Below are 72,089 nucleotides of genomic sequence, written 5' to 3'. Positions count from 1 at the left end.
GATGAGAGTTTTGAATTTCATTCTAACTAATTTGTGCCGCTTACATCTAGCCCTTCACTAACCCAAGTCTTTCGAAATCCCATTTATAGAATTTCTAAGCCCAAATGCCCAAATAAAATTTTAGGCATTCCGTTCACGTTGGGCTTTGCATTTATTTTCTTGGGCTAAATAATAAGCCCAATTGATCTTTGATGACAAGTTTATTTCTAATCACTTGGATCTTTTGGTTACTCAAGCCAAATGACATTATTTTGGTCTTTATTAAGAAAAAAAATTATTTGTTTTTAAAGGATGGATTTTTGTAGGATTAAAAGAAGGTAATGAAGTGGCTGTTTTGGTTTAATTATATAACATGGAAATGTGGGGTCGGAGAATCCTGAGGTTTTTATTGTTTGAAGCTCTATTTGTAGTGACATTGCTTAACACATATATAGTAAGTACGATTATGTTATCTCCACAACTTGTTTTGTATGTTCAGTACAGAAGGAGAAAAAGAGTGCTAGCTAATCAATTTGGAGCAGCAATGAAAATTTAAGTCATTCCACATTACAAGCTACTTAAGGGGATCATGAATAATTAGTTAACTAAAGTGGCATTAGTGGGGCAATCTCCTTGTCAACTCATGGGCATATTAACAAGCATAAGCTATGCTGGACCTTTATCCCCTCAATTTGCTTGCCCGTCCATTTCCTCAATTTCATCTAATAGTGTGGGAGGAAATAACCACCCTACCCCCTGTCTGAACACACTGCTCGAGTGGGATCCACCCCCATCTATTAGATGAAATTGAGGAAATTGACAGACAGGTACATTGAGGTGATAGCTGGCCTATTAGAAGCCAAAAGAGTAACAAAGACATGTATAAAAACTAAATTTTTTTTCCTGAATATGGGAGGGGGATCGATGCCAGGCTCAGTCGCTCCCTGACGACCTTCTTTTTCCTATTTATAAAATTATAAATACATACTCTGAAAAGGAGGTCATAGATAATATAATATGTAGACACATCATTTTGTCAGCAAATTTTGCATTCCAATAATGATTTAAAAATCCGGGTTAAAAAATTTTAAGTAAAGACTCCATAGCCGAATAAATAGACTTGAACAAACATTTTAAAATAGATTGAGTTTTCCTTCAACCACCCATTCACCGTGGTGGTTTAGATGCACGTGGTTGGGAGGGGGGGAGGAAGATAGGGATATCTGGAGGGTATTTTGGAGAACATACTAAAATCCTATTGGGGGTTTATGAACCCTAGGATGATGGATAAACCTTCACCAGTGGAGAAAAACTATGTCCTTTTAAAATTATCAAAATGCTACAAAATATCAATACCTCTAAAGATAACAAGAAGGATATCTTTTAGGAAAAATATTCACTACTATTTTTATTATAGCATATATTAATCGACACGCATAGCAGCACCTCAAGCAATATGAAAATTAGGAGAAAAAAAGGGACTCAGACAATAACTGATCTAAAAAAAAATTAAAGAAGAAAACTAACAAATCTGCTGCAAGCATCCCTCTAATACCACTATGATTTTTAAAGTTTGAAATCTTGGATTACTAATTGGTGGAATACTAAGCAATCCAAAACTTTTATGAATGACAGTCAAGAAAAAAATGTTCTAGAAAAACTATTTTTCTTGGATACATTTGGTGCATGCATCCCTCTAACATCGGATCTTTATCCCCTTAGGATCCCTGCCCGGCCCAGTTCCCCAATCCCCCTAACAAGGGGGTACAATGACCACCCTACCCCTATCGGGTGAGGTCCACCCCCATTATTAGAGGGGCGATCTAGGCCAGGCAGGAAACTGGAGGTGATAATTTTACTCTAGCATCTCTCCCTTATAATACCATTATGATTTTTAAAGTGTCGGTGGCAGGCAAGCAATTCTTCTCGATGGAAGGTCAAAAATTATTTGTTGAATATTTCATGAAATCAATTCAAAATTAAAATCGAAATCTGACCAAATCAACCTTAAGAAGTGGGCTTTGCTTTAATTTTTCCGCCCCTATGAATGAACCCGTGGTCCAACGGAGATGAAATCACACTACCCACCTAAAACACTCAACAAAGAGTTGGGCTCATGTTCACGTAGTTAGCGTACCAGAACGTGTCACATCGGTTCAGATGAAATCCACCCCATGTGGGTCTCACAGGGTGGATTCCATCTGAACGGATGTGACACGTTCTCGTATGTGAACGTGAACCTGACTCCTCAACAAAGGCACCACTTCACTCAAAGAAAGATTGATGGGGGCTCAGCTGAGTTGGCCGATCCACATGGATTCAACATCTTAGCCTGACCCCGATGGGCCAAGCCCATTTCATCTGAAAAAGGCTTAATGTTTTAGGTCCGTGGACTGGTCCGGGGACCAACAATTATCGTACTTACACTGTGGGACATCCTTGGGCTTGACTTAGAAGACCACCATTCTTACTGTGTAAACAGGAAAATGGATTAAGTTGAAAGTAGAGAATCCATGCATTACTTGGATGCCATAAATGAACTCTTTATACGCATATACGAAATGCCCTTGAAAACGCTAATGCATTAGAAGATTTCAAATGAGCAAACTGGGCTGGACTGCGTTATTGAAAACTTTAACCTAGTAGAAGCTTTCAAATGACCAGCTTTAGCTTGGCATTTGGGCCAACTCCAGCCCAGGAAAATCTTAAAAGACCAACTTTAGGCCGGGTTGAGTCATGTTTGAGCTCGAACTCAATGTGAACCAGTACAAGTCTAATCGCCTATTCTACTTGTTAATTTCATGTCAGTGGATCTCATATTTAAGATTAAGATGAATATATGTTAAATTTAATCATATTCAGATAATTTTTTTCTTGATATGCCTAATCAGTATCCCATGCATATAATATTTACATCATTTCATATGATATTATAGTGAAAAGAATGTTAATCGTTCGTGTGGTTAACGTGGTTTCTGTGTTTAGACATATATTAATGTGTTTGTGGGTAAAAAGACCTTTCAACCTCCAATGAAATTGAAAATCACATCCAAATTGACCACTAGCATAAGACACTTATGGTTGATATTATGGGTCAGAACCCATAAAGGGAAAGGGGGAGAGTTTGGGTTCAGTCCTCACGTGGCATCAGATCTGACCACTCTATGTGCACTAGCCGTGGATCCCATTACCCATAGAGGGATGAGTTCTGTCCCGTCCCCACATGGGAACCGGAGGTGGGAGGAAGGGATTTAGGGTTATTAGGCGATTCTTAGGGGACTATCCCTCTTTGTAACTGAGACTTTGAGGTGATTGGCCAAGAATTTGTTTCTCCAAACTAAAAATGCCATAGAGACTATGGAATTATAACCGGCCGTTTAAAATCATATTGAACCGAATAAGAATTGATACGGTTTCGATATGAAGAAATAAATCTTATTTGGCATGGTAAGTTTTCGATATATAAGGTTAAATTGTTCGATACGTAGCATATTGTACCGAATTATCTATTCCCCCAAACTGAAGCGAGTATATTTTATCAAAGAATAAATAAATAAAATTTGAAGTTAGTATACATATATATGTATAGTAATTATAAATTACGTGTCTCATTATTTATCCAAACATAAATAAATTATGGGTAAAAGATTCACACAATGCCAATTTAATTTCGGAATTGCATGCGGGCACCTCTCATAAGACTCAGATTACTATAGTACCACCCTTTTTAAATGTCTCATATACCCTCCTTATTTTTAATGTTTTTCCATAATATCCCTTCTCCAAGGCATGAAACTGCACACTGGCATTGCAGGGAACCTTCCCCCTTTATATATATTATATGAGAGAAAGAATCTTAACCGGTATTGTGCCTTGGCGTGTGTACCTTTGCCTAGACATAGCCCAACGTAAAAAAATCGGCACACCCCTGATCCTTTCCGTCTTTGCAAGGGGGTGTGCCGATCTTTTCACTTTGGACTGTGTTTGGGTGCAGGTACATGTTGCGCTCAGTGACCGGTTAGTATTCCATTTTCCATATAAAACCTATATCAAACCGAATAAGTAACTCTTTATGAAACTAAATAAAAACCACATCAAAATCGAACCAACTCATACAATTTCAGTATTGAAAATGCATTTGAGTTGTCGGTATGGTAACTGTTTTGGTTTCTCCTTTCTATCTTCTGCAGAGATATTCATTGTTGTTTCTCCAGAGGGACAGAGGTGTAATAAGGCCTGTTGACTTGTAAGTCTTTAGCAATGCCCACTTTAAATAAAAAGACAAATAAAAGTAATTGTGGTGGGGACCAAGAATTGGAGCGGTCACATAATAGCACGCATTTCAATTTTCTCAATTTAGATCTTTTATGGCGCAGCTGTCTTAGCGCTCTAAGTGATGGAGACACAGTCGCACACGAATGATCGACTTACCTCTGCTCGCGCAACACCCCCCCCCCCCCACACCCACAACACCCCCCAAAAAAAAAAAAACAAGAAGTGGAGCGATGGAGCAGGGTAGGTGGGTGGGTAGGGTAGGGTAGGGGATAGGACAACGTTGTACATAAACCATACGTTGTTGATCAATATCCATTGCGTCAAGGGGTCTTGTTGTCCTCCTATTCCAGAGACATATACATATGGTATATACTGGATCTCAAACCATGTTAGGATGAAAGAAAGTTATTCAGTATTGATCTGGTTCGTCCACGTAATCACACACCCTGCCATGGTTATGCACGTGAAGCCACCACCCATTTTTGTTTATTAATGAACACTTTTCACTTATAAAGAGGAACGTTTACATTTCACACTAGAATCAGTCAAGTACAAAACCCCTCTTAAAAGGAAAAAAAAAGAAGAAAAGAAAGAGAAACAGAGACAGAGAGATACATATTATGGTAGAAGCTAGCTGAGACTAGAGGAGTACTGAGCAGCTCGATCATAGGTAGGAAAGAAAGAAAGAAAACCACAAGAATGATGAGATTGAAACTAAACGGGCGGACAGGCAGCAGAGACTGTGTGTCACAAGTAGACTAGTAGTAGACGACTAGTAGTAGACGAGTAGTAGTAGTAGTAGTAGTTGTTAGGTAGTAACTTACATATCACGGACATGGAAGATATTGGGGTTTTTAACAACGATGTCATACATGTGTACAGACTTGAACTTGGAGATATCCTTTGGAAGAGAGATGAGATCAGGAGATGACTTCTTGTGGAATTGGAACATGTTTGGATCTTCATAATACCTCTCCCATCCTAACCCACTCAGAATTCGCTCCAGTGATGTGTATGATGTGATCGCTTCACCTGTTGGTAAGTGAACCAACACCTTCTTCTCACCTGGTGGGTTCTCGACCAGGCGAATCACTCCATTCTTGAACACCCAAACTCCTGACATATTTCTTTCTTTGTTTGTGTTTAGTGAAGAAAATGAATAAACACAGAAGACAGGTGAGTGAAGTGAAGTAGATGATGGATCGGATGATGATATGGTAAGGGGAAGTAAGGGGGGGGGGGGGGGGGGGTTTATATACAAGTGAGGAAAAGACAAAGGAAGATCTCTATTGGGTGTGAGTTCTAAAGTTATGCTTTGTTCACCTCAGCTACCTCTATAGAATACAGAGAATATTGTACGTGGGACCTAGCTATTAGGATAAAATAGAAGAAGAAGAGGGGGGGGGGGGGGTGGTACAAGGACGCCAACCCTACAGCTACCACTCATGGCCACCATGAGGGGGGTGAGGGGTTTGCTAACTCAGAGAGAGAATCTCTTGCCTTGCTAATTAGCTATGTGACCTTTGACCTTTCCCTTCCCCTCACTATTAAAGAAATCTTCATTCAAGACATATGTATTGTCTGTTTAACTGTACATATCAAGTCAATGATCAATAATATGTTGACATTTCATCACGTGTTGTCCACGTGAGGAGAAATAAATTTAGAGGTCCATGTAGACAGAGTGAAGGCCCTGTTTCTGAAAATAGGATCTATTTGGAACAATGACATATTTTATTACTCTTACATATTTGAATGGACAAAATTTTCATTCACCACACCATCTTACGGTTCACAAACCCCCCATAGGATTTTAATATGTTTCCCAAATTACCCTCTTGATATTTTCACATGCATCTAAACTCGCCTCGGTGAATGAATTTCCATTCACCATGGCTGAAGAAAATCTTGGTCTTTTTTCATTGTTTATAATATTGTTAATTTATTTATTTATTTTTTTTATTGCAACATCTACTTGTTGTCTGTGTTATTAAGGTCTATTTGGTTAAAAAAGAAGTGAAAATAGCCACAACTGAAGTAAAATCAATCAAGAATTTGTTTTTTAAAAAAAACTTCTTTTCTTTCTCCATACCCTTTGGTTCCAACCATAGGTGCATAGAAAAAATTTCTTCTCATTTCACCTTCTACTTTACCGATGGAAATTAAATTACAGTTGGGTTGCCTTTTAGAATGCATTATTGGGATGCATTGTAGGTTGATAATGCATTCACATTCTAAGATTGAAAAGGGGGCGCGAGGGGGGGGGGGGGGGAGGGGGGACAATGAAAATTATCATCTCAAAATGCATTATTAACCTAGAATGCATACCAAACATAACCTTGATCAATTCAGTTCTAATCAAGGGGATGTCTTTTTCAACATTCAAGCACTAGATCTAGATCTATTGCTTTTTTACCTATCCTACTATTTAACCAATCAATATGATATCCTCATTGATTTTATCTGTGGGATTCTCCCAAAACTTTCCACGTGCGCGACACGTGAAGGGGGTCCGATGCATCGCGTGATGCCATGCGGTCGTATGTGCTGTCAACTCCGGAGTGGTGGGATCAATGCCTATCAAGGCACAGCATTAATGCCCATCAGCATCTCTCCACGTGTTGCACAGTAGGTGACAAATTGGGTGCATGACTCTGGTGAAGGTCTTATTGTCCTTCATTATAGCCATGAAGGGCACACACACACACACAGAGAGAGAGAGAGAGAGAGAGAGAGGATTAAAATGAAAATGAAATTAATCAATAGTTATGATATGTAGCACAAAGATGTTAGTATGGATTTGGTAATTAATTAATGAGATGGAATTAAGCATTAGTACTGGTACCTATTGCTGACTAAATAAAGGGAGCCATTGCTGGTCCAGCTTTTTGCAGCCAATCCAACAAATTAAGGACCACCAAATATATGGAAAGCAGTCTGCTATATATATATATATATATATATATCCTCATCAATCACCAATGCACCTAGCTTCTTCCCAGCATAAAATTTTCATACTTATATATTTCCTGTTTTATTTATGGTCCCCTTACCATTGATGGACCAAACTTGGTAGGACCTATAAAGGAAATTAACATTTCCTTAGCTAATGGGTCACTCTCAATTCTCTTACCTATGAAAAGAAGGCAGCACATTCTTATCCTTTCTATCAATTGATTTAGATATCTCATACAAGTGGAAGCATAAATGTGTTGTGCACGTGAATGACTATTGTTCCCTCTAATTCACTCCCTATTGTCTTTTCTCCCCTGCTGCTCTATTGCCAATTTGCCATTGTTGAAACATTTGTTGAGAGAGAGACCTAGACTTTCACATCACTCTCTCGATCTCCCTCCTTCATATCTTGGAAATTTCTAATCCTAACATCACTCTCTTCTCCAGCTAGAATCCACCTTCATATCTTGGACATTCTTATCTTAGTTCTCTATTTTCTTCCTCCTTCTAGTTCTATGATATAATGTGTTTAATTAGTAAAGATTAAAGACTTTTTTTTTTCATGCTAGATATCCTAGGCTTGCAAAATCCTGTTCTGACCATGGCCTTTTTCTTGGGTTGGACATTTCCAACCCATCATGAACCATAACTGAACCGAACTGAACCGAACCAAACCATACCATACCCGTACCATGATGTGGTTGTTGATTTGTTTGCTGTTGTATAAGCTAATCAAAATGTGATTGTTGATGTTAACTCCTAACATTTAGAAAATAAATAAGGTTAAGTGGGCCCATAGAATATATTAATGAAAAGCTTGTGAAGAACCCTGTTCTGATGGAGAATAAAATATGCTTAGTTGGAGCTAAAAGCCATGACCCAATCAGCATGTATTGGGATGTGGCACGGCAAACCCAATCAGCAATCTCCCTCTTTTCTTCTTTGCTTTTAATTTTCATGGATTTTTTTGTTTTAAAGAACCGTTAAGTAGTTGTTGTGGAGGGGATTCTCCCACCACAAAATTCTCAAAACTCTAGCTTTTGTCCCATTTCATTTGAGAATCAACAGAAAGGAAAAAAAAAATAGAAAAATCAAAAGTTTTCATAACTTCAATTGGTCATACCCTCCCAAAACTAGCTAACCCATATAGTTTTCACATCTAAAAGCCAAAAAACCAGTTCTTTCCCTCGAATGTGGAATGATACTCTCATTGAGTGTGGGTTAAGTTTTGCTAATCTTTTTGACAAACATGCATTCAATTAATCTACTTCAATTCTCTAAGCTTCTCTTGTAAAGTTGAATATGTTCCACCCAAATTCTTTAGAAATTGAATATATTGAGAGAGAGAGAGAGAGAGAAGTAATATTTTTCATATGGAATTTGCACTTATCAAGAAGTAGCTTACAAAGCAACTTTAAGGGAATATGCTAAAGTTAAAGGAAAATGGTAACATGCCTAAAGTTAAAACCATGGGCCAAATAAAGTATAACAAAAGCCCTTACTTTGATTAGTACGATTGTTATGATTTTGCCGAAGCTAACTCAAACAAGAGGAATAAATCCCTTGTAGATTATATAACTTAGGATCAATACCCTGATCATGAACTTCATTTTGCGATTGAAACAACTCCTTCTACTGTTTTTTTTAATTTTCAAAGAAGAATTTGAAAGAGACCGTAAACCAAATGCATCACGGAGACATGAAATACATTTATGGATTCCCTTCATCATTATTGATTAATCAACTCTTTAAACAAGCAATTAAGAGAGAAAGGAATGTACTACTTAAGTTTTGGTGTTGGAAGGATCTTCAAAACTAAATAATCATTTAAGTCACTCCCAATTGTTTTTATGTAAAGTAAGTGGAAATATTTCCCCTAAGTAGATGTTATATTACAGCTGGATAGACACTATCATTGTTGTGGGTTAAATAAAATCAGATTATATTCCACCAATTCTGCAGTTTTCATTTGTCATTTTCAGTATTTTATATGAAAACTAGGAGCCTTCGTGTCATTCTTTGTGGAGCTTGTTGGGGTTGGGTGTGTCTTATATTATGTGGATTCACATAATAATTATTGGACTTGTATTTGTAACTCGGTTGGGTTTTGAGTTCATTACATGTATTGGGTAAAATTGTAATTGTGTGGGGATTAGGGTTTTAAGGTTCCCTATATATTGTCTTTATAGGAAAACCCTAGACATAAGCAAAGGGAATACCATTTTGTGAGGTGGAGAGTGGTGTAAAGAGTTTTTCAGGTCTAGTGGAAATTTTTTTATGGGACATAGTACGAAGCATGGGGGCTAAATCTCATTCTAGTGCCCACGACCCTCAAATCCTCAAGGTAAAAAAAACCCTAATTCCAATGGGGAAGAAGAGCAAACACAGCAATTTCGTTCATAAACTTCACGATACTTTATTTCATCCAAAATGGCCCTTATATAAGGAGGGTTTTTCTTTTTTCTTTTTTTTTTTTTGGGGGTGCAATTGTCAAGGGCCTATAGGCAACATCAAGGCCCCACAAGGAGGCAAGAGAAGACCCACAAGGGATCAATATGGTACCCACATGGGCTCCACTTATTAGAAAGCAAGTAAATGTGGACTTGGTGTCGCTAAGGAGACTTGAAACACTAATCAAGCTCCTGACGCAGTTCTCACAAGGGAATAGTGAACCACCAGGGCAAGCCCTGGATCGACATATATAAGGAGGTTGGATTACAAAGGAAAAGGAAACCTAAATAAAATAAGAAATAGAATATTACACAAAAATAAAATAGGAAACTTATATCTTGAAATCGCGCACAAAACTTTGAAGGTTGCATATGCCCCTTAAACGTGCGAATTTGGCTCCAAAAAGTTAGTCCAATCAATGAATTATTGGACAACTTGTAGAGCACTGATTGCCCTTTCTGAAAATTTATTGTGGCTCTTGTAACTCCATCCTAGAGAAAAATCATGGCCGTCGAAAGTTGAGCTGGAAAATTAATATCTTCGATCTGACCGGATGGACTTCTGTTGATCCAGCCGATCTTGGAATTCTTTGGAAACCTTCTCTATATCAGAACCTCTCTTGGGTGGATGTAGGCATTTATGCCGAACCACGTTAAATTCCTCGTATTCTGTGTGATTGTTTGCTTGGTTTTTTCTTCATGATTGTGCATTCGACCCCAACAATTGGTATCAGAGCATTTGTCTTTTATGTAAATGCTATAAAATACGAAATAACAATATCAAATTAAACAATGTTTTAGAACTTAGTGAGTCTAATTAGTAACCCGCAGATCCACTTGAGATTGGTCACTCATCTAGTCTACTTGTATCATTAATACTGTCCCTTGACTCAGTTTTTTGACTTGGTAGATATTCCAAGTGGATCAGAAACTTCTACAAATCTACACTGAAGATCAGCGAATTCAACTCAACCTAAGAATAAATTGAAAAATATAGGTTATCTTCATATGTTTCAAGTCCTAACATGCCAAATCCTAATATATTCTCCATTTTAAAGAGTGGCCAACAAAACATCTTCTTCTCTACAACTCCACCAACTCTTCTTGGCCATTCTCTCTTAAATGGTTGTTGAACACCTATTGTATCATAAAGATTTTTTAAAAATGAATTTAAGATTCAACATCAACGTATGTTTTGATTTGTATAGATTTTGTTCCCCGCCCCCTCTCCCCCACATCTGGCATGCAAAGTTTTCCTTCACGCGCATAGTTTCCAGCTAGCGGAAGCAAAGGTGGTTCACTAGCCAAGATAGGTGGTTGATCGACTTGGTTAACTGGCTGGTAGTAGACGATGATTCCTAAGAGCAATATTTTTCAGTCTTTATGACGGTTGACCGGGTCCCTAGACAATCGTTCGACAACGATCAAATACGAAAGTTAGGAGATAGGGAAAAAGTCTCCTAATTAAATAAACCTTTCCCTCATGTTTTGAGGAGGTTTTTGGGAAGTTGAAGTACCTTGAGAGAATACCACTAAAACCCTAATTCCCTCTACGCGTTTGTTTTGTCCTCTTTCTTGAGTTGAGGATACCTTCCAATCCTCTCTTTTCACTAGGTAACTCATTCATCTTCATCATTTGTTTAGCCGGTAGAGGAGTTTTTTTTCATTGTTGTACCCTCAATTTACCATTTTTATGCCTTCTCTTGGTTTGTATATTTTTCGGATTTTTTTTAAAACTTTATGAGGATTTTTCTAAGCTTATTCAGCCCTGTAGATAGTTTCATCATTTTTTATGCATTTATATATGCACAATTTTTTGTTTTATTTTATGACATTGTATCATGTTAGGAATGGTTTTCTTGTTTTATTTGATTTCTCTAATTTTTTAGAGTTTGTTCTGATGTTTTCATACATTCCTAGGCATTAGCTTAAATCTTGCATTGTAGTGATGTTTTCTATAATTATATTTATTTTTCTTAAGTACATGTGCATGTTTTCTCTTATACATTTTTCATAAACCTCTGTTTTGTAGTTAGACATATTGAATATTGTTCTAACCCTAGTTTTGCATTTAATTCATTTATTTTTCTTATATTCTATTTATTTTGATTTTTATGTTATTTTCTGTATTTTTATTTATCTTTGACCAAGCAATAGGAAGACCAATTTAACCGGATGGAATGGGGTACCTAATCCCTTTCCTAGATCACAACTTGTACCATGATTTTTTTTCGAAATTATGTTTTTGTTTTTGGTGTGCATGAATTTATGATAGATTTATTTTTACTTTACTTTTTATTTTTATATGTTTTTAAACATAATTAATTTTATAATAGTTCCATTATTTAATTATTTCTTAATTTTATTATGATAAGTTAGATAGTGCGTATATAATTATTCAGGAATTTCACCCCATTTTCATCAGAATTTTCTAAAATTTGTTTTTATTTTGTTCTCATGTTTTTAGGATATAACCATGTAGATATAGGGTTATTCAGCATTCAATAATTTTCGCATGTATTAATAATTGAGTTATTTTCTTCTCCCTCTTCCTATCATGATTAGGATACCTTGTATATAATGACATTTTTGTGTTATATTGCATACAATCTGTTTAGGGTTTCATATTATTAACAACAATTGTTGAGGTTCGATTTTTATCAAATTTTATTTTGATTAATACTTGTATTTGAAATCTCTATTTCGAGAACATACAATGTGATGACCATATGTACAAAATGTCGAGTTCTTTCTATTGGTGTGAACACTTTGAGGTACTAATCTTAAGGACAACCAAATGCCTAACAATATCATACAAATCAATATCATTTAGTGATGGAACAATCTAGATGACACATCTGTAGGTGCATTTTCAACTTGATACATTCTTTTGATTGCCCTTCGTCTTATTTCTTTCTTTCTTTTTTTTTTTTTTTTTTTTTTGCTAGAAGGTCAAACAAAATATATTAATAGTGAAAAAAAAGTACAAGAATGAAGTCTAGACATACCCAAACAATACAAGAACAAAAAAAAGGGGCGGCCAAACCCCACCTTCGGCATTGCCATCAGCAAGGGCAGACTACCCACAAAGAAAAAAAAAAGATTACCTTGAAAAATGACATTAGGGCATTGCCCAAGATATCTCTTATTATCTCCTCCTTTATGTTAAAAGAAAAGTCATGAACTAACGCAGATATCTCAAATGTCACAGCTTCTTTAGATAAGCAATCTGCAATAGTATTGGATTTCCTGAGAAAATGAGAAATCTTCCACCAAATAGAAGATAAGTTCGACTGAAGAGCCAACCAATTTTGTCATATAAACCAAGGAAGGTGACCAGCTTGCATAAGTAATACCACAGATACCGAATCACTTTCAATAAAAATATCAAAGATTCTCATATCCTTGGCAAATTGCAATCCACATATTGTGGCTAAAACTCTGTGCAAAGTTTATTTTAAAAACAAGAGAATCCTTAAAATTAAGCACAAAGCATTTTTCTCTAGAAATCTCTAAACACCTCTCCTGTCTCAGCTCTCATTTGATTGCCAATTGAACAACCATCAATATTTTGCTTTATGAAAGAATGAGACAACTTACACCAAAAAGTCTTATAAATTTGGCGAGGTGGACTTGGACATGCCATAAAACCAAATTTAGAGGTGTATAAGAGATCTGCAACAGATAAACTTGTTCCTTTAACTTAAGACTAGTATCTCCCAAATCTTGCAAAAGATTGAAGAAAAAAAATGTGTGATCTCATTTTTCCTTCAAATATCTGTAAATTTCTTTCTAATCATAGGTTAGAGAAAATCATGATTAGAAAGAATCACAACAAGGCTTGCCTTCCACGCCCTTTTGAGTGAGAACGTTATTGTCTTCCAATTCAACCAATGAATACGATCTGCCAAGCTATACCAAAATATTCCAAAAATCTTGACCACGCCAGGTTAGAAATGTTGCGTTTCAAAATAAATGGACTAATGATTCCATATGGCATGAACACAGATCACACTTTGAAGCCAAATAAATATCTTTAACTGATAACACATCATTTGTTGGAAGCTTTTGATTGACAAATCTCCAGCCAAAGATAGAAAATCAAAGAAGAAGATTGGAGTTCCAGATCAAAAAATGTCAAGCAAAAAGGTTTTTAAAATATTTTAAAAGTGACTTACCATTATGTCATTACTAAAGTTGTCCTTGTCTTATGTATTAAAAGGATACATAAGTAAAGTTACAAATTAATTGATTGACACCTTAAATAGTGTCGAGAAGAAAATCCCTTTATCCATTACAATAAGGTATGATTGATCGACCAATTCCTTCCTTGTACTAAAAAGAAAAGTTATATAACATAGTTATTTGAGGCATTGGAGTTCCAAGCTTTCAAAAATCTAAAAAAGGAAAAAAAAAAATATAAAGAACATTACCTGATCGTGTGGCTCTTGTGTACAAACACGATAGCACGCGAAAGTATTGCTTTGTCCTCCATGAAATCAAATATCACATCTATATGGCATACACAAGGACACATATCTTTATTTTGATTGCGATTGGATAGAACTTCATGGCCCTCCAAGGTCACTAATTTTTTTTTTTTTTTTTTTTTGGGTGAAAACCAAGGTCACTATTGGCCTTCCCTACAATTGGTTTGGTCCCAAAAATCTTGGACCACACCCTATTTTGGGGTCTCCATCTCCAATTCATTGTGCCAGTGTGTGTGGTACTGTGGTGTGATGACAGCACCTTTTCCATCCTTTAAGAAGAAAAAAAAAAAGGTTATGACAGCACCACCTAAAAGTGTCAAAAGTAGATAGGGACACGTGTGTATGTGTGTGTGGGACAGTCGGAAGTTAGAATTGATTGGATCCACACCATTTGATATGGACTTGTCGAGTTAAAGAAGCAGCAGCGAAGTACGTATGTGGGACCTATTCCACGTGGATTGACAGGATCTTTTTCACTCCCTCAATGGCTCGTGCTCCTCCTGACACTTTCCCAAGCAGCGGAATCCAAAATGTTGGGCCGGGGAAGAGTCCAAAGTATACAGCCCACGAATGGATTAGAATGTTAGTATTTAGTAGTACCACACTCATTAATTCTGTGTTGTGTCCGGACTTCGACATTACTTGACACGTGTCGTACCTTTAATGGATTACGACTTACACTTGCGTTTCTCCTTTTTTGCCATTTTCCTGCCCATCCATCCATCCTGTCTATTTTTTTTTTCACGCGCCCACCTTAGGAGTCATCAAAACATGATTCTCATGCAAAACGACAAAACATAGCCACGTGCCCTCACTGTACCATTAAAAAAAGTCCTCTACAAACAGGACAACTGGCACTGGTCACTGTTATAGTGTTATGTCCCATAAACCCCTAATCTACTTCACGTGAAGTCGATCCCATGCAATCAAATCCTTTATTTTCATTGGCTTGGGGTCTAGGTCTTTTTTTTTTTTTTTTTTTTTTACATAGTAATTCATGTATCAATAGTAATGTTTCAAAATTCACAAGACATATTTGAGCTAACTAGGTTGGGCTAAGATATCTCAGCCCACGCAAGTCCAACCTTGTCGGGCTCAGCCCAACCCTAATTGATCCAGATTGGGTTGGGTTGGCCATGAATCATGATTGATCATGTTAACCCTAATTTTTGCCATTTCAGGGTCGGGTTGGCCCTGATTGATCCTAGTTGCTCTTATTTTGCCATATGTGTCCTTATATGCACTAAAAAAAAAGGAGAAAATGAAACATCACCAACACCAATCATTCTTGAAAAAAATATATTAACCTTGTTATAATAAATCAAGAAAACATAGATCCATAAAGAGTGTGAGGTGGCCGGTTTGTGTATATATTTATAATTTATTTATATACATTATACATAGGGTCAACCGGGATGGACTAGGCTCAACCAAAGATCTCAGCCCAAGCTTGGCCTTGGGCCTGAAACTCCCAGCCCAAGCTCGCTCTATAGGTTGAAAAGCTCAGCCCAAACCTTGTCTGAACTCAGGACAGGCTAGGGCGAGTTGAGGTTGGCCAGGCCAAATTGACAACCCTATATCAGACTATCTAAATGTAAAATCCAATTATCTATACCTCTTCGTTACAATTTTTTCTTTTTTTCTTTTTGTTTTTTTGGTAAAAACATTTTTTTCTTATGGAAGCATATAAAATGATTAAAAACTCCCATAACAATTCCTCTTAAACAATTTATACTTTAAGTTTTTTGTTAAGAGTGTATCTTGTTGTCACCAAAATTGTAAACTAAAAAGAAGTAATTGTAACATTCTTTTGATTTCCCCCTTAATTTATTTATAAGATTTTATTTAATATAAGGATAAAAAAGGGTTTTCAAAATAACTTGAAAGTGACTTGTCATTATGTTCCATTATTAAAACTTGTTCACTATTTTTGTCTAGATATTCAAAATGACGGGATTTATCCTTATTGGAAAAAATTGGGATTCTCTCTTTTGTTTTATATATAATTAAAAAAAGAAAGTGATTCTAAAAGCTCCAAAAAAAAAAAAAAAAAAAAAAAAAAAAAAACCCCATACACACACAGAGAAAGTTACGGTTTTATTTTCACCAACCTTGATTACAACAAGAATTTTCCTTTATAATATGCTATCTAAACATTAAAGTTATTAAAAATAAGTACTAGATTTAGAGTATTTGTAATCCTTGATCTTCTTTGAATTGTTAGGCATGCCGACAACCAACATGCCTTTGGTGTTCCATTGCATGTTGAAAATCAGTTAATTAAAGTGAAGGGTACGTGGTCCTTGGTAGTTTGGGCATTTAAATTAGGGAAAATTGGTTACTCATTCAATGTTAATTAATTGGGGAGGCACTCTTACCGATAAATGGAATAAATACTTCTTCCAACAAGTAAACATCACGTAATCTTTTTATGAAAGAGAGTGAAAAGAATACCTGAGACTGACGTGAATAACACATGTCCACGTGCAGAGCCATGGATGTTTGGGTTAGTGAGATTTATTAACAATCTCTTCAACACTCCCCAACATGCGAAGAAATTAGCAGGGCGAGGAGAACATGGAGGCATTAATTATTAAAAGAAACAATATGAGAAAGTTTGAATTTTTGAAAAACAGCCGAGGAACACGGAAGGGAGGAAGAAATAAGAGATGTTGCAGGGAGAATTCATGTAAAATGATAGAAAACGGGAAAAAAAAAAAAAATTCTTTGCAGTGTAGGTTTGAGAGCTTGACGCGTGGGTCGGTGTGACATCCAACAATGTCCATATCCATTTGGCTCCCCTCTCGCTTTGTTTGGGAACTTGGCCTTTGTTTTTCACTCTAGTGACTATTCATTCAACAATAAAATTGATAATAGTTTGATAGCTAGGTTACAAGTTACACTTGTTCACCGGCCTTTTGTTAGAAAATTAGGTTTTTCAACTCGTCTCTCCCTCAATTTTAAGAAAATTTGGTGAATCGGACAAGTCGAACATGGTTAGAGCAAGTTGAATATATATATATTTTTTAATATAATAAATATACATGAATATACATCTGCTAGGTTACAACTGTTCACCAGCCCTGGTGAATCGAACGAGTCAAACATTTCTTTCAATCAAAATTTATACCATGAGTCTCATGCACTAATATATATATATCAGGTCGGTATCAACCACTGGTACATCAAAACCCATAATACTTCTAACTAAAACATAAGAACCTCTCAGGTCTGGGAACCAACTGCAATCTACAACTAAGAATCTTGTTCATTCTATAACTAACAGTAATCCATTCAAACATTCTCAAATGATTCAAATTCAATATATACACTTTTATGTTATACTTGTGTCTGGAATCTCCATTTATAATGGCACACAGTTTGGCAATCATGTGAACATAATCCCCTAATTTTGCCCTTAGTTTTTATCAATTAAAATATAAATTTAAAAACTAATAATAATATTTATTAATTAAATTGAGTTTGATGGACACATCAATTCCAACACTTTTGCGAAATAAATCATAGTCAAGTATGTTGTAGAGTGAGTTGGGGGGGGGGGGGGGAAAGAGTTCTTATATTGCATCTCTTCCCAGCTTCAAGCTAAGGCTTTTCTTATTAGTCTCTTTATTTTTGGGTAAAATGTTTTTAGGATTTGTTCAAAATTATATAAAATTACAAACGGATTAACAAAGATGAAGACATTTTATTTTGGCCATTCCTGTACATGCTTAGGCATCCAATCCTACCTGACAGTAAAATGGGTTGGGCTTAGGCATGTAAGCCCAATGCCCATTGATTAAACAGGTGGATTATTGGGCCAAGTGTAGATCCATCCAAGTCAGCCCAAATTCTAAAACCCGATGGGCTATAGCATTCCCTCAGCCCTCTACCCCAAACCCAATGAGCTTATCCATCAACCCTTTTATACCATCAAATATAAGAAAGTGTATAATATAAAAGGGTTTTGTTATATATAGTTATTTTTTATTTTTATGTAAAAATCTGGATTTAGATTTGGAGTTGAATAAGACCGGAAGGGAAACAAACCTACTTAGAATTTAACTAGAATTCAAAATGGATCTAATTCAAAGATCCAAACCCGAGGCAAATGGATATGGGTGGTGCAAAATTCGTATACCGATACTGTTTCTGTACCAAATTATCTATGTCAAAATTCGGTATGGTATCGGTATTCACAAATCTAAAGGATTATCCAATGGTGAGCAGTGAGGGTATGGGCGCCCATTTAAAACCTATGAGTTCTGCGAAATGAGAATTTGTGGGCAACTATTTTCTATTTTTCCCTCCAGCCCACTTTAGAGACCAATTTTAAGGTTGCACTATTTAGAGCCCGTTTAAAGACCGGCTAGAGTTAAACAGGCCCATGGTCCGGATAAGGCCCGATTATAGTACTTGATTATAGTCCAAGACCTGCCAAACCCGTCCAAACCCGACCGGAGCTTGAAACTGGTTAAATTAACTCGGTTAGGCCCGACAGAGACCGACCGAACCCGACCGGTTGACACACTATTTTTAGGGAACCTTGGTCCAGTCTATCTTGGCTCCAGCTAGCTCAACTCACAACCAAAGCTTTAGATGATTCAAGTATTCAACTACATAGTTGATGGCCCAAATCCCCTAATTAATGATCTCGTGACCTGGGTGGGTGGGTAGTAGAAAGATGACTTAACAAATCACCTTTATGTGACCGATGGGAGTGATCTGATTTAGATCTACAAGAAGTCAAGGTTATTCTTGTAATCTCATGCATAATATATTTTCTAAAATTGAATATTTTCTTCAATAAAAAGGAACGATCGATCAGGATTCACATTGAGAAAGGTTAAATGTGATTCGCACTCAATCATATCTCTCCTTCCAATTTTCGATAATACAAATTTTAATTAAAGAAAATCTGCAGTTAGCAATGAAAACAGCGTGAAACAATGTGGAAGAAGAAAGCTTTTAGTTTATAGTCTTCAAAAACACACCTACAAAGAATACTCAAATCACCCCCTCCCCATAAAATAAACTAATCCAATAATTATTAAGTAAAACAAGCATGATGGCCGAGAGCTGAAGTCCTAACTCTTCCCAACTCAATCCATCACCATCAGACCAGACCAGATCGGACTGGACCTGGCTGAATGCCAAGCCATGAGGGTGACAGATAGAGACTGTTCAAACAGATTTCATCCAATCTGCCCTTGAAACCATGGAACTAAATTTCAATCGAAACTTGTCGAAATCTTCAAGTTGTCTCGGTTTTGAGCTTGACTGAAACAAAACCTAGAGTTTAAATCCAAGTTTCGACTCCAAATTTCAATTCAGGGAGGACTAGGATCGAAACCCAATGTTAAAATTTTGAAACAATATCAGACACATCTCAATTTTAAGTTTGACCGAAACCAACCTCGAAATCGAGATTTAGAACCTTACTAGAAACCCACTTCAATGATCATGTATCAACTGGTTATTGACCATCTAAATTGTCTTCATAGGAATGTGTAGACAATTAAAAGCATTTTTGGAAGCATAGTCTTAAAACAGAACTAAATTAGAGGCAAAACAAGGTTCCCTGGTCTAATGGACAACGATGGTTAAACCGGAAGAACCCATCCAGACCATCCATCCGGTTCAACATCTGGTCCACTTTTAAACTATCCTCTCCAAAATCATGCTATCACCTCAAGAAAATAAAAATGAATAAATAATAAGAAATTAAAATATTTAAAAAGAAAAAAAAGAAGGAAAAACAACAAGAAATGACGTGAGGCTCCCGACAACATGAGAGTCAAACTCGCGAGGCGTTCGCCGACCGCAGCGCGGTAGTCTCCAAAGCCTAGAAATTTCGATTCACAAGACGAGTGTGTTTATACAATAAAACTTACCTGGCACCGTCAATGCTCTACACTCTCAACAGTAAAGCAAAGATTAGAATATTTTCATAAATGACACATATCCCATCACAAACGATTCCAATCCAACGTTGAAGTGCCTAGCTGTCGTCTTGACAATGGTAAGATAACTTCTTATTCACGCGATCCATCACTATCCCAAAATTACTTATTAATAAGAAATCTCTGATAAATTAAGTAAAATTGAATCCCAAAAAAAATCAAAAATAAAACACATATATCTCTCTCTCTCTATTTTGCTCTTCCTCCTCATGCTCTTAGATTAGATTTTCCAAAGATAGAGAAGAATTACTACACCCATTAATGGCGTTGAAAAAAGCAGAAGGAAAGCACGAAGTAAGTAACAGCAGCGGGGTTGCAGACAACCACCTGACTCACTCCCGACATTTGTGCTCTTTTCATTTATAATTTCTCCAAAACCAAACAAACACTCAACAAAATCACATAACCCTCCTCTTCTTTCTCACTTAAAACCCTCCCACCCTCCTTCCCTCCCTCCCTCTTCAGTCTTCACCCCACCCCCAACCCCTAACTCCCAACCCCAAGAGAGACAGAGAGAGAAAGAGTAGAAAGCATGAACGGTTTTGACTCACACCATGATGACTCCATGAAGAGGAGGTGGCAAGACATGAGACTCGCCGGCGCCGTCGAAAATCATGGTCGGAACTACACCGGATTTTTTGCAAGGCTTAACGGTGCAACTACTACTAACAATTACTTCTTGAGGAGTACTGAAGATGAGAATTTATCAACCGTGATTCCACCGGTGACTGTTGTGTTAGAAGGTCGTTCCATCTGCCAAAGGATCAGCCTTCATAAGCACACAAGCTACCAGAGTCTGGCGAAGGCCTTACGTCAGATGTTTGTCGATGTGGGTGATGCCGGAGGAGTCTCCTCGGAGACCCAATTCGATCTGTCGAATGCGGTGCCCGGTCACCTCGTCGCCTATGAAGATATGGAAGATGATCTCCTCCTCGCCGGCGATCTTAATTGGAAGTAAGAGTTTCTTTCTTTCTTTCTTTCTTAATTCATCAAAAAGTACGTTTGGTCATTTATTTATATTTTGGATGGTAAATATGAATCAGGGATTTTGTTCGTGTGGCTAAGAGAATTCGAATAATTCCGGTGAAGGAGAATTCGAGAAGGGGACGAGGAGGAGGTTAATTATTGCATGTTACCTAGCCTTAACTACTAATAAGAGATATATATATATATACATATATGTATTAGAAAGGAAAGCAAGGAAGGTATGGTATATCCTAAACAAAACCCTTTCCAAGGGGTTATGATCGACATAAATTTTAGGTATTAAGGATAATTAGGATCTCATATATTTATATATTTATATATGTGTAAGTTCCTTGTTTTCTGATATATATGGGTATGAATGAATAAAAGAGTTTGTTTTCATGAACATGAACCTTGCAAGGGGTCTTACCATCTCTTTTTCACCCCTCATCTATCAAATTAAGCTGTTGCTCAAGAAGAAGAAGAAGAAGAAGAGCTTATATCCTCAACTTATTCTAATTTTGGGGATATGAAAAGGTTTAACTTCATCTGTGAATTAGAAAGCAAGATTATATGAGGGAATAAGTTATGCGTTTATTTATAAAATTTGAATTGATTTCTAGAATGGAAACTTGAATCTTTGAGACTATGATGTGACAGAAACAGGATACCTCTGGTAATTAAGGGCAAGAAGTACTGCCAAATTTGTATGATAAAAAGAAGGTATGTCCATATCTGCAAGAGGGTAATTATATATAAACTTCTCATAATTTGACGACCTTGCTGTTAACATGGGTTAACTGTTTATTGATAGTCTCGGATTAGAAACCTCTAATCATAGTTTCATACACTCAATCAGTTACCATCTTGGTAAACCACATGCAGCTAGTCTCCCACCGAAATCTGGAATCAACATCAGCAGACTTAATGAAGAAACTGCATTAGATGAATTTTATTTTAATTAAAGCCTCCATTAGGCTAACAAAATACAAAAAAAAAAAAATTTCTTCGAAGATTACTTCTTACTTAGTGGCCATCAGTGTTACACGAAGCATGCATTTAGATCTTCTGCTGCTGCCTATCCATGTGGTCGGCACGCAGCCTCACACAGGCATGGGTGAAATGACCGCCTTACCACAGAGAAAACCAGACAAGAGATCACCCAACATGTCAATCAAACCTGAATCCCCCAACCAAGGACATACTCCAAGCAGGGAGGAGAGACAAGAAAAACAATCACAGACAGACAAGACCCCAAGGGGCAACACAGAAAATGAGTCCATGAACTTCACTATAATGCAAAGAAGGACCAAGAGGCTTAAATTTTCCATTTTCTGAATCAAGTACCAATTCTTCCTAGATCTCTTTCCCTTGATCGGATGCTCGATGCAACTGTCCTTTACATCATGTTGAATCTCTATGTACAAGCAAATAGGGAATTGTTTTGGATTTTTAGCGAAAAAAATCTTAGCATTCCTTTCATTCCATATGTGGAACACAATGGAATAGAATATCAGGCAAGGAGTGAACAAGTGCGTTGGTAGCTTGTGGTGTGTAAAGCTCATTGTTATCAGGAGGTCTTGGGTTCAAGCCTCCTGGTTCACACCATTCCTTCCTCTTATAATAGAATAGAGTAGGACCTATCAAAAAAATATCTATATCAGGCAAGGAATTTGCCAATGGGGTCCCCCACCAAACTTCCTAGTAACCCACACCGCTTCAGGAAGAGCAAAGGATATGTTGTGACTCGCTGGAGTGTGGAGCCGGTGGATCTCCTGCCAAATGACCTTCATGATCGGACAGTTGAAGAAGAGGTGATCTCTGTCGTCGACCCTTGTCAAGCAGAAGCAACCAGATGGTTTTATGCCTAATCACCTATTCATTTCTTTGACATAGAACCTTTCTATTTTGGAGGGTTTCCACACAATTCTATCCGGCTCGTTCACATTCAACTGACCAATGGAAGGTAGCATAGACCAAACCTGGATCAATTCCGTAGCAGGGGTGGGAACAGGCTCACAAAGATCATCATGTAAAATGGATTGAACTGCATGTTGTCGACCTAGCCATATCTGAATCCCACCACAAGTGATCACCCTATCGGTGCATTAAGATGTCATGTGGGTGCCAAGGATCCAACCACAGTATAGTATTCTAACCATCTCCAATGATGTGTTCAATCAACCCTTCGGCCTTGCTTCTAACTTTCAAAATTTTCCTCTAGACCCAAGAACAATCCTTGAGCACTTAAACAGTTCACAACGAGCCGACCTTCGAAGTACCTATGTTGCACCCATTTAACCCATAAACTATCTTTCTTAAATGCAGTCTACCAAAGATGTTTCATAAAATGAGAGTTGATTGATAACACACGAAATACCATTTGGGGGTCCAACCCAAAAGCTTAAGCTATTAAGTGGAGATAGCTCCTCAAGTATATGAAGATACCAAGGACCCTGATGTGACATTATACTTCTATAACTCCTAAAATCTCAACATTCTCCTCAAGTGTAGTTTCGGCATACCTGATTTTACATGTGAACATGCAATTTAGGGAGGATTATAAATGAACTTGGACTCTGATACCAAGTTTGAGGGTCCAAGCAAAAACCTTAAGGCATCAGGTGGAGATAGCTCGAGGGTATATTAAGGCATATCCAAGGTCTCAAATAACTGATGTGGAACTATACCTCTATAGCTCCTAACATATCAACACTATAAAATGTAGAAGGCACAAATTAGAGGTTCAATACATCGCTTGGAAATGGGTTTTGCTTAGAAGGGGAGTTACAACTAGTGGCACAAACCAAAGTGAACTGCCTACAAAAAACAAATAGTTCTATTTTCAGTTCTTAGTAGATAATTTATCCCTTTGCTGATGTTGTTTCATACTTTAATTATTGATGTAAATGGTTAGTTGAAAATTTATACTTGATTTGTGTTTTTATCTATTTAAGGGAGTCCGTATTCGAAAAATCTGTTTTTGAAAACTATTCGAATCCACAGTTGTCAATTGACATATAGCAAGGTCCCTTTCAGATTCAAAATCTTTAGCACAGTTTGCCATAATTACTCTCCTCTCTTCCTCCCTCTCTCTCTCTCTCTCTCTCTCTCTCTCTCTCTCACTCATGAGCTTGCCCCCATCGAATCGACATCCTTTACTGCCGCTTGCCCCCTACTTCCATGTGCGCCCTACACACAACGAGGCGCGTAAAGACTGCCTTACCCCCTCTCGGACAAAACGTTCGAAAGAGGTAAGGCGATCTTTGAGCATCTCGTTGTGTGTAGGACACACATGGAAGTAGGGACAGGCGAAAGTAAAAAATCCGGACTGTTGCCCATCAGAACCCAAAAAAAATTGGAATGTAATGGTAGTAAGAAATTAAGCCACTCTGCAATTTTTAACATACCAGAGGCCATCCCTCATGTATATATGTTTTGAAGGAATCACATGTCACATACTGAATTTATTTCAACTGGCCCCACACAGCTCATCAATACAAGAGCTTCTCAATATCATCTTGAACCTATTATAATCCCTTACCCAAAAAAAATAATATTATATTCCAAATTTACCATGCTTCTCGGCTACGTTGGTGTCCAGAAACGTATGCCAGTTGTGTACACAGTAAGATTTGAATTTTCTAATGAAAAAAAAACTGATCGGGGGGGGGGGGGGGGAACTCATCTTCTAGTGTTAAATGTCCATCAGAAACTAAATTCCTGAGCAACCAAACATATCGTCACTGATGTGAACTGGCTACACTATGCATGCCTTGTTCATATCGTTTAACCAAATCTATATAATTAATAGCTAAGAGGAAAATTAAGACAAGACAATGATTGAGATCAACAATGTTCATAGAGGACATGTAATACAACAGTTCGATCTACCTAACCATATAATAGATTAAATCTCTAAACTGATATATATATATATATATATATGATGGCACCGAGGTCTTGTCACCTTTTAGAAATTAATTGTTACATATATTTATGTCTCCTAGCTACATGGGATATTATACCAATTACTTGGTTGTTATTTCATATCTAGCTGGTTCTGCATGTTTCATTTAACTACCTCTATTAACATCATGTTGGCAACTACTCAGCGACACTTTGTAATCCAAATTACAATTATACAAACTCACTCTTACCTAAATTTAATAATATTCTAGCGAGCGTAAGAAAATTCTTGATTTGGTCTGTGATATCTGTCGCATGATAGATTGGATAAAACTTAAATTTTGTGGATGAGTAGATCCTAACATCTCTTACTCAAATTTTAATTATCAATCAAAACAAAATTGGTTTTAGAGTCTATAGTCCTAGCAGATCTCAAGATCTCGAGTTTAAAACCTCTTATTCCTCATCTAATCTAGACGCCCACCATACACCCCACAAAAAAAAAAATGGATGCCTAGCCAGTAAAGAATTTGGTATAATGAGAGCCACCCATGTATGAATGTGGGTCCCATTGTGAACCTCATGCTTAATGCTTGCGATCTTGTGCGCAAGGGGAGAATGGTCCGGCTATAACACTCCCCAAACTTAAAACTCTTTAAGAGATTATATACGTAAGTGCAACAAATATTAATGTTACAATCGAAGTCCAATCCATTTATTGATCTGGTTGAATGAACAAATCTTTAATAAGGAAAGAGTGGCCGTTGCCATGTGCAAATTATCTAGATTCTTTATTTGCTTGTTAGATTGCCAAGCTACCTTTTTATTTTGTCAATACATTTTTCTTTAATAAAATTTTCACTTTAAACTCCTTTTGAGTAAAATGGATTGATTAAGGACGAGTGTATTAGGTACTCGAATGATACGCCAAAAGTTTTAGAACTGATGGAACGTGTTCAATTAAACTTTTTAATTTATCACATAGTAAATTGATCGAATCTAACCTCATACACTAGGGCTTCATTAGGCACATAACAAATCACCACTCTTTTGCAGTCGTCATTTTCGATGAGTCTCACTCTATGTAGCTTTCACTCTGTCAATACGATCTTTACCAGACGACAAGTAATCCTTTCGTGGCGGCTTTTACTTTACTCCAGACAAATAGTCCTTTCTTAGATAACTATTTTTCTTGACTCGAACCCGTGATGTGAAACTTGATTTTGATACCAAATATTAGATACTTAACCAATATATGAAATACTCAACATTAATAGAACACGATATATCAATCAAAAATAAATAAAACATGATAAATCAATCCCTTTAATCTATGTCGTATTAGACTGATGCAATCTATCACTCATACATTAAAATGAACCCCACTTGACAAATAACATGGTCGAACCCTCAGATGGGTGGGTAACGGTAGAAAGGCAAGTGTCCCATACCCACCACACCCCGGGTGTTGAAAAAACGGAGGTTTCATTCGCTTCATGGCTTGGAGCCTATATGTAGAGAGAAAAATGACAAGATGAGGAGAAAGGATGAATAAGAGGGTGTCACATCATGGCTTATCACGTCACCGACTCACGTGCAGTTACCCAGCACGTCAAGCAGTTGAATTTTTCTCCCCCCCTTGGTACCCGTGAAAACGACTCCCTAATATCCAACAGCACGTGCACGTGCACGTTGCACCCATTTTTATGTTCCCATATATACTAAGGTTTTGTCGGCGCGAACGAAGCATAAGAAGATAACTTCTATATCTTTACATTCTTCTTCTGGGGAACGCCAGGATCTGCGATGCGCATCTTTTAGGCTATTATCCTTTTAACCTACTTTTTCACTTCTAGAGTACACAACACATGCTAAATCTTGACCACTACTGCTGTCCTTGACAAATATTAGGGGTGTCAACCATTCGGGTTCGGTTAGTTTCAAATCTAAATCTAATTGGGTTTAACAAACTTTAAGTTTTGCATCGTGATCATCCGTTTAAATAATCGAGTCAGGTTTCAACAGATTCGATCGGTCTTTGGCTAAAATCGGATATGATTACACGAGCCTTAACCTGTTTATTGACTTGTTTAACTCTTAACCGGGGCCTTAACAGATTAATGGTCCGTTGTGGTTTTTTAGTTTAGATTCTAAATTGGTTTCATTGTTAATGGAGTGGCTCTAGATGTTGGCAGATTTCGGAGAACATGACAAATTAAGGTTTTGTCTGTAATGAGAACCCAATATGGGTTCTTAAAATTGGATGAAAAAATGGCTTCTTTTCCAAGATGTCTTCTCTTCTGTGATTGTCTTGTGAAGATGTGAATCCAGTTTGTTCATCTTTCAGTAACATTGCCCTTGCAGAGTGTGATTCCACCCCCCCCCCCTATAACCTAAATAGTAGGAACCAGTACTGTTCAAAAATTCAAAATCTGGATTTTATTCTCGACTTTAAATAGTCCCTTCTCTTCTTCTGTTGAGTTTGTTTTCTGTTTGTTGTTTTTTAACAAGGATAAGATGGAGCAGCAGGGAAGCAAATTGATGCAAATTGACATCATTCAAGCAAAGAGAGAAAAATGGCCTTACTTCAAGATGTACATATTTTCCTCTATTCCTCCGTTATCCTGTTCATTTTTTTAATTTATTTTAATATATATAAAATAAATCGGGCTTTAACTGAGCAGGATAGATCGGGCTCATAATCGATCAGCCCGGTCAGACATCAATATTCGGATCGGGCTGAGCTTTAACCAGGCGGGCTCAATTGGGCCTGCCAGGCTGGGTCTGGAATTGACACACCAAGTCCTTAACCCTCATCTAGCCAAAGTTGGGGCCCCCCAAGTATAGCTGGCCAAATGTTGCCTGCGCCAAGCTAATACTTCTTGATAGTTCCTTAGGTATATAAGTTTGCCAACGTTCATGCATGGCCCAGTTCTAGCTTTTATATTTAGGGGGAAAGTTTTCTGCCTAGGAGAATGGCACGCAGAAGCATCAACAAAGGCGGCATTTTCCCTTTTTATTGGGGCGACATCATCATTTTGCAGGGACTTGTGTCTGGACACAAGGGCCACACTCCCGGACAGGCTCCTTTTTCCTTTTCTTTTTATTTGTACATGGGCAAGGGAGCTCTGTGCTACACCGGTGGCTGTCGATCCCAATCAAGATCAACCAATCCAGCCCGATCCCTCGCCAATTTTGTTAGGTATCATATTGGTTCTACTGATATCAATCAGTATTTACTCGATAGTGACCCCCAAACCCAGTCTGGATCAGAGCCGATCCAATACCAATACCTGAAACCATGTTTTTAGATTCTTGGTGTGGGAAACTTCGAATCCCTTGGGTTAATCCATGCGATAGAGAACCCTATATACTATCTCAAAGACCAAATTTTAGTCCAAAGCAAGCAAGGAAAGTTGTTCAAACTTTGATTCAAAATTTTATTAAAATTATCATAATGCCATCAAATGGAGATGAATATAAAATACAAAATGGTATTTTTGTAATTTTAGCTATTTTTTCTATTTTTCATTTTAAAATGAAATTGTACCAATGAGATGCTTGCCCAGGTTCTCTAACATATGGATTAACCCATGTACTACCATGTGACGATCGTTATACTTCACTAGGCAATAGGCATAGTGATGGGGAAGAAATTATACAAATATTTTTTGAAAATATCAATAAATATATATATATATAGGAAAAATGAAAATATTAATTGTTAAATTATAATTAAAGCAGATATTTTAAAGTGTATATATTAATATCAGAATTTGTATTGTACATCTGAATGTCCAGATAAATTTGCAAATAAACAGATAAGAAATAGGATTGATTCCTAATTTTCAACTATATATTTATATCTCTACCGTGCTGAGTCTTATGCTTGGTTTTTGGTTCTAAACCGAAAGTTCCAAAGGTACCCCTTTGTCAGGTTGATGCATTATGAGAGGTAGTATGAAATTTGGGTATCGAGTAGATTTCTCCAGTATTTTTCATGTGTTGCGTTTTGGGATTTGGATACTTTGCAGCTTGGGGTTGAGTGGCCATCGTGCTGCGTTCAACATATAGGTCACCACGTTGATTTTATGTCAATCCAATGGTTGGTAGATGTGCTCAATTCAAAATTCAAAAATGTCAGGCCACCGTCTGCCAATCATTGGATTGGCATAAAATCTACGTGACGGCCTGTGAGTTGAGCACAACACAATAGCCGCTCAACCCTAGGCCGCAAAGAATCCAAATCATGGGTTTTGTTCTGATGTTTGCCATTTTTGTGTTAGCATTCTTTTTCCCTTTTATTAATTAAATAGAATAAAACGGTACTTTCCATAAGAGCAAGGCGGTTCTGTGTCTAGGCACAAGAGCCACGCTAACTTTGAGACTAGGACCAGGTAGCATTCTTTTTACCAAATATATATATATTATTTTTTTTATTTTTTTATTTTTTTTGTGGTAAAGGGAAATTTATTGAGAAGAGCGTGAAAAGCTCATGGAGTCCGAATTACATAGATCGGCTATCCATGGAGTGGATATAGGCCAAGATGTCTCATACTCTAAAGACACCGCCTTCCTAGCCAAGGTGTCAGCCACATGGTTGAGGGACCTTGGAATGTTGATGATCTCACATCTAACAAAGTAGGATCGAAGCTGGGTTATATCCTGAAGGATACAACTGATACAAGAAACCAGTGTGGATATGCCGTTGATTTGATTGACTAGGTCCAAGCAATCTGATTCCAGGAGCACCGAGTCCAGGCAGTCACCGATAGCATGAAGTAACCCTTGACGAACCGCCAGGGCTTCCCCCTGTAGAGGAGAAGAGACTAGGGTAGGGTGGGACAAAGCTAGGATACAGTGACCACGCCAGTCTCTTATGACGACTCCAATGCCTGCTTTTTGCGTAGGAGAGTGAAAGGAAATATCGCAGTTGATTTTGAAACTCCCTTGCGGAATGGGAGAGCTGGCCAGGCGTGGACCCGGTGTACTTCTTTCATGGGGGGGGGGGGCCTCTCATTTTGTCCCAACAACCAAAATTCATCAGCAGCTAAAACAACTTTTGTCCAGGTCTCCTGGGGCTTTTTACCAAATAATTTATAACCTTACTTTCTCACATTTTAGTATGACATAACATTTTTACAGTTTTAGTATGATACAATTTTTTCAATGAAATTGAATACTCTCTTTCACATGTGTACTCGAAAAATATGCATGCCAATGTCAAATTTTGATAATGACATAATGATAATTCTCTTTCAAATTATTTTTGAAAACTCTTTTATACCCCTAACATAAAGATCTTTTGGAGATACAAAAACAAAGGACCAATAAAAGAAAGGTATCAAATTCCAAATACACCTATGGAGGAGTCATTTAGTTAGTCCCATTAGGTATAAAATTTATAGTGTGTCAGAATGACACTTATATAAGTTTAATTAGAACTTAACACCTTTTAATTGCCCCTTGTCTAATTCCCACAAGTTCATCAAGATAAAAGGATTTCAAAAATCATTTGGAAGTCACATCATTATCTCATTATCAAAACGGATCATTCTCATGCACATTTTTTAACATACATGTGAAATGACACTATTACACTCATTAGGAAAAAGTGTGTATCATATTCAAATGGGGAAAAATATAAGATTACAAATTATTTGACACCTTTGAGTGCAGTCAATAAGAAAATCCCAAATTTATAAAGAAAAAGTGCTCCATGTATAGAGGTTACTGAGGCAAAATATGGCAAAATCTCATGTTCGGGTACCCAGACCAACCCACATGCCTAGGGCCCTTATCACAATGTGTTCAATGACTATAAGGTCAGAACCCAGCTTTAAGTTGTTCTAATAACATGTCCACAAAGTCCAAGCGCCAAATACATAAACTGCTCAGGAAAATTCTTGGTAGTAGTAATAGTAGCAGTAGATCAAACCAAATGGACTCCCTACTTTGAAATGAACCTGGGAATTGCATAAAAATAAATAGAGCCTCAGACAGATTATCGATTAGCATGGCTGCTCACCTGTAAGAAAACTTTACTCAAGCAAGATCCTAGTAGTAGTAGTAGTACTAGATGAAATCAAATGGATGCCCTCTTTATGTTGAAGACACATTTCCTTACCACAAAATTTGGAAATATATCGTGGTTCTTATAGCATTCGTGATCTCAAAGATGTTATAACCTTCTTTCCCCATAGTTACTACAGACATACAAATACTTTGCAGCTATAGAATCCAAAGTCAACTGGAACCTGTGTCCACCAAATGAAATTAAAAATGTAGATGCTAATGAGATTACAGGAAACTACACTATAATTTCAACAAAGTCCAAAAATAATGTAGTGAGCCTGGATTTGAATTTCAAAAAAAGAAAAAATCTTATTGTATGTTTCTAAAAAAGCAGATGTACCAGGCAGTCACTACTACAGATCTATACTGCAGCACTAGACATGAAGTTGGTGGCGTGAATTTAGACCAATAAATCTTGGAATGGAGGCAGGCCCCAGTTGCCAGGGTTGAAATCCAGTAGTGACCCGAGAACTTGGTCAGCATCTTTATGGAGAGAACAATCTAACATTGGATCTGGGACCATAACTACAGACCTGCATGTTGAATGCGACCAAAACATAAAAATCAGAAAAGGGGATGGATAAAGATTACGACCTAGAATGTTCACTTAATAACTAGGAACCTTTTTGATAGTTTTAGGGTAACTACACTTTTCTAAAGGTTTTAAAGACAGATTCCAAAGAAGATGGCTGTGCACATCTGTCTCAGAGCAAAGTAATAATGGGGGAGCTTTTTTGGAGGGAGGGGGGATGGGGGCATATGCAAGAAGAGAAGCACTAAGCATGAAAATGGAACAACCAAACAGTGAAATGTAAAAATGAAGCTTGCAACATCTCATGAAACTACAACAATCAGAGCCAGTTTACAGTAACAAGACACAAATCTAATCTTTTGGGAAAAACCAAATAAGGTGATTTGTAGAGACATACAGTTTGATCTTGTCAAGTAGAAAAGTCCAATAAAATGATTTAAAATATTGTAGGCATTGAATTCTGATCAGTTTGCATCTCCTTTACTTCAAATGGTTATAGGTACAGGACCCAAAATGACAATAAATATATGATGCAGGCTGCAAAACCACCCATGTTAGAACATCACCAGTTAATTGGACAACAACCACACCCAAAAACAGGCTGAATTCCTTTTTTGTTGTGTTTATATTTTCAGGCATTGAAACTCTCATTTGGACTAAAATCTTTTTCTGTGACCTTCCCAATGGGAGCTAAAATCAAATAATGGACAAAGCTACAATGATAAACTCTGTCCAAATCATTTTTTTTAGGGGGGGGGGGGAGGGGGAGTGGTTTGATTCATATTCATGTGGAGGGTGTGGCATCTCCATACTTATCTCTATTCCTTCCATGATAGTTTATTGAATAACTGAATCAAGTTTCTAGTTCTTGACACTGCTCTCTTGACATTTACTTCAAGTTTTAGTTCACATTCTTAAATTTCCTTCTCTAGCTACTACCTTAATAAATAGAAAATAGAAAAACCCTAAGCTTTAAACCCAAGGACTTGAAATCATGATTGGGAAAATTACCAGGAGTTGCTTGGTCTCAAAGTTCTCTTCCCCCAACTTGCGCTGAAGTTGAAAAATTACCCCAAGTTTTTTGAGCTTAAATTGATTAACTCAATTTGTATAATGGAAGTGATCCACATAATTCAAAGAAGTGAGCTTATTTTAGTAGAATAAGCCTCGAGTTGGGTTCTATACATGTTGGACCTTTGGTCCAAAGTGTCAAATCTTGATACAATATGACCGATATCTGTCGAGATTGGCCATGTTGATACGATACAGAACTGATACACAAAAATATTTATGTACAGAACTATATCGAACCGATAACTCAATACACATTACACAGGCTGCCAAAACCCAAAAATCTCAATTTTTGAAAGAAAATTTCTTCCTACTCCGAATTTTTTGCAGAACCCTTAGTGGTACAATCTAGTGTCTACACTAAAAAAACATCTAGGAGGAGCGATTCAACAAGCAACAGTTTGCACTTGCTGATAAAGATTTGATCACATGTATTTCTTTATAAATCTTCTTGCTTGATTGCTTCTTAATACTTAATAATAGGTTTGATATTGCACTTGCCAATGAAGATTTGAATGACTTGATGTTGCGAAGACAAAGATAACCTGATATTCGTTAGATATCATTATTTATTGCTTATTTATGATGTACAATACTAAAAAACTCTAGTTTTGCAGGTATCATATCATATCCATGTGTATCAAAGCGTATCTATCGTCTCTCCGATACATCTCCAATACTTGACAACTTGCTTTGGTCCAAGAGGTTTTTGTAGTAATATGCCACTTTAATGGTAGAAGCTACGACTACGAGTTTAGTTTAGGATTAGCTTAGAGTCTACTTATATTAGAAGTTAGCTATAACAAGTCCTCGAATCATTAGGAATTTGAGTCTAGATTTCATTATAAATCTATGTTCTGGTTTTAGAGTCCTAGTTTGTGTACGAGTGCCAAATAGACCTCAGTTTTGACTATTCCAAGTCAGTTTAGGCCTTGTTTAGTTTATGAATTCTACACAAAAATTTATGAAATATAGCTTTCAGTTTTCTGAAACTATGGACTGGATTCAGTTATTATTATTGTAATGGGGGAGCATAGGGGCCCCACGCGCACAGCAGCCAATGAGAGTGTGCATATGCTGGCATCTCAGGGGGTGGGATTTCCGCCTTTCATGGGGGTGGGGCAGTCATTTCCTCCCCCCCCCCCCACCCCACTGTTCCCAGAGAACATTTTCCCTATTGTGAATTTAATAGTGTAATTGGTGGGTTCTAAGTGGGGTAAGTGGAATTCCTAGCCATTTATCCCTCTTTATTTCTATCTTTTATCAAGATAACAGGTCAGAATTTTCTGTTCTCTATAGCCTGCCGCACATCTGATTTTAGTTCAAGTTTCATTTTTCTGATTGCAGTAGAACACGCTAGCTACTGTTCTGTGGTGACTCTAAATTGAGGTTTGAGATTCTGCCATATTGCTTTCTAAAGTTTTGTTATCAGTTCTGAGATTTCTAGTTGAATGGTATTGGTTCTAGATCTGCTACACTCTCTCCTAGTGGCACAAGGACTCTTCCAGATCTCTCTATTATATTATCTGACTTGACCAAAATTCTGCAGACTGATTCTGTTAGTAGAATAGATTATTCGATTACAGTCTTGGTCTATTCTGAGAATCCTGTGTTATGTTATTGAAGTTCTCAAAATTCTGGTTTTACTTCCCTGTTTTTCCACCCTGTTATGAGCTAGTTTTCTGGTCTGGAAACTGGTTGGTATTAGAGTTCCTACTGAGTTTGGTAAATTATATATTTGACTAGACTCCCACCCTAAACAAATTTGCTCAAGAAGAACAACCCATGGCATCTGTTGCATGAATACTTGTTGTCCTATGAAGAGTTTAAGGTTGTTGTTACTTAAGAACCTGTGTTGTGGTTGCCCAACTAATGGAAACCAGTCCCCAGAATAGCCTACCAGAAAACTAGCTGACAATAGTATAGCAGGACAGGAAAACAACCAGATTAGGGAGAATTACTACAGCTTAACACAGAAAGCACAGAATGGTCTCAAACTCCAATCAAGTACTCTATTCTATTAGAAAATTCAGCCTGCAAAGTTCGAGCTAAATCTGACGACAGAATACAAAGTAGAGTTCTAGAGGTACTAGGACAGAGGTCTTGGTCATATCCACTTCTACATCCCCTTTTCTCTCTGCATTCTTCTTTGTATTTTTCCTTTGATTTCTGCATCAATACACTCTTTCAATGAATGATTGTTGCTGTTCAATGTTCCACTAAGGCATCTAGTTGCTTGTACACACAAGTAGGTCAACCAGGAGGTGAATCCAGACCTGCCATTACTTCTTCAAGCCTGTCGGTTTCTATTTTCTACCATTATTGGGCTGCAACAGTGAGGTACTGATATCTCAACATTTGGCCGCGGGATTGTTATGGGATTCCGAATGTTTTAAGAGGTATTCCTATGCTGCCATCGACCTTAGTTATGACTTAATCTAACTTGTGGATACGGAGATACAAGTAGTTGCTAAATTCTGTCATTAGTTACTAATTTGGTGTAATTAGTGAATCAGGGATTCAGTCCATTGGATGAGGTTGATTTTTATATGTTATGTTCTACTTGATTAGTGGGAAAATTGTTCCAGCTTTGATGTTCTGACATTGGGAATTGAAGCTATATTGGTGTTTCTAAGTCTGGAACATTACTTTCTATTTCAGTTCCTTGTTAATAACTTGGAATTCACCCGTTAGATCATCAACCTACTTTGAGGGATTGAAGTAATACTACTTACCTACATGTGACCCAAGTTTGGGGATTACTTTTGGGGTTTAACCTGCTGCTTTTGAGCCCTACGATTCTGCATGTTGGGTCGGAATCTTAAACGTTCCTTAGGGAAGTATTGATTCCATCAAATACATTACAATAGATAGGCTTTCTTCTTCTTCCTTATAATTTTGCTTCATATTGTTCACTGGTTTTGGAGTTGGGTCGACTATGATGGGACCATTCTTTGCAGCTGTACATTAGGTTAACCTGTTCTACACTTCTACTAAGATTTCTTGGAATATATCACATGTATCTTTATGCCAGAAATAACAATATTATCAAGAGTCAAGACAACATATCATGGTTGGAAATGAGAGAAATTTAAACTCTGGAGGTAATACAACAACAACAACAGCCTTAAAAAAAGAGCATCCCAGTGCACAAGGCTCCCACTACTGCAGGGTCTGGGAGGGGCAAATGTATGCAGCCTTACCCCCTGCTTCACAGGAGAGGCAGTTTCCAAGTTTTGAACCCACAAACAGGTTGCACTGCGCCAAGGCTCATCCACTAACAACAATTCAACCTTATTCCAACTAAATGGGGTCGGCTACATGGATTCTTGTAAACAGAAAAGAACACAACAACAACACTAGACAGCCATATCCTACCTAGATAGGGTCAGGTACATGGATCCTTGCCCTCCACAAATACAATAACAACGACGACTCCGTCTTAACTCAACTGAATGGGGTCGGCTACATGGATCCTAATCCTCCAATCAGCTCTATTCGACAACATACATGATAGAAGCCCTAAGCTATGCATGTCTTTCCTCACCACTTCTCTTAGGGTAATTTTAGGCCTGCCTCTGGCTCTCTTAGATCCTTCAATCTGAATCAAATCACTCCTCCATACTGGAGCATCCCCAGTCTTTCGTTGAACATGGCCATGCCACCTCAAATGGCATTCTCATACCAACAAAAATACAGTGAGCATATTCAGTTTTCCAGGAATGATATATTATGTCCCATTCATACAATTCCCTTTATTGTAACGATTATCTGTTCAAATTGGACACTAAAAAGACTAAATTATTCAAGTTGTATTGGCATACCAAGGTCTCAGCTTCCTAAAGCTACTATTGGAAACTCTTCATATCAGTGTTGTAGTAAAACTGTGACACTCCATTCAGTGTCCATTTTAAAAAACATTATGGAATTACACCAACCATGATACAGATCCAATGTTTCTAATCCCACCCCTCCACCCTTTTTCAAATGACTTTTCTCTGCTATAAACATAAACTTGATCTGCAAGGAAGATTCTTCTTTCATTTACATGCCATTTGATGCCAAATGCTATTCGTGATGACACGAAATAAAGCAATATAGTAGTGAAATCGTTCCAACTGAATATCTCTTTAGGAAGTCTACCAAAATGAATGCTAAACAAATGTCTGGGGTTGTAATAGAATGCTAAACAAGTGACTTACATCCCAGCATTTTTAGCTGCTGCAACTCCTGAGGGCGCATCTTCAAACACAAGAATCTTACGAGGATCCACAGTACCACCCTAATCATGCACAAGTTATTATAAGAAGTTTTGATTTCCCATTGACATCAAAGTATAGCTGTTGATGTAACAAGATAAACATAGCTGCTCTTGTACCAAGATAAAACTGGACCCTTGGAAGGGGCGAGGGAGGGAGGGGAAAGAAAGCAGTGTGACAGTTGTCAATCAGCAGAACAGGAGTTGAGGTACCACCCTTAGCTTGGTGGTTAGGTCCCTGGCTGTTGATGGCAGAGAGCTGGGATCAAATTCCACCTCATGGGAAAGGGGGTTGGATTTAGGGGTTTCTGGGTTGGGTGGGACTTATCCTTGTCCAAAAATATACCAAAAACAAAAAAACCATTGCAGTAGTAAATTGTCATTGTTGCAACACTCATGAAGATGTGATACCTCAAATCTTTTGGCCGCAACAAGGAATATATCTGGAGAAGGTTTGCCTTGCTTAACTTCTGGGTCATCACCAAGAACCACATGGTCCATCATTGAAAAGATTTTACCATGTCTCTGAGTTTTCAATGCAAAATGCCGTGCATGAGAACTGTGCACATATCCGAAGGTAAGTAAAACTCTTTTGATTGACTTCATAAATAATGTAAAATATTCTATGAACTAAACAAGAAAATCAATAAGATCAAGCATACCCTGTTCCCACACACATAGGTATTCCATTCTCGTGTAGATGTTTGATCAGACGGGTGGCTCCTGTAAACAGATTAAATTTTAGTCATGAACTCTGCATTGGGTAAATGCATTCCCAATTACAAGGCGGTTTTGAGTACTAATACAAAAAGGGGTTAAAACTCAAAGCTGCTAAAAGAGAAAACCAGTCTTGAAACATGACACGGGTACTATTGTTCAGTTTATAAGCATTTGAGTAATCAACAGAATCTATGATATTGGTGAATTTAAACATACAGCACCAAAGTGATAACTCAATCAATACAAGGATAACATGAAATTAGATATAAATTTGCAAATAGAAATAACAGAAGCCTAGAATGAGTAAAGAGACTTCACCAATAAAAAGAAATTGAATGGGCAAAAAACATAAAAATAAGGTGGCTAACAACATGTGAAATCAAAATATAGCACATTTAAATTAACTACAGCACCAATGACCTTATGCAAAAAACTCATTCAAAAAAAATATACAAATGCAGTGCCATAATGATGGCACCGCATATACATGGGAACAGACAAAAGGTAGGAAAACTTATGACTAAGCTCCCATCTCGACAATTATGGCTAAATTTGATAAAAGACAAGCATTAACACCTTTCTTTTAAATAATGGGAAGGTACTTACGCAAATTGAGGCTTTTAAGAACAGACAAAAGTTAGGAAATCTTATGACTAAGTAGCCCACTCTTAGGTTAGAATATTTGCTCCCATATGGACATTTTATGGTTAAATACTTAAATTTGATTGAAACTAGCATTAGCACCAGTCCTTTTCAATTGGGAAATTGAGGCTTTTATGAGAAATTGAGAACAGAAAAAAGTTAGGAAAATCTGTGATAAAGTATCTATTAGATATACAAGTCTTCCTCCAACCATAACATGTCATGTAGAAATTTTATCAAAGACGTTTTATCATATGTTGTTTCTAAAGAATGTGATGCTACTCCCATGCTGGAGGTCTTGGGTTAAAACTCATAGTCAGAAATCTCCCTTTATTTTCCTTTAAGCCTCAGGATAGTCACCACACTTGGCACTTTAGCAAGAGCAAGTCTTCAAGCAAAATACAGAGCTTTGTTGAACCCCTTAGAAACCATGATGGAAGAAAAAGAAGAAGAGTCTCCCTTTATTTTCCTTAGTCACTTTAAGCACACTTGGCACTTTAGCAAGAGCAGGTCCTCAAGCAACAACAAGCAATTAGGTTTTCCTCCCACAGAAACAATCCTCTGCATCTTTGCTTGGAGTCTGAATTAGCAACCCCTTCTCCATATCTTTTTCCTGCCTAGATCCAACCGATCTTTGATGCAGTTCAAGGAAGAGTTACTGTTCACGAGATACTATTCAGCAGTACGGTTCATGTGGTACTGTTCATGAAGATCTTTTGTGGGCCCATATAGACTAGTCGCATGGGAGATATTGAAGCTGCCAAGATCTTTGAGTTTCTAAATCTCTAGTTACTATTTTCATTAGTTTTTATTTTGTTAATAGCTAGGCTAAGTAGGACTTTCTATTTTCATTGTCTAGTTTCTTTTTAAAAATTGCTTGGTAGCCAAGCTACTCCCCAACAAAGGAAGTTTCTATTCTTGTAATGTGTATGCTCGTTATAAATAAAGGTGAAGGGCTGCAAGGCCCACGGTTTTGAGTATTGAAAAACAGTGTCTTCTTCAATGGAGCTGCAGTTCTTGTGGTGAAGCAAGAGCAATCCTACGTTGGGACTGGTGGTGAAGCCTTTCCCCCAGGCCAGTGGTGGTGAAGCCCTGGTCATATCCCCCATCCATCATCTTCTTCTTCTTCTTTTTTTCTTCTTCCTCTTACTGTTCTGCAAAGATTTCCAGCAAGCCTATATCTCCAAGCACGGTCTACCATGGGTGATATCTGACCTTTGTTTTTGTGTTTACCGATTACCTATCATTGTTAGTATTCCTCGGTTATAGATGACATCATTTTTGGAGGCTATAGAGATGAGCTGTGCAGGGACCTTGATGAGAGAATGTAGAGAGAGTTTGAGATGTCCATGGTTGGTGAGCTTTCATATTTCCTTGGCCTGCAGATCAGTCATCAGTCAGTTAAAAGATGGATTATTCATATTTCAGGTTAAGTATGTGAAGGAAATGCTCAAGAGGTTCACCATGGAAGATTGCAAGCTTGTGAGCATACCCATGATGACAGGTTGCAAGTTGAGCAAGGAGAATGATTCCTCATCAATTGATCACATTATGTAAAGATCAATGATAGAAAGCATACTATACTTGACAGCCTCTAGGCCTGATATTCAGCAGGCAATTTGTATGGTGGGCAGATTTTAGGCAAGCCCAAAGGAGAGTCATATTGCAGCTATGGAGAGGATATTTAGATACCTCAAAGGGATTATGGAGCATGGCTTATGATACCCTAGGAGCAAGGATTTCACTCTGGCAGCTTATTCAGATGCAGAATGGGCAGGGTGTGTGGATGATAGGAAGAGCACTAGTGGAGGTGCATTCTACTTAGGAAACAATCTTGTGGCCTGGCACAGTAAGAAACAAGAATTACTCTCATTATCCACAACAAAGGCAAAATATATAGAAACTACATCTTGTTGTACACAAGTGTTATGGATGAAGCATATGTTGAGAGACCTCAATATTGAGCATAGCCAACCCGTCACAGTGTTATGTGATAATACCAATGGCATCAACATCTCCAAGAACCCGGTGATGCATTCAAGAACAAAACATATAGCCATCCGGTATCACTTCTTGAGAGAGCAAGTGAAGGAGAAGTCAAAATTGGAATTCCTTCTCACAACAGATATCTTCACCAAGCCATTACAAAGGCTGAAGTAAAACGGTTGCCCTATGCCCTGAAAACTAGGTGCTTATGCTGAGTCAATGTTCATTTGCTTATTAATACATGCAAGACGCGGGTACTCCATCACAAAGGCTGAAGAAAAGTCCAGATAACAAACTATCAGTGCCCATCCCAACAAGTCATGGGGAGAGCTATTCCAACATCTTCCCTACACCACATTCACTCGTTCTCTTAGATGATCATACAACAATTTTTTTTTTTTTTTAAATGTGATACTTGTCTTCTCAGAAAAAACACTAATCATGATTGTACAATAACATCAATAAGGAAGATTGGGCACAAATAACCATAGATGTTGCATTGCGAGAGAAATTAAGAATCCATAGAAATTTGAGAAGCTCCAAACAATTGGATCAACAACTATTCTACACATAAATCACAATATGAACATCAAAAGATAATGTCATTCCCCCAAAAAACAGTAACTATTCCAACATTTTCCCTACGCCACATTCACTCGTTCTCTTAGATGATCATACAACAAATTTTTTTTTTTAAAATGTGATACTTGTCTTCTCAGAAAAAACACTAATCATGATTGTACAATAACATCAATAAGGAAGATTGGGCACAAATAACCATTGATGTTGCATTGCGAGAGAAATTAAGAATCCATAGAAATTAGCTCCAAACAATTGGATCAACAACTATTCTACACATAAATCACAATATGAACATCAAAAGATAATGTCATTCCCCTAAAAAACAGTACCTGGCATAAGCTCACTATTAGGGAACAAACTTTTAAGCATTTCCTCTCTTTCTTCAAGGAACTGCTCCGGAGTAAGAGAACTTATTCCTGTCTCATCAATAAACACCCTTGCTGCTTCCAATGCTTTCTTCCCCATCATTTTTGCCTTGAGAGACCAATCGAAAGTTTTATTGTATCTAGCTAGTATAATTTCTTGGACTTGAGTATAGAACTTCTCCGTGTCTACAATATTAGATACAACCAATCAGATCAAATTTTTCAAAGCGAAGACAAATCCATAAAGACAAGGAATAGAAAGTAGAATCTTTGCAATTAATTATCTAGAACAGTCACACTGAAAATAAGAAGGAATAGAACAGTTGTTTTTATCACTCCTCTTTTTTTGTTTTTTAAGTAATATTAAAGATTTCATTGAACAATTGAAGTATAATGAGAAAAACCAAAACTAGATATCTGAATATACAGACAAAGTGATCTGTATTGAACAAATGGTTTCCATCACTATCAGCTATTTCCACCATCAGGACGAAGATTTTTTTCTGGCCTATGACTCTGGTGCAGTAGCATTGACATGGTTGGACCGGCACAACCTGCTGTGGAAGCCCAAGCCAAAACAAAACTGGCCCAACCCAACTTTTTAGTCCAAAGGTGCTTGGTACATATTTATTTTCTTTCTTGGGATAAATAACATGTAATCTTTTATTTTATTGGCTAGATTAAATAGGAGATAGCAACATAGGATTTAGTTTCCTAATTGTCTTGACTTTACAAAATAGAAAAGTTTTCAGTTGGGTTTCTTCTTTTATATACGGGAGAGGGCTTTCTAAGCAACTCACTAGTGCGTTCCCCTATGCCGCTTGCTCAGAGAACCCTAAAAAAAAGATGTACTCATACACGAGGCTCCCGCCACTGCGGGTCTAAAGAGGGTCTTAATGTACGCAGAGTGAGTAGTAGGTTGAGTCAGAATGTGAATCGACATAAGTTTCACATCACTTGGTGGATTTCATTTGGTCTCTACCTCGGTAAACCTGTCCGAATTTAGTCCAAAAACGCTGTTTGAGAGAATGTAGGATATGGATGAAGGAAGATGATTAAGATTGTTCTACGCGATTCTTGCAAAACACTGAATAAATTGAGCAGAGTAGATACTAAACCAGTTGGCCTGTCACCGTTTTCTTCCTCTTCACACTTTCGGTTTGTTTTCTTAAAGATTCAATCAGGGTAGACTTCAAAATCTGTTTGTGGATTTCATGTGGTCCGTAACTCAGTTGATCTTTTGAGGGTAATGTTGTTTGAGAGATCGTAGGAGATGGGTGAAGGAAGAGGTATCTTACGAAACTCTGGGCCAACTGAACGATGACTGAAGTAAACCCAGATGATCATTCACGAATTCTTCCTAATTTCTCATTTTAGTTTGTTTTCTTAGGCACCATGGACTTCGAAATCTATGTATGGTCAATTGGGTCGTAAAAATATAGCTAAAATATGACACAAGTTCTCGCTATCCAGAGGAATCCAAATTTCTGGATAGATTTAGCTTATGAGATATTAAAAATCCAAACAGAACCCACTGAAAGAGAATAAATAAAGAAGTTACTGAAGCATTTATAAACATTACCCAGTAAGAGACCGTCCATATCGAAGATAACATGAGTGGGGTAATGTTGTTTGAGAGATCGTAGGAGATGGGTGAAGGAAGAGGTATCTTACGAAACTCTGGGCCAACTGAACGATGACTGAAGTAAACCCAGATGATCATTCACGAATTCTTCCTAATTTCTCATTTTAGTTTGTTTTCTTAAGCACCATGGACTTCGAAATCTATGTATGGTCAATTGGGTCGTAAAAATATAGCTAAAATATGACACAAGTTCTCGCTATCCAGAGGAATCCAAATTTCTGGATAGATTTAGCTTATGAGATATTAAAAATCCAAACAGAACCCACTGAAAGAGAATAAATAAAGAAGTTACTGAAGCATTTATAAACATTACCCAGTAAGAGACCGTCCATATCGAAGATAACATGAGTGATGGTGGGTACTCCCGATGGGTTCGCCATACAGAGAGAGATCAATGGCCTGAATCTGACCTCTTTTTAGCGCTTGTGATGAGGGAAGACGAGAACCGAGACAAGCATTTACTGATAGGGCAGCTCCGAATCTGGGTTCGCTAGTTTATAAACTGCGGAAGTGAACAAACACAACTTTACCAAAAAATAAAATTAAAAGATTGAAGAAACGCTATAATACTGTTACTGCAGAATCTCTCCAACATATATTGAGATTCCGGTTCACACAGTAGCGCATTGGACCGGACCACTTGAAAAAACAGAAAACCAAGAGATCGATGTTTGGTCTGCAGAGCTTGCACCTGGGCCCAATGATAAGGGAAAATTATCCTCTTCAATTCCTTAAAACTCAGCAATGCAACAGTGCTAGGTGGAGATGTTGACACGTGACAGCTTGAACACATGGCAGTACTTGGATGTCCAAGCTATCATGTGTCGGTATCTCCACCTAGCATTGTCGCACTGCCAAGTTGAAGAAATTGGAGAGGATAATAATCCAATGATAAGGCATGCAAGACTATCAAAATATATGAATTTTTTATTTTATGAGAGATAAGGCGGTACTTTTGTGCGCTATGTGTCAGACAAAGAAGCCACGCAATCAAGTAGCAAATTTTTTCCCAATGAAAACAATTGTTGTTGATACTTGATAGTTTCTCATAGCCATTATTTATTCTAAGCACACTTAATTTTTGACGGGGGTAATATTCTGAACACACTAAAGAGGTAAATGTGAACATCAAATCAAGAAAATTAGGGTTAAATGAGTTTAAAAGTTTCTTTTATACGGTCTTCTGTTAGGTCCTCTATGGACAAGAAAGCCTCTTGACTATACTCTACCGTTCATTGTCCGTCTGCCTCCGGCGAATCTTCCGTTTTGGCTCGATAGAACTGAGCTGGGTTCCACTCTGTAGGAAATGCATAGGAAGTCCACGCAGCAAACCGAGGCTCTATGTGCCTGGACCTCCAACGAATAATAGGTACCCCAACCCCAGGCAGAGTTAGTGAGCCGTGTAATAGGCAACCATTTCACGCAGTTCGGGGGGCACTTGAATCAGCCGTCGGCGCCCAGCTGAATCTTGACCCCTATCCAATTTTTGGGCCAATTCCCCCTTCGTACTACAACAAAAAATTGTTCCAGTCGAATACATTTGGAGAGGTTTCATAGATGAACACCCCAAGTTTTGCCATGTGAAAGAATGTTGTGACAATTCCATTCCAAGGATATCTAGGGAATGGTTTGGATTAGTCACTTTCAAATTCAATATCCTCTTATATATAGAGTTATTATACATACCCTCTCTTTACCAAAAAAAAAATTATACATACCCTCTCATATATGTGTGTCCAATTGTCCATGCACTTTCTTGGTAATCTTAAATTTTTATATGAATCATTTTGCCACTTGACATGTTTAAATGGGATCTTAGGTCTACAAATCCACAAAATTTCAGCCCCATTGAATGTGCCATATTGTAGAATTAATATCTATATAAATAACCTTCCAGAAAAGGGTTAAACAGGATCGGATTAGGCCAAGTTTTCTAAAACACATGCATGGTTCATGATTGTGATTGCAAGAAATTAAACCTTGATCAATCATTTTCAATTGTGGAATAATTAATTGTGCTAAAACTAGATCAATGTTTTTCAAAAAACTTAGACGACAATCTAATGATCAATTAAAAATAAACAATTAATAACCAATTAAAGACTAGGGATTCAACTGAGTATCAGTTTAAATTGAAGTGGCTTTTACATGTTGTGGCAGTGCCTAATGGACCCAAACATCCCCACCCTAGTGGATAAATTGTCCATACCATCGGATCATAGGTAAAATTTTAGATCCATTCAAGTTCTCCATCTATCATTTTAATGTTTAGAATAACTTTTTTTAAATGTTCTAGAAACGCTGTGGTACAAGAACTCGTTAGAATCTGGGATACATGGCTCTAAGGATCAGTATTGGATCAACTAAATCAACCTATTTGTATTGGTATCGAGAGAAGCCGATACCGATCCAGAGCACATATAATACTAGGTTGATACGAACCGATGGAGGCCGATATGGATGCCGATTCCTCTGATCACGCTCGGATTGAGTTAGTTGGGGCGAGGGACAGCCTCGTAGTTAGGGTGAGGTCAACAGGCAACCCAGTTCGAAAATCCGAGAGCGCGGTAGAAGAGAGAGATTCTTCTTTGTCCAGGCTTTGATCCTTGTTGCGGTTCTTTGCACCAATTAAAACTCACAATTTCTCATCGCACGGACCGAACTCAAGCTCAGCACTCCACGCGAATCGAACCCCAATCCGACGGTTGAAACTCACTAGCCAGGAATAATGAAAGCTATATAAGTCAGTTCTTCCAACCATTTCACACCCACAAAAAAGAGTTTTCCCAACCATAGAAGCTTCATATTTCGAAAACCAGGGTGAGAAACTGCAGTGTTGCAGGAGATCCTTTTGTTTGAGAGTGAAACGAAGATGTCAGGGAGAGGCAAAGGAGGGAAGGGATTGGGAAAGGGAGGAGCGAAGAGGCATCGTAAGGTGTTGAGAGATAATATTCAAGGCATCACAAAGCCTGCAATTCGTCGTCTCGCGAGGCGTGGTGGTGTCAAGCGTATCAGTGGATTGATCTACGAAGAGACTCGAGGAGTTCTTAAGATCTTCCTTGAGAATGTTATTCGTGATGCGGTTACTTACACAGAGCACGCTCGCAGGAAGACTGTGACCGCCATGGATGTGGTTTATGCTCTTAAGAGGCAAGGCAGGACCCTTTATGGGTTTGGAGGTTAGGGTTAGGGTTTTTCAATATCTCATTGAGTTTTGCTTGTTTTGGTAGGGGAAAGACGTTTAAGTCGATGTGTATTAAAGTGAAGAAATTGTATTAGTCAATTTGAGGTTAGCGAGAGAAGTGTCTTTCATTGATACATTTCACTGTAACATTTTGGCAATTCAACTGAAATCTTCTCCTAATCAAGTTCGACGGATCAAGGTGTATTTTGTTTTCGAATTTGATTCTTTTAGGATAAGCCTATGAAACATCTCTGTTCTGCTATAGATTAGGATTAAAGTTAGTTAATTGATTAACCCACCTTTTAATCGAATGTGTTCAAGCAAGAGCTTACGCTTACTAATTCTTATTACAGAGAATATTATATTTTGCACTTCGATTGTAGGGTTTGTTTTGTTCAGTACTACTTTGGAAGTATAGACGGAGAAGGTAGCACTTCGTTTAATCCCATATCAGATTTAAGGGTAATTTCACTATAAGCTTGGATAACTGGTTGAAAATTTCTGATCACTGCATCTATAGTTTTGATAATTTGTAGAAGAAACCTAGAATAGAGAGGAAGCTATAAAACAGAAGACTCATGAAAAGAATGCTGGTTCCTTCCCATTGATGATTCTTTTCAAAGCATATAGAGAGTGGACGTAGGATTGACCATGGGAGAACCTTCTCCAAATCTCCCTTCGTTGGAGCTCAATCTTTGGACCATCCCACAATACATGTAAAAGGGGTTGTTAACGATGGTGATCATACTGGGCATTTACAGCAGTATGGGTTCTGTTCTCAGAAGCAGAGGCTCGGAATCTCAATTTCTAGTCAGGGTGTTTCTCAATGAGAATCTCTTTAATCCTCTCTCACCACCAGGGAAACCCCCTTGTTAGGCTCAATAACTCCTGAAAGCCTCTTTTCTACTTTAAACAACGAGAAGATAGTACCAGTAGAAGATGAGGAAGACATACCCCAGTTTCTGGAATTTCAACCATTCTTTGGAGCTCTAGTTGAAGGCCAGGGTCTGCTCTCCATTGCAGAGTCCTCTACCCCCAAGACTTCCGACAGGTAGAATTTGGCTGTGGGTTTTAAGTTAAAAGGATGGAGACAATTCTGTTGTAACCATAACTTTTCCCTTTTTCACTCTTAATTATATTTTGTATTCTCTTTTGGTTTGTTGGTTTTGTTGTAATTTCTCCTTTACTCTCTCCCTCTAGCTTTACCTCTCCCCTCTTCTCCATCTTCAGCTCCCCTTCCCCTCACTCTCCTCTCTGGCTCTCCCTCCCCTGCTCTTAGTTGCAGACCCCAGGTAGCTCCAGAACAACCTTCCCCCTGTCTCCTACAGTTCTCCCCTCCGTCACCAACTCTGGGCCCCTGGCCAATGTTTCTTGTTTCAATTTAAGCACAACAAGATGTCCTCTCCCAGTACGTAGATGGCATATATAAATCCAGGGACGTATCCCAATATCGTCGGCAACAAATCAATCCAGAATTCAACTTACAACCAAACCAATTTCCAGTTTCAACTTTCGTCGTCATCGTCAATCATGAACCACCACCACCATCCAAAAGTTATATGAAATCACATCACCCAACAAATGAAACGGAAATTGTGATTTTCTTCTGTTAATTACTTACCCCACAGCCATATCCAAGGAAAACTCTAATAGGTGGGACTGTGGGAGGAGGATGGCCACTTCTAGTAATGTCCCCAAACCCATTGCATTATCTGACACAATCAATCCTTTGTATCCCTGCCTCCTTGTCTAGATTTTGGTTGGTCTAGCCTCAGCAAATTAAGCTGGAGAAGTAGTAGATGCTACTTTAATTTGATTTGCCTACTGGTGAAGGACGAGAACGAGATTATTCTTAGAGAAGAAAAAGAGACAGAGTATTGAAGAAGTTAAAAAAATATGAAAAAAAGATCTCTGTCTACACCAAGTCACCAACACTTTCATGAATCTATCTCTTTTTAAGGAGGAAAGAGATAGACACATAAGAGTGCTGGTATAGGCCACACATCCGTACAGAAAACTGCTTTCTAATAATATATTTTTTTATTTGAATTGATTTGCAAGAATGATACTTGTAGATTCGAAGGCGATAGTACTATAAAAGGTTGCCGAGTCCTTGCCGTTGAACCCGCATACCCACACCCTCACCCTCTCTCGCTGCCGGACCATAATACCTTGTTTCTCCCACTCTGTCTCCCGCTGCATGACCATACCCCGGTCTCTCTTTCTCTCACACCCACCTTCATCTGAAATTACCACATTAAACTTATTATATTACCACATCATTTTCACAAAGGATAAAAATGTTTTGTGACAAATTCTGGTTGAAGCGCTTGTGATTAGGTTGACTCTTCAAGTAGCTATTTTAAGGAATCTCCTTGCCATCATCAATGAGGGTGACTATCTTATATTGATAAACCTTCTTAATCAAAGTTCTCATTCCGTTACATGGAGAATTATTAATAATGTTCTGGATTATCTATCCTTGAGGACTCAGCTTTGAATCGTTGCGTTTTGTGTATGTCTATTGCCAGGCAAATTCAATTATGATCTTTGGCTAATTTCGGCTCTAGTCATCATAAATTTGTTTATTGGAACTTATCCCCATTTATCTCCTAACTCCCTAGCTCTTCTTTTGATGTGTTTTTTTGTTAAGTCTTTTGATGGTTGTTGCTGAAGTCCATAGGACTTGCGAAGCTTGCAATCATATTGGGGTAAAGAACTAGCCACGAATTCAGGAGGTTAAATCATGTAAACAAATTCAACAAGGTCATAATGGAGGAATGCATTAGAGACATCCGATTGGCAGACAGCCCAAGCATATATAACTGTAAGGGATAGGACAATATGAATAACAATCGATTTTACAATGAGATTATATATTTCATCAAAATCAAAGCGGGGGCTGTTGGTAAAACCCCTTGACAACGAAACGTGTTTTGTAACATTCAATAGAATCATCCAAATGACGTTTAATTATAAAAACCAACTTACAACCAATGACATTTTACATAAACAAAGAGGGTACAAGAATCCATGTGCCATTTTAACGAGGGCATTCAGTTCATCCTCCATAGCAAGACGCCACTCAGGGAATTACACAGCCTAGCAACGAGTGAGCTAGTGACGGTTGTTATAATGCCTTTCCTTATGAAGAGAGATTTTTTCAATAAAGTTCTTTGTTTAAAAAAGAAAATGCAAGCGCGGGAAATGAAGAGCCAGAAGGTTTGATCCAGACAACAGTCTTCCACCAATAGAAATTCACCATTCCCAATCCGACGGACATACGCCGACAGATAAACTGTCGACACGGATCGATCCCCAATCCAACGGCTCAGTTCCGTTCTCTACCAACAGATTTTTTGTTTTGGTAAAAGCACAAATCTCCAGAAACAGATAGCGCTTTAAATAATTTCACCTGGACCATTAAAGCTTACATTGCACAAGAAAACACAGCACATCAGAGTGAGAGAGAGAGAGGCGATTAGGCGAAGATGTCAGGGAGAGGCAAAGGAGGGAAGGGATTGGGAAAGGGGGGAGCGAAGAGGCATCGTAAGGTGCTAAGAGATAACATTCAGGGTATCACTAAGCCTGCGATTCGTCGTCTGGCGAGGCGTGGAGGTGTCAAGCGTATCAGTGGTTTGATCTATGAAGAGACCCGCGGAGTCCTCAAGATCTTCCTCGAGAACGTTATCCGTGATGCTGTTACTTACACTGAGCACGCTCGCAGAAAGACCGTGACCGCCATGGATGTGGTTTATGCTCTCAAGAGGCAAGGCAGGACACTCTATGGGTTTGGTGGTTAGTGTTACAGGTTTTATGGAGGTCAGAAATAGGGTTTTACTTCGCTTTGCAATTTTGTTTGTACTTATTTCTGGTTCTGCGTTATAGGTGTTAATATTGGGGATACTTCGTTAGTCATCTCTCTTTATTTTATTTTGTAAATTTTGGTGGATTAGATGAGAGAAATGTCATTTCGTAACAGAGAACATCTCAGATTGTGATTTTAAAACTCGATGGTTAAATGTTTCAATGTTTGATAATGCAGGTTAAGGATTGGTATTTGATGTGGTTGTTAACTTGTTATTTAAGCTAAGAATTTTTTATTAGCACTTGGGTGCTTCCAGTGACTTTCATTCTTTATTAACTTGTGACACTTTTGTTCTTCTTCTGATTCGCAGTATATCGTTTGTAATATAGTCGCTTTGAAACATTGTCCCTTATATCAGCGCAGTTGTCTGCTTAAAAGTTAAAATTGCAATATATCTGCTCATTCTCATCTATCTCTAGAATCAAGAGGAAATCTGAGTACATAAAGTTGATTTTTCATGGTTACATGTCAAATGGGTTTGTGGATTAAGGCTTAAAGTTCCAAGCTGATGTTAGAGCCTCCATGTCAATTTAGAATATGACTATTACTTTGAGTGTGGGATCAATAATTCGATCCAGCTGATAGGTATCAAACAGATTGGGTAGATGAGTTCAGGACCAGTAATTGGTGGTGCAATCATGGGTTCTAAAACCTTGTTTGGGATTGCCCTGGGTCCATCCATGGAAGGTAATGATAATCTGGCAATTAATTATAAATTTCAAGTAGTTTGGTAGAATAAAATAACAAACGATACAAGGAGGGATTTACAATCATTTAACAGAGATTTTTTTGAAAGGGATGATAAAATAATAAGGACAAGGAAGGAAGGGAAAGGTAACTTGGTGTTGCGTAAAATAATATTATTAGCTTCTTCTACCTTTGCACAGAATCAGAAACTAGAGGCTGTGGGGAACCTGGTGAATGTGAAATTTTGGACAAGGTTTGAATCAAAACTTTCGAGGAAGTAGCCATTTGAGTAGTTCCAGTCTGGATTGTAGTATACGTTATTGTTTTCTGCTGATACAGATTCGGATCAGTTTGTATCGGTCTGGATTGGTTAGGTTTATGAGTTTAATACTGTTTTTGTTAAAAAATTTGGTTTTTTTTTTTTAACATTTTTACCATTGTTTTTTTGTACTGATCCATAGATATGGGGATTGGTTTGGAATCATATCGGTCTCCATTGATACCAATCTGTTTGGTCTGACACTGGTTCCTCAAACTATGGTTTTGATATATGGTAGGTTGTAAGAAAATAGATTGTGGTGGCATGATTTTGTTCAATGGAGGCCTTTGGAGTTTGGATGATTTAGTCTGAAGGAGTAATTTAATTCACCTTTTTTTTGGTAGAAATTTGATTCACTTTGAAAGAACTGAAAAAAGGGGAAGACTTAAAATGACCTAGGAGAAGGAGAAGAAGTGAGGAAAGATATGTATAGATTAGGCCATGTATAATAAATAACTTTAAATTGAGTTGATGGTAGAACATGGATCCAAGTAGCTGATTCCATTTAGTTGGGATAAGGCTGAGTAGTAGTAGTTCTTGTATTATATTTGGTGCTCTATCAGTTCAATAATATGGTCTAATGATGTGTTTGCGTTTTTCTTGTATTACAAACTGTTGGGGAAATACATTCATTTCTATCTCTCTGACTTTTACTCTTAGTTGGTCGGTCGCCCACTAATGAAGCCTTCTTTTTGAACTACATCAAGTATGTGGTGAATCCTTCCTTAGGTTCTTGCTGGACGGTTTCTAATTCCTTTCGAGGAAGTTCCATCTTGGTATTATATGAATATTGATTTTTTAAAGTTTTAATCACATCCTTTCGTGTACAGGTTTGAGAGGAGTCTAGGGACATGAGCCACTTAAGAGATGGATTAGATGCCCATCTATTTTGGTTGTTGAACTCTTTTATTCTTATTTGGCCAATACATGCCCTTAGATATGCATATGCACGAGGATCCCCTAAATTACCAAACTTTCCCACCTTCTATTTGAACTTTTCGGGTAACTTAGTCTCGAGGAACAAGCATAAACTTTCTGAAACAATAATTTGGTCCTCTACCCCTTTGATATTTTTCATTGTAAGTTTCAAATAGGACACAAGAAGTGACGCAGGCCGTCGAATGTGCTAATCTGCACAAAAGAAATAGGACACATGAGGTGAATCGGAACAGACTCTTGTGTAATCCTCTGATGCCGAAATTAGTTTCCAGATAACTAGTCAAGAAGGAGAGACAGGTTCAAGAAGAAATATAGAACTAAATCAGGGTTCTTTGATCGTAGTTGATTTACATCAAGAATTGGTTCTAGAATTGAGGATTGAGTTCCATCTGGCTTATCTTGTTTGTGTCTTCATCTGACCTTTATAGACGATTGAGACGATGTGTTGTGACATGATGGGGCTTTTAACCCTTATGCAACTCAAGATTGGTCGACTTACGTAAACATGCCTTAAATGCGAAGTGGCTTATCAGAAGATAATCATCTCGTTTGGTTGATATTAGATTTCCTTGAACACGCCTTCAATAAATGTTGCCGAATTGCAATGTGACTTGATACGTTAATGAGAGGGGAGTGGATCCCACCCAGGCAGTGTGTTCGGGTAGGGGATAAAGTGGTCATTTCCACCCCCTATGAGAGGAATTGTACGAACTGTATCGGGCAGGGAATCTAAGAAGATAAAAATCCCCAAATTGCACCACACTGCGCTTTTACGAAAACAAGTATTTTTATCTGCTCCATTTCCTGCCCGTTCCATTTCCCCAAGTTCTTCTAATAGAGGGGGTTGGACCTAGGAGTGTCAATTCCAGGCCCGGCTCGGCAGCCCTGACCAAGCCCCCCCGACTAAAGCCCGACCCAACCCGGCCTGATTACCAAACGTGTCCGGCTTAGGCTCGACACGTTTAGTATTCGGGCGGTCCCAGTGTGAGGTCCTAGCCCGTCGGGCGTTCGATCGAACGTACCGATTCCAGGCCCGACTTAGACCGACTGGTTACAACCTGACCCAACCCGACCCTTTAACTTATAAACTTCCGCTCCCCTTCCCTCCAAATTTTCGATTTTTGTTTGTTTCTTTGTTGGTCTTTGACATTTATTGGTTAGATACACTAACGTAGGTGAAATGAGGCTTAGTTTTTAGTTTTTAGATCTTACTTTGTTAGATGTGCTTCTATTTGGTATTGTGTTGCAAATTTTTTTTCCCCTTCTAATTACTTTGTTAAATGTGCCTTCTATTCGGTGTTGTGTTGTTATTTTTTCCCCCTGCTTCTATTCGGTTTTGTGCTACTATTTTAGTTGGGATAAGCTTTATTTGACTTTGAGTTGAGGTGTATTGTGACTGCCCAACGGTGTGATGGTTTGAACTTAAAATTCTGGTTGCATGTCAATTAGTAAACTCACACCGTTTAGAGATCGTTTAGAGTTAAATGGCTCATTAGCCAGTTTTAAATCCGGTTTAGGCTCATTTAGCCCGAATAAGGTTGCCCCAATTAAAGACCGAACACTGACCTACCGAAATGAAACTGTACCATGTCCGCCCAAGGCAAGCCTGAATGCCTAAATGGTCGAACACGGTGCAGCCTGTAAAATTGGTGAGGCCCGACTAGGCCCGACCAAGACCGACCGAGCCTGACTGGTTGACACCCTAGTTGGACCTCACCTGGCTAGTGCATTCAAGTAGGGGTAGGGTGATCATTTTTGCCCCCTCTATTAGAGGAACTTGGGAAAATGGACCTGCCTAGGAAATGGAGCAGATACAAGTCCTGGAAATAGGGGGTAATGTTGTTATTACGTTTTAACTTAAGGGTGAGTGGTAGCAGAACGTACGCACTGTGATCTTATTTATACAAATATTTTCATTTAACCGTAGATCTCACATGAGATTAATCTCAGCCATTCAATCAACTTTCCTTTATGACCGGTTCCTAGCTACTACGGTTGTTGCCTTATGAGTCACTGCTCTCTCTCTCTCCCCTCCTGCCTTGCTCCACCTCTCTCTCCCTTGTGCATACCCTCCCCACCCAGCTCTCTACAGACTGCAGCTCCCTATAATCCATCGAAGCCTTCCCTAAATCTTTTATTGATGAGTCGAGGAGTCACTTGGACAAATTCGTTTTCCAATTTAACTTCTGTCCCTATAATCACTCCTGTTGAAGCTACGATTTTTTACACGGTTCAAATTTCTCAAGGCTTGGGAGTCGTTCATTGATGCTCACACACCTCTTCTTGACTACACATGCATAGTCGGTGAAAGCCCTTTCTTCTATGGTGGTACCTTAGTCACCATCAACGCCCTTCGTTCCCTTCCCTCTCGACCACATTGATTTTCTAATAATGCTACCCCAAAATCGATAACCCAAGAATCATTTTTTTTTTAATCAAAGGAAGAAACCTAACCGAGTGATGGTGATTAGAGTTTCAATAAACTTCATCCCAAATTGGAGAGATTGAATCAAATATGAAAACACTAGACTTAGGAGCTGAAGCGCAAAGAAAATTAGATTATATTTTTCTGTGAGAAGTTCAACTTCAAAGTGGGTATTCTTAGGGATGTAAATGAATAGCTGAAATTCGTGTCCGTATCTGTTTAGCATTATTCGAATCCGTCCGAAAGCTAAAATGATACGGATAGGCTATAGCTATCCGAAAAGCTATATTTACATGTAAACGGATAAAATATCCGATCCGTATCCGTGTCCGTATCCGTTTAGCACTATCCAAATCGGTCCGCAAGCCAATCGGATGCGGGTGCGGATATAGCACTATCCGAGCCGAATCCGATCCGTTTACATCCCTAGGTATTCTGAGATCTAATCATCAAGAAGTGTAACAAGATCATGCAAAAGAAGATTATTTCTTAATGTTCCTAAACCATCTCCACTACGCATATTTGGGGACAGGAGAAAAAAAACCAATGTGGGAAAAGAGGGAGGTCGTCAACGGAAAAATGAGTTGCAGCGGCATGTCACCGAGAAGGGATGAGTTGCAATGGGAACTGGGAAGTGGGCGGAGAGAGATCAGGTGGTAGCCGGTCTTAGGTAAATAGTTCAACGGCTGAGATTGGATGAGTTAAATCAATGGTTATCAATGGAAGAACGAACCGTCAAGCTGATTTTTCGTACGTAACGCGACCTTTTAGCCTTAACTTAATTACTAAACATGTCAAAAAAACAAATCTCAAAGCGCGGGAGAAGAAGAGCCAAAAGGTTTGATCCAGGCAACAGTCTTCGACCAATAGAAACTCACCATTACCAATCCTACGGACAGAAGCCGATAGTTGAACCGTCGACACGGATGGATCCCCAATCCGACGGCTTAATTCCGTTCTCGTGGAACATAGAAAGCTTTAAATAATTTCACCTGGACGACCAAATCTTACATTGCTTGCACAAGAAAACACAGCACATCAGATAGAGACAGAGATTGACGATTAGGCGAAGATGTCAGGGAGAGGCAAGGGAGGGAAGGGATTAGGAAAGGGAGGAGCGAAGAGGCATCGTAAGGTGCTGAGAGATAACATTCAGGGTATCACTAAGCCTGCAATTCGTCGTCTCGCGAGGCGTGGAGGTGTCAAGCGTATCAGTGGTTTGATCTATGAAGAGACCCGAGGAGTCCTCAAGATCTTCCTCGAGAACGTTATTCGTGATGCTGTTACTTACACCGAGCATGCTCGCAGGAAGACCGTGACTGCCATGGATGTGGTTTATGCACTAAAGAGGCAGGGCAGAACACTCTACGGGTTTGGTGGTTAATTTTTGATTCGAACGGTTATTTATTTTAGGGTTTTATGGATGTAAGAAATATGGTTTTGCTTTACTTGGCAATTTTTTTTTTTAAACATGTTTCTGGTTGAGTTATAGGTATGTTAATATGGGGAGAAAATCCTTTAATCAATTCTCTTTGTTTGATTTTGTAAATTTTGATGGATTAAATGAGCAAAATGTTGTTTACTTTGGGATTTGGTTCTGTTCATATACAAATCTTAATGGTGCGTTCATGTTGGGGGGCGGGGGAGCAGATTATGAGGTCAAAGCTTTATGATTATAACCCTAATCGAGCTACTCAAATATAGCATGAGATAGGAAACCGATCCAAGTGTCTATATGAGAATAGACTTCTGTATCGGATTATAATAACAAGGCAAATACTGAAGTCTACATGTGTTATCTTGACTCTGAGATTCCCAGTTAAATTATCCTATTCCCTTAAAACAGATTAGATCTGCAGAACATAACAAAGCCTTAAACCACTACTTCAGTATTATTTATAACTCATGGTTGGATCCATCAGACATTTGCAAGTTTCCCAAGTGGCTTATGTAAATGCCCATTAAGCTAAGCAGGAATTAAAATAATAATTAATTAATGGGGGTGGCAATTACATTCCAAACCTCTGACACTAATAGGATATACATTTCAAGAATCTTAAGTTACGAAATAAAAAATCAGGAATAATTTCAAGTATCATATTACCCAGAGTTTTGATTTTCTCTAATAATGGAGGTTTTCTGCAGCTTATTTCTAGTGGCGGAGCTTCAAGATCTGTATGGTCTCTTTCATCATCAGCTTGTGTTCTGTACCTTGGAAATTTGAACCTAGTTGAGATGCTACAGTGGAAACAAATATTGAAACAGCTCACCATCATCAAAATCCTGTAATACTTATCGAATCTCAAGAGAATGTCATCATCTAAGGGAAATTGAATCTTCTTATAGTAGTAGCGATTCTCAAGTAGGGTTCCAAAAAAAGGAATTTCTTGATGCAGAAACAGAAGTGAAAAGGGCACCAAGTAGTGTTCCAAGTCCAGTCAGTAAGTCACTTGCAGTCGGACTATCTGGCCTTTGATCAGTTGCACAAACATGGTCATAAAAGGACTGTTGTAGGCCACCTTCTGTAAGTCCTTCCATAAACCCTAGCAAGCAAAATTGGGGAACTAACCAAAATATGGTCATGTCTATGCAATAAGGATACATAATAAGGCCATCACCCTTCTTTATGAAAACAAATCTTCCAGCTTCAACTAAACTTACTCTTCTTGCTTCAACCCTCCATGCAATGAAACAACAAACTATGATTAAAAATAATCCGGTACCGATTCGAATTAGTGCAATAAATCTCGCATATCTTCCTTTCCTCAACCTCTTTGGGATCAGCATATATACACCAGAGATAGCCGACTTGGATAGTGACTGAAATCACACAGAGGGCAACAGTGGCAACATTGTTGTTGATTGGGCTTCTTAACTTGTCGACTTGGTCGATAAAGAAGGTTCTCCCCGCATCTCCATACATTCCCTTGAACTGCTCAAGAAGGGATTCTTTCAAATGAGATTCTTGCCCTGCATCCCCAATTGTCATGCAGAGCAAACCAATATAGAGCCCTGACATAATAGTGGAATTGAATAAGACATACAATCCCTGCAGCAATTATCTAATGGTTACCATCCAATACAGTTCCCGAGTATGTAGAAAAAACGAGGACCTAAAATAATGTAGAAAAAGAATAGAAATCACAAACAAACAATCATATAACGCAAACCTTTGGAATCGGATTCAAAGTAGTAGTGGTTTAAGCCTTTGCTATGTAGGGTTGATATAACCAAAACCCCCTTTTGTTTTGCTTCCCGCCACGGCTGGAAGAGAGTCAAATTGCAAAATATTGTGGTGATTTTGGGACTTCATCCCCCCTCTTTAATATGACTGTGAATTGAACTTACTTACCATGGTATAGATGGAAAAGGATAAGGAGTTGATGCGGAAACGATTTAGATGAGCAGAAGTGATGTGAGCCATCACAACCTTTAGTATTCCTGCTGCCCCTTCTCCTACATTCTTTATCACTGCAGCTTTGGAACTCTTCAATTTCCGAACGTCGGTTAAGTATGCCATCATTAAGGACATAATCCCATACTTCACCATGCTTTGTGCAAAAACCAAACCTGAAACTGAAATTAAGCAGAAGACCCACCCAAGGAGCTGATAGGGTTAGTTAAAAAATTGCCCTTTTTCAGCAATTTCTAGCTTTCTTAATTTACTTTCATAGATAGATAGATAGATTTAAGGGTGCATGGAATTGAAACATCACCTGCAATGGAAATTACAACCCTCAAGGAGATAACCCAGCTGCTGAGTGACATCTCCACAGCAGTCAGCAAAGGCAAATGGGCAAGAAATGGAATGAACAAAATTCTTGGGCCGATTTCCATCTCAATCTCAATCTCAGAGGAGTTGGACTTCGACTATGATTCTTCAAGTCGAGCTCCTTCTCCTTCTTCCTATTTCCATAGCCTGCTCTGCTCTTAAAACTCTTCTTGTTGCAATCCTTTTCCATTTCCCACGTTAATGTGAAATGCGAAATTTCTTTACTCGGGCCGTACTTGCAAGCAATTTATGCTCTCTTCTTCTATACACTGAATACTGCAAGAAAGCTGTAAAAGCGACAAGAATTTTGCGGCAGCAAAGGTTTAAGCTTTGTGTAGCCGCGTTCAGGTGGACGGTGCGAGACAAAAAAACCCTGTGTGGATTGGATTGTCATCGCTGAATTTTATCATTCAAATAACTTTTCATTAAAGAAAAAGTGAAACCCTTGAAAGGCTACGAAATTTCCGGTTCAAAAGATACAGTTAGTTGTAAGGCTAAGCCCTATGGGTTGTGTAGTGGTGCTTTGGAGGATTAAGGCTTTGTTAATAAATTTTTATTATTTAAAAAAAAAAAAGTGTAATTCTATTAAGGGAGGGCGGGTGGGCGGGCGGGCGGGCGGGCCTTGGTGCAATGGTAAGGTTGTTCCATTGTGATCAGGTGTCACAGGTAAAGTTGCGTATAATATGACTCTCCCCAAACCAATAGTGACAAGAGCTTTATACATTGGATATGCCCTTTTTGTAATTCTATTAAGGCTAAGAAGCCCTTAGGTAGTTTGAGAATGCTTTTGGGAACATGGTCGTGTGGTGGTGCTATTGAGATCGATTAATTGTGGAGAGCTAATTGAGAGGAGAGGGAAAGTGGTTTCCTTTATTCTTTTATTTTTTTGCGTGGCATTACCGTAAAGACTATGAATCTCCACTAAAAGTGGCAACCTTGAAATCTTTTTGGTGAAGAGTTTTATTTTGGAAAATTTACTTGATCACCCAGCTATATTTCAAACTAACCAAACTACCTAATGCAAGTAGACATATTGTCAAAGGGTTGGCGTTCTCTATGAGGGAGAGTGGCCCCTATGTGCACACAAGGGCCAATGAGAGCACAAGCATTGATATCATGAGGGTAGAATTTCCGCCTTTCATGCGGTGGTAGTGGCGGGGCAATCATTTCGCCCCCTCTGTGTGTAGGTGTGAGTGGTACACTCCCACACAGAACTTTTCTCCATTATGGCAGTAGGCTAAATAGTGCCAACCCTAAGTTCTGAACCTGCAGCATACGTTTTGGACTCTTATGCCATTATTTAAACAAAAATCTGATGTTACTCACTTTATCGCTAATTTCATTTCCACCGAAAGGAAGGGTTGCCTGTTTTTATGGCACAAGCATGAAGCAAGAGAGTCGATCCCGTGACCTCTTGAGGACATGCACTCTAATGGCAAGCCATCAACCAACTAACCAAACAGATGTTCACATATAGATGAAATTACCTCTCCCTAATGCAATCTAACAATATCCATGACTATGGTCCCTCAAAATGGGTGATTGGGACAAAATTTTGTTCTCCATTACAAAAACTGAACTATGCATGTTAAGCAAACATCTCTACCTAGTGATCTTCTCTTCAACAGACTAACCAAGCTTCCTCCTCTTTGCTGCTTTCAATGCACGCTAGTCTTTGCCAACTTTCAGAAGCTTAGTGATTAATTCTCTTTTCATAAGGTGCAAAACCAGCAACTTCCCTAATCAGGTTTCTCACAAAGATGACTCTTTTACTGGTTTTTCCTTTTCTATTAAATGGGCGAGGAGCCAATTCTTTCTTAGTCACAATATGACCTTTGTTCAGACCCACAAAGAGCAGGTGATCTGGAATAGATCCTTCAGGAAACATCTCGGCTGAATCTTAAACGAAAAACAAGAGAATGTGAAGGGAATAAGGAATCCATTAAATATGTAATAAAAATTTTAACATATTTTTAAGTAAGAACAACCTCATAGTTTCATTAATTTAAGTAAGAATAGTCTATTATGTTGCATGTAGCACATTCCTAAGCAAAACAATTTCCCGATCCCATGTACAAGCTTCACAATTTGGAGGTTCTTCATCTTCAATTGACAACCACCCAAAAGAATTAATCAATCCATTTCTCTTATTGCAGGCTAAACAGGTACAGATGGGTTCAACTGGTTTTGGGAGAGAAACAGTACTAGTCCACATTTCTCTGATTATCTCTTTCGACCGCTTACGACATTTTTTGATCTTTGTTGATGATGATGGTGAACATCCTTGCTCTACTTTTTTCAGAATTTCTAAAGCTTGAACTTTTAGTGGGTAATTAGTGCACAAAAGGATTAATCCGAGCATGTATGCAGCTACTTCATGTCCAAAATAAGTTGCTTTCTTCAGTAACTCAATCCCCAACTCTTGTTCCATTCTACTAAAATATTCCACCTAAAAACAAATAAGATCCCACGTTAGCTACCATAATTATATTTCTAAATCCATAAAGAGAAATCCACAAAATTTTGAATTCTTGTTTTATTAATCACATGTTAATAATAATAATAATAATAGTAAAAAACTCACCATTCCATGCTTGAACAGAGCTTCTGGGTTACCTTTCTCCTCGCATTGTCTTATGAAGGAATGATACCCAGATGAAACCCGCCATGGAATTGCTGGTAGCTTTTCTAATGAGACCCTTCGAAGCACTTCTGTGTCAACCCCAGCCTTGTAGAATTCTTTACAACTGCAAACCAATAAAAAGAGAAAATTTAGATGACTTGATGTGAATGAGGGAAGGAGAGCTAAGGTAGCTAGTTATGAAAGCATTAATGGTTACCTCTGTTTCAAGTTGAAGAGGTCAGTCACTGCAGAAGATCCAACTCGAGCTAACACCTCTGTGAGCAGCTCCTCTGGCAGAGTTCTAATGGATGGAAGCAACTGTTTCTTAATTCTTTTCATCATCTTTGAACGACCCATTATGAGTAAGACTGAGAGTAGCGGCAGCAGCAAAGAGGATTTGGAAGGCTTCCTCGTGCTTGTTGATGCTCTGCTTTAGGTTGGGTTTGATATTTATAACTTACGTAAGTAAGTTACTAAATAGTAAATCCTACTAAAACCAGGAAGACAGAATTCTTTCTAAAAGCCGAACTAGAAATTGCAATAAGTTACTAAATCTGAAAACAAGGAATTCCTTCTAAAAGACGAACTAGGAATTGCAATAAGTTACTAAATCTGAAAAGACGGAATTCCTTCTAAAAGACGAACTAGGAATTGCAACTTTTTCTTTTTATAATTTCTTGATATAGTTTTTAGTCTAAAAAATTACAGTTTCCCCTGTGTTTCTCAGACGTAGCCCCAAGTACCCAGGGCCCAAAACGTTAGTTTATGGTTTCATCTTTTTCACTACTTTTGGACGGAGTTTTCTGGTCTATAAATTTGGGCCCATTTATTTACCCCCCAAAAAAAACTTGGGCCCATTTCAATTATCTTTTTTTTTTTTGGGCCCATTTCAAATATCAAAGCAAGGAAAAGTTAAGGTTCCCCAAAATCAACCAAAAAAAAAAAAAAAAAACTAACAACTAATTACAGTCGAAGTTGTGATCCTTTGTGTGACTAAGAGGGGAAATGTGAAGAACATGATTGGCGCTGTAGTATTAGAGTGTGTGTGTGGGTGAGAAGAATCAATTCTAACTAAAAAACTTACAACTCATTACAGTCGAAGACTCGAAGTTGTGCTCATCAATAAGTAGTTAACCAAGCCAACAGCTAGCCCTTTCGTTCATAGTGCAGGATAATGTATTCTGTTTGGGCTTGGGGCCTTTGGTGCTAATCTAATTTGTCCTAGAACTTGAAATGTGAATGATGAACCTTAACGTCCAGACACAGGAGCGCACGGAATTACTACCCTACCCACAATGAAATCAAATATGTCGTCCATGTTTATGCCTCTGCACACGTTCTAATTGGACCCCCTTTAATGGTGCAGGGGCTACATGACTAAGCAGTGATCTCTTGGCCATTTTTATTATCTTCCATCTTCCTTCTCTGAGTGAGGAGGGAGTGAGGCTATGGTTGCTTTGAAAGACGTCAAACAAAAATTCTAGTGTTTTGTGTAGTTGTAGACCAAACTCATGATCTATGAATACTACATTACCCTTATAAAAAAAACCCAGACTTGGTGATTTTCACATGACTCGGGCAAAAAAGCATCGAAAATCAATGAAAACTTGAACTGGCTCGAACCTAAGCTGGTCATTTCATAAAGGGCAAGTCTTCATGACTCATGACTATGTTTCATGATTTCTTGACTCGAGGGTGATTCACCCAATTCAAAACCTGGTTTTCCAACTATAGTACGTACTAAATATGATCAAGAAATTTATATAATTAAAAACTTTCCCTCCCCTTTTCCTTTAATTTCTCTTGCAAACAAACAAAGCCAAAGATTATCTGAAGCCTTGTGCAGTACCAGTGGCCGGCCCATTCAGTTATTACATCTTGTGTGAGACTGGTTTGGGTCTTGGAATATAGGAAAATAGGAATATAGGACAATACGGAAATGGGCCAAACTTGGGCTTACCAACACATTGTCAACCTTGACCCACAGAGATATATAAGCACTAAATAATGATGTGGCATATTGATTCAAACTTCTGAAGTCCAACTGTGGTTCACAAAAGACGTGTGGAAAGCTTTCTACCAGTGTTATAAGTTTAGGTTTTAATCCCTAGCCATTGAACCAAAATCATAGGATTCATTCATCCATAGTTTAATATAACAAAACATATTTAAGAAGCTACCCAAAATCATTAAAACACAAGTATCAAAATAACCAAACATAAATTAAAGTCTACATTGACTGATTCAAAGCAATTGGAACTCCATCACTTGCTTCTTCTCCTTCCAAACAACTTAAAAAATGCTGGTATCTCCTTCCTTCAAGCCATTTACAAAGAAAACCTCAACTCAATCACCTTTTATGTAGATGTGAACCTTATTTCTGTTCTTCTGCTTGTGCATCAGTTTCATCTCCCACAGCCTTCCTTTTTTTTTTTTTTTAATCTTTCAGAGTCATATCGCAGTTTCTCTCACAAAGATTATTCAATCTTACGAATTCAATAGGAATATGCTGTAAAAAAAATTTACCACACTCAGTGTCCATCAACCATATACTTCTTAGAGTAGATACAAAAAAATGGATTATTATTAACAAAGAACTGTAGCACCATACCAAAGGTGATCCCTTAAAGTAGGATGGATAGAGAGTAGACTCAAAGCATGACAGGTTTGTGGCAGGGCTTAAATTGTTCAACCTCCTTCACAAAACTCCTTATGTCAATGTTGGAGCGAATTATAGTAAAATCAACCACCATTGCACTTCCTTTGTTTCTGAACTAGGTAAAGAGTTAGTTATAAGCTAATTTCAGAGAAACCAAGTAACACTGTGTGTGTGCAAAAGGGTTAGACACCTAATCCGCTAAAATCAACTGGTCTTGCTAGACCATATGTTCCTATAAATCTTACTAGTAGTTAATGAAAGCCTACTATTACAATGTTAAATGGAATAAACAGAAATTGCCAAAAGTCCAAAAGATGTTGACATCACAACCATCGGAGATCTATAGTGAAAGATTCTATTTCAGACACCTATAAGAAAGATTTTGTTTCGGAAGCCGGGATTAGCCGAAGGAATTAGTAGAGTAAAATGGGTGAATATAGATCAAAACTATCACTATTTACAACAAATAGAGTCCAATGCAACTAACTAGGTGTCAATCAAACTCGCACATGAAAAGATATTGTTTCGAGGGTCGGGATTGCCCGATAGAATTCGAGTGACAAAATGGCAGAATAGGGATCAGAACTACCTTTTTTTTCATTTGATGAGAGGGGTCAGAACTACTTATTCGCAACAAATTGAGTTCAATGATAGTGACTGGGTGTCAATATGATTACAAAATATTCTATTTTGAGGGTTGGAATTGGTTGATAAAATCACTATTCATTTTATGTTATATAAAAGTGGTGGATATATTTAAAAACCCATTTTTCTTGATTGAAATTCTTAATTTAGTAATTAAAAAACAGTCAATATGATATTTTTGGCATGATGGGGTTTGTAGAAAAATTGATGGTATAACGATGCATAAAGATCAAAGGGATTAATATATGAGCAAGAGATCACTGTATGGTCATGTAGTTCCCGCATCAGCATGTGAGTCAATGAGAATCCACGCAAAAGCATCAACATAGCTGCGTTTTTCTATTTCTGGCTGAAAAGACATGTTTGGGGCATAGGAGTCACACGAGCAAGTAGTGCTTTTTTTCCCCACATGGATTGTAGACTCTTGTAGTAGTAGTAGTGAGTGACAAGAATCAATTCTCAACTAAAAAGCTACTAACTTATTACAATTTAAACCCTTCAGTTTCTGGTACAGGATAATGTCTACCATTTTTTTGTTAAAAAAACACTAATGTCTTCTGTTTGGGCCTTGGGGCCTTTGGTGCTAATCTTATTTGGCTTAAAACTTGACATGTGAATGATAAACTCTGTGTTTATATATATCAAAAAAATTTCAACCCTGTATGACTAATAAAAAAAATCCTCTGCCGTATTCTAGGATGTGCGGTAAACATCTTGCACCACAACAGAGGCCATATTTGTACATGTACAATTCCATTTCCATAAAACAAAAATAATAATAATAAACAAACATTTTAACCTTTTGATAATAAAAGAGACGGATTCACCAATTTGATAATATGAGGGAGGAATCCACCAACCACCATCATATCAATGGTGAAAATCATAGCCTTAAATTTATTGAAATAATTGTAACATGGCATATCAAACTATGTTTTTCATGTGAGTTACTCAAGTATTAATTTGTCAACCGCAACTTTTGAAAACAGTAACTTTTTGATTCGAGTGGATTTATGGGAGCCATAATAACGTATCGAAAACGTCAGCAAATTAATTTCTTGTCTATTGAACAACAAGTTTTGGGGTCAAATTCGCTCGTTTAAGGACTGTACCAGGCCTCTAAAGTGTTACAAATGATTTAGGATTTTAGTTTCCTATTTTATTTTTGATATATTAATCATTTCCAATTTTATTTAGGTTTTATAAGGGTCCTTTTGAACAAAATTTCAAGTTTTAATTAGGTTTCTTTTTCTTTTGTAAACCTTAATATATAAGGGTCCTTTTGAACAAAATAAAATCATCTTAAAGTTTTGAATCAAATCAATTTGTATGCTTTTCTTCTGTATTGTAATTAGAGTTTTAGTTACCATTAGGGTCAGAGGGTCATTAACCCTATTGCTGCGACCGCTCCAATAATAGAACCCACTAATTAAACCCCTATCAGTATAAAATTTCAGGCCAAAACAGAACAAAAAAATATTACACCATATGGATGATATGGGTAGTTCAAACACTAAATTCAACAATGAGAAACTAAGAAGGATAATTATGCAGTTTCGATGGGATGATTGGTCTAAAGTAGTTTAGATTTTTTTATTTTTTTGGTAAACAAGTGGTTTAGATTTGTAAGCAGTTTTAAGAAGTGCTATTTACCCTCGATAATCAAAACATCACCAAATTGAAATAAGCCCCCCCAAAAAAAAAAACTGTCACTGCTAGAAGCTATAATTAGACAAAACATATCCATAAAGCACCAAAATAGCCCAATCTAACTGAAGTCTATAGCTTGCCTGATTCAAAGCAATTTGAACTCAATCACCTGCATCTTCTCCTTCCTAATGACTTCAAAATTGCAGGTATCTCCTTCCTTTAAGCCATTTAAAGAAAAAAACTTAAGCCAATTACCTTTTATGTAGACTTCGCTGTCATTTCTCTTACTGTGCATCAGTTTCATCTCCCACGATCTTCCGTTTTTATCTCTCAGAATTGTATCGCAATTTCTCCCAATAAGATTGTTCGATCTTGAGAATTTACTTGGAATATACTGTAAAAACAATTCCAGTCCATCAATCCATATATTTCTTAGATTGAAAACAAACAAAAAAAAAAAATGGATTATATATTTACAAAGAGCTGTAGCACCATACCATAGACAACCCCTTAAAGTTGAATGGATAGAGAATAGACACAAAGCGTGACGGGTTTGTGGGCTTAAATTGTTCAATCTCCTCCTTCACAAAACCCCTTGTGTCAATGTTGGAGCGAATTATAGTAACATCAACAACCATTGCACTTCCTTTGTGTCTGAACCAAGTAAAGAGTTAATTGTAAGCAACTAATTGCAGATCGAGAAACCAAGTAACAATGTGAGAAAGAGAGAGAGAGAGAGAGAGAGTCCTTTAATCAGTGACAGAATTACTGACTTAATGAGCTTAAAAACGCATGTGTCTCCTATTGTCAAGTTATCTGCAACAATGAAGTCTCCCCAACCTTGTCTCGCATAAACCCGACCATTTCTACGATGGTTCAGTTTAACTGACCACGATCTTCCCTTTCCATCTTTAAGAATCATTTCAAAGATTTTACCTTCAAGACCATACGATCTCATGAAGGCCCTAGGGATTTCCTGAACAAAACATTGCACTCTCACATTTCCAAACCAAAACAAACACAGAGAGACAGAGAGAAACAGAGAAGGAGAGATAAAGAGTATATGAAGACACTACTCACTATAATAGAATTCTTGAGGTTACTTTTTGTCATTGAAACCTTAAAACTGTTCTCTTCTCTGCATTTGGTAGAGGAATTGTGATTTTCTTTAGCTACCTTTCGTCCTGTGGACCTACTCATGACTCCCTTACTCGGAGTAACTGCTGCAACTGCTGAACCTTCTAACCACATAAGACAAAACACAATAGTAAGAAAAGCTTAATTAACAACCTATAAGAAAGTATAAAACCCAGAAACTGAAAGAGGGACAGAAGAAATGTGTTTAAAATAAACTTACTCTTGATGTGCTCCGCTTTCTCTCTGTTGTCTTCTTTCTCCCCTGTCTGATCTTCCATTTTATTAACATCAAAGTGTTGATAATGTTTCTCACATGCAGTGTGGTCGAACACAAGAACATCAAAGACAAACCCACCTTCATGTCTGAACACTAACAAATCTCCAACACGAAGATCAAGGTCTCGAACGAAATAGTTCCAACCCTCATCAAAATTGAAACCCTTCATCTTCACACGCCAGAATTTGTGTGGATGATGATGATTCCTTAACAATGCTACTCCTGTCTCACACTTCTCACCTATTAGGTGACATAAAAACGCTTTCGGGATAGCCTGCGACCAAATATATTTACATGTTATATATATATATATAGATCTATTGAAACGAAGAAGAGAGAAAGAGAGAAAGAGAGAGAGAGGGACTTGATTACAAGTTGATGAAATGAATCAGGTAAGATGGGTTTGAAGAAGGATTTCTTCCTCAGACTGCTCCGAGCAATTTCCATTTTGAGGTAAATACTATGGAGATGGCAACGTTGGAAGCAAGTTGATATTTGTAATGAGAATTTGAAAAGGTATTCTCTCTCCCTCTCTCTCTCTCACAGAAGAAGAATGCGAACAGTAGCTTATTAATAAGGGTGAAACAGTGGTGGAACGGTAAAGAATGTTCAGTGTACGTTACGAGTTCCGACCCCCTTTAGGATTAATGACTCTTTGAATTGGAAGCAGAAGCACCATTAATTAATATCTGAGTCCCAGTTTTAAAACCATTAACATGGAGGTCCTAGAGGAGAGGTCATGTTAGCCGCGAACCATAATTGAGATCTCTTCCCGGTCGGCAAATTTAATTGGAAAAAAATTTGGCTGCAACCTTCTTGCTGCCCCCAATTGTAGGCACCGATTAGGAATAATCCCTTTTCCTTTTGGGTTCACAAATACCCTATTAGGTTTTTATATTTTCCCATAAGACCATTTGATCTTGCAAAGCCCTCTGTCCACCATTGATCATAAAAACACTCATTTCATAGTTTCATGCACAACACCATAGTACACTTTGTTAGATTATATTTCCCCACAGGAACCACAAAAAATAGATTTGTAAACTTGCAAGAGGTAGCATATTCTTTGGCTGCCTTAATCGCTCTTGAACGAGTTCTTACTAAACTTTGAAGTCTAAAAACCAGATCAAAATGGCATCAATGCCCAAAAAAAAAAAAAAAAACTTTACATTAAGAGTTCGTTTTTCTGATCGTGTCATGATTCAATCAAACCAATCAGTTCGGGATGGAATTTGACACCCCTCGCCAACATGGTTTCAAATATCGGTATCTGTATGGGTGGCGGCCGATATTGATATTTGGCCAACAATTCTTATTAAAGGCAAATTTGTCAATTTTTTTTTATTAGAATTAAAGACAAACCATCTGATACAGCCTGATACCGATGCTAACGAAAACCAATATTGAAAACCATGCTAAGCGGTAGCATTCTAATACCATCATTAGGGTGGGGCAGCGGTGGGGAAGGCCTTACCCAATCAAAATTCCGGCTCATTCTGATAAAATATTAGGATAACATGTAGGGAAGGAATATATATGAAGTGACAACGATTTGCTGGAATTTTAATAGCATGCCTATGAAAACACAGTATATGATACGTGCACGAGAAAGGGAGGAGAGAAAATAAAGACAGAAGAAATAGGGGAGATCATAAGGAGTAATTGTTGTAGTTTTATGGACGAAGTCGGACATTCATAATATAATTTTAAAAGGGAAAAAATTACACGGCGACCTCTTGAGGTTTGCCATAAATACAGTGCAACCCCCTGTGTTTCCAAAATATACACCCTGACTCTCTAACTTTAGGGTACTTGTTACACTCAGCCCTACTCCGTTAGAGCATTTCCGTTACTGATGTGTTGGCCATTGATGCCTTAAAATGACAAATATACCCTTCAAGATTTCAAAGTGATGATTTCTTCATTGGCTTGTTCGATCTTTTCGGCATATACATTTATTCATCCATGGCGATCTTGCTATGAAAGTTAAGCTCAGTAGTGTTATTTCAAGGTTGGGTTGCTTCTTCAGGTATTTTTCCTAGTAGTGTTGAAAATTACTAAAACACTAGCCATATGAGACAGTTAGGAGTGTATGTTTCATCTGAATTCTGAAACTGTTGGGATGTTCCCCACTTTTCTTTGTCATCAATCTAAAAAATTAGATTATGCTAATAGGATGGACACTGAATTTGACTAGCCTCGATCATGTTTGAATGGAGTTTCTTAGATGATGATCTTAAAACAATCCACACATTGTGCCGTTTCTGTGTTTTCTTTAGGTTTTGCCCTTTTTTGTGGTTCACGAATCTTTATCTATAACCAGCTTTGATCAATAAGAGATTATGTTTTAGCCTGTACTTATCCCAGTCATTGGAGGCTTCTCGTCATCGTCCTTCATCTTCTCCACCTGATTGACTATGGACAGAACTTCGGATTGAGTGGACCTGAAAAATTGGATTGATTCACTTGGAAGATGATTCGTTTCTACTTGGCTTCAGGATTAAAAATAATGAAAATTTTGCCCTTAGATGATGTTTTGGCAGCAGTGGCTGCTCGACAGACCTCTGCAACTTGTCTCTCACCTACATAATTAGTGGTCTTTCATGTGCTGAGATGTTTAGACTTATAGAAGTATAATCTCACATTAGTTAAGGTTTTGGGTTGGACCCTCAAGTGATATTTCGTGGGTCATTTCAATTTACTAAATATGGTATCAGAACTAGGTTCGTTTATTATCTTCTTTAAGATATATATCCATGTATATATTTCTGATCCAGTGGTGGCAATCCGCCAATCCCTCTGATAGTGCTGCTTACTAGATTGATTTTCAGAAATTCAATGGAGATTTCTGCCATTTGTAGCTGGGGTTAACTTATGCGAATCTAGTTCGATCTCATTATGGTTTTGAAGCTGAAAAAGATCTGTCATGGGAAGAGTGGCCAGGTATCAAATTTTTTTTCGCTTACGATTCAAGCATATTTGAAATATAATTAAAACATGGAAGAGTTGTTTCAGATTTGAGAGAAAAAAAATTCAGATCGTGATTTGGTTTCTAGCTTTATTTGGCTCTGGGGATGAATTCGTTGGTGCTTGGTTGTAGAGAAGGGTTCTTGTTAAGTATAACAAATTTGTTTCGGATTTGAGAAACAAGTCATAACATTCTGGGTTGATTTCAAATTTTGTTTCAGTCAATCACATGCTATCAAATTCCATTAAATTTGTTTCAGCACTTTTGTGTAACGAGAAAAGAGATTGGATTGTATTTTCATGGTCAGATTCAAAGCAAGGAGAACTCCATGACCTTCTGCTTTCCTTGGTGCGTGAGCTCAAAAGTGCAGGTATCACCTTCCTTCAAGCCATTTGAAGTACAGATCTGAGTCCAATCACTTGAAATGTAGACTCGGCCATCACTCTTCCTATGGTTCAGTTGCACTTTCCATGACCTTCCCTTTCCATCTGTGAGAGTTGTCTTGCATTTTTTCCCCCATAAGACCGTTCAATCTTGAAAAATTCATTGGAACATAGTGTAAAAGTGAAACAACATAGTATATTCGAGGATGATATATAAACAATACAGTACAAGATAAGCTCAGGTGTTTACTCAAATAATATTTGAAGAATATAGCATCATAGTGAGAGGATTGAAGCACTTACCAAACGATGGTGTCTAAAGTTGGATGGCGTGAGACTCTTCTCAAATGATGGATTAGTGAGCTCAATCTGGTCATCCTTTTCACAGGAGCCCCTCTATTCTTGGAGCTTAAAACAGTAACATCAAGCACAAGTGCCTCTCTATTACTTCTGCAAACCATCGGAACAGAATGTCAGTCTGCAATGAAACTTGTCTAAGTTTAATTATTTATGGGTTTGCAAAGGGTATAGGGTTGGGAAACTATGTATTTAAATATTCTGTTTTTTAATCTCAAACGCTAGACACATTATCTTGTGAACCAAAGTTTAGTTCCATTGGTGTGGAGTTTTATTTTAATCTTGAAAACTCTTTTTGTCCTTATCTTTTTTCTCTTATGTTGTGAAACTTCTTTTAGTACCTTTTTAATGAGTAAAAGTAAAGGGAGAATCATTATAAACATCTTTTAATCCTTTAAAAATTGTAAGCTATTTGCATGAGAGAGAGAGAGAGAGAGTCCATTAATCACTTACAGAATCAGAGAGTTAATGAGCTTAAAAACGCATGTGTCTCCTATTGTCAAGTTATCTGCAACAATGAAATCTCCCCAACCTTGTCTCGCATAAACCCCACCATTTCTAAGATGGTTCAGTTTAACTGACCACGATCTTCCATTTCCATCTTTAAGAATCATTTCAAAGATTTTCCCTTTAAGACCAGACAATCTCACGAAGGCCCAAGGAATTTCCTGAATTAAACATTACAATCTCAAATTTCCAATCCCAAAAAAAAAAAAAAAAAACAGAGAGATAAGAGTATAGGATACACGCACTATAAAAGAATCTCTAAGGTTACTTGCCGTCATTGAAACCTTAAAAGTGTTCTCTACTATGCGTTTGATAGAGGAATCCTTATTTTCTGTAGCTACACATAAAACGAAACACCATAGGTCCATAGCAAGAAAAGCTTAACAAGGAAGGAATAAGAAGGTATAATAAAACCCAGAAACTGAAACAGGGAAAACATTTTATTTAAAAGAAATTTACTCTTGATGTGCTTCGCCTTCTCTCGGCTGTCTTCTTTCTCTCCTGTCTGGTCTACAACAAAATGTTGATACTGTTTCTCACATGCAGTGTGGTCGAACACAAGAACATCAAAGACGAACCCACCTTCATGTCTGAACACTAAAAAAATCCCCAACACGAAGATCAAGGTCTCGAACGAAATAGTTCCAACCCTCGTCAAAATTGAAACCCTTCATCTTCACGCGCCAGAATTTGTGTTGATGATGATGATTCCTTAACAATGCTACTCCTGTCTCACACTTCTCACCTATTAGGTGACATAAAAGCGCTTTTGGGATAGCCTGCGACCAAATATATTTACATGTTATATATATATAAAGATAGATCT

The 72,089-nt window shown here is 37.8% G+C and overlaps 6 protein-coding genes across 7 annotated transcripts; 4 read left to right on the top strand and 2 right to left on the bottom strand.

Annotated features, from left to right (window-relative positions):
- Positions 1 to 5,050: 5,050 nt before the first annotated feature.
- LOC122667244 (flowering-promoting factor 1-like) lies at positions 5,051 to 5,425 on the bottom strand. Its single transcript, XM_043863491.1, has one exon. It carries the CDS (start codon positions 5,375 to 5,377, stop codon positions 5,075 to 5,077), a length of 303 nt encoding a protein of 100 aa, XP_043719426.1. The 5' UTR covers positions 5,378 to 5,425; the 3' UTR covers positions 5,051 to 5,074.
- Positions 5,426 to 20,608: 15,183 nt separating this feature from the next.
- On the top strand, positions 20,609 to 21,263 carry LOC122669611 (auxin-responsive protein IAA33). The gene is made up of 2 exons (XM_043866409.1): positions 20,609 to 21,066; positions 21,156 to 21,263. Exons 1-2 carry the CDS (start codon positions 20,645 to 20,647, stop codon positions 21,232 to 21,234), a joined length of 501 nt encoding a protein of 166 aa, XP_043722344.1. The 5' UTR covers positions 20,609 to 20,644; the 3' UTR covers positions 21,235 to 21,263.
- Positions 21,264 to 31,154: 9,891 nt separating this feature from the next.
- On the bottom strand, positions 31,155 to 43,335 carry LOC122667806 ((DL)-glycerol-3-phosphatase 2-like). The gene is made up of 6 exons (XM_043864241.1): positions 43,177 to 43,335; positions 41,183 to 41,404; positions 37,586 to 37,646; positions 37,335 to 37,482; positions 36,868 to 36,947; positions 31,155 to 31,595 (listed from the first exon to the last, which is right to left on the bottom strand). The coding sequence occupies exons 1-6, from the start codon at positions 43,241 to 43,243 to the stop codon at positions 31,463 to 31,465; spliced, it is 711 nt and encodes a 236-aa protein (XP_043720176.1). The 5' UTR covers positions 43,244 to 43,335; the 3' UTR covers positions 31,155 to 31,462.
- Positions 34,299 to 46,155, top strand: LOC122667807 (histone H4). The gene is made up of 4 exons (XM_043864243.1): positions 34,299 to 34,305; positions 34,742 to 34,751; positions 38,663 to 38,668; positions 45,731 to 46,155. The coding sequence occupies exon 4, from the start codon at positions 45,736 to 45,738 to the stop codon at positions 46,045 to 46,047; it is 312 nt and encodes a 103-aa protein (XP_043720178.1). The 5' UTR covers positions 34,299 to 34,305; positions 34,742 to 34,751; positions 38,663 to 38,668; positions 45,731 to 45,735; the 3' UTR covers positions 46,048 to 46,155.
- Positions 34,300 to 49,885, top strand: LOC122667809 (histone H4). Of its 2 annotated transcripts, XM_043864245.1 has the most exons (4): positions 34,300 to 34,305; positions 34,742 to 34,751; positions 38,663 to 38,667; positions 49,533 to 49,885. In XM_043864245.1, exon 4 carries the CDS (start codon positions 49,539 to 49,541, stop codon positions 49,848 to 49,850), a length of 312 nt encoding a protein of 103 aa, XP_043720180.1. In that variant the 5' UTR covers positions 34,300 to 34,305; positions 34,742 to 34,751; positions 38,663 to 38,667; positions 49,533 to 49,538; the 3' UTR covers positions 49,851 to 49,885. The 2 variants fall into 2 exon arrangements, with proteins under 2 accessions (XP_043720180.1, XP_043720181.1); XM_043864246.1 differs by lacking the exons at positions 34,300 to 34,305; positions 34,742 to 34,751; positions 38,663 to 38,667 and adding an exon at positions 49,154 to 49,159.
- Positions 38,667 to 55,715, top strand: LOC122667808 (histone H4). Its single transcript, XM_043864244.1, has 2 exons — positions 38,667 to 38,671; positions 55,358 to 55,715. Exon 2 carries the CDS (start codon positions 55,358 to 55,360, stop codon positions 55,667 to 55,669), a length of 312 nt encoding a protein of 103 aa, XP_043720179.1. The 5' UTR covers positions 38,667 to 38,671; the 3' UTR covers positions 55,670 to 55,715.
- The last annotated feature ends 16,374 nt before the right edge of the window (positions 55,716 to 72,089 follow it).

This window comes from Telopea speciosissima, chromosome 7 (genome assembly GCF_018873765.1).
Source record: "Telopea speciosissima isolate NSW1024214 ecotype Mountain lineage chromosome 7, Tspe_v1, whole genome shotgun sequence".
Lineage (NCBI taxonomy): Eukaryota > Viridiplantae > Streptophyta > Magnoliopsida > Proteales > Proteaceae > Telopea > Telopea speciosissima.
Note: the sequence above shows the minus strand (reverse complement) of the source record. Positions and strands in the feature narration are given on the sequence as shown.

Bases quoted from the DNA above. Each gene is read 5' to 3' on its own strand.
- LOC122667244 (XM_043863491.1), bottom strand. From the start codon at position 5,377: ATGTCAGGAGTTTGGGTGTTCAAGAATGGAGTGATTCGCCTGGTCGAG.
- LOC122669611 (XM_043866409.1), top strand. From the start codon at position 20,645: ATGAACGGTTTTGACTCACACCATGATGACTCCATGAAGAGGAGGTGG. The intron at 21,067-21,155 runs GTAAGAGTTTCT...AATATGAATCAG, and splicing joins GCCGGCGATCTTAATTGGAA to GGATTTTGTTCGTGTGGCTA.
- LOC122667806 (XM_043864241.1), bottom strand. From the start codon at position 43,243: ATGGCGAACCCATCGGGAGTACCCACCATCACTCATGTTATCTTCGAT. The intron at 41,405-43,176 runs GTAATGTTTATA...CTAATATTGTAG, and splicing joins TATGGACGGTCTCTTACTGG to ACACGGAGAAGTTCTATACT. The intron at 37,647-41,182 runs GTACTGTTTTTT...ATCTGTTTACAG, and splicing joins TAATAGTGAGCTTATGCCAG to GAGCCACCCGTCTGATCAAA.
- LOC122667807 (XM_043864243.1), top strand. From the start codon at position 45,736: ATGTCAGGGAGAGGCAAAGGAGGGAAGGGATTGGGAAAGGGAGGAGCG.
- LOC122667809 (XM_043864245.1), top strand. From the start codon at position 49,539: ATGTCAGGGAGAGGCAAAGGAGGGAAGGGATTGGGAAAGGGGGGAGCG.
- LOC122667808 (XM_043864244.1), top strand. From the start codon at position 55,358: ATGTCAGGGAGAGGCAAGGGAGGGAAGGGATTAGGAAAGGGAGGAGCG.